The sequence below is a fragment of the Garra rufa genome, chromosome 14, assembly GCF_049309525.1.
Source record: "Garra rufa chromosome 14, GarRuf1.0, whole genome shotgun sequence".
Classification (NCBI taxonomy): Eukaryota; Metazoa; Chordata; class Actinopteri; order Cypriniformes; family Cyprinidae; genus Garra; species Garra rufa.
Window position 1 is genome coordinate 26,586,378 of NC_133374.1, and position 72,089 is coordinate 26,658,466.

The 72,089-nt window shown below is 38.5% G+C and overlaps 2 protein-coding genes across 2 annotated transcripts; one reads left to right on the top strand and one right to left on the bottom strand.

Annotated features, from left to right (window-relative positions):
- Positions 1 to 16,490: 16,490 nt before the first annotated feature.
- LOC141284880 (A disintegrin and metalloproteinase with thrombospondin motifs 8) lies at positions 16,491 to 32,101 on the bottom strand. Its single transcript, XM_073817903.1, has 9 exons — positions 31,184 to 32,101; positions 29,869 to 30,108; positions 24,058 to 24,190; positions 23,806 to 23,973; positions 22,087 to 22,379; positions 21,700 to 21,886; positions 21,438 to 21,610; positions 21,079 to 21,254; positions 16,491 to 18,778 (listed from the first exon to the last, which is right to left on the bottom strand). Exons 1-9 carry the CDS (start codon positions 31,865 to 31,867, stop codon positions 18,046 to 18,048), a joined length of 2,787 nt encoding a protein of 928 aa, XP_073674004.1. The 5' UTR covers positions 31,868 to 32,101; the 3' UTR covers positions 16,491 to 18,045.
- A 3,416-nt stretch (positions 32,102 to 35,517) lies between these two features.
- On the top strand, positions 35,518 to 48,811 carry adamts15b (ADAM metallopeptidase with thrombospondin type 1 motif, 15b). Its single transcript, XM_073817481.1, has 8 exons — positions 35,518 to 36,686; positions 37,628 to 37,760; positions 41,137 to 41,304; positions 41,434 to 41,717; positions 41,886 to 42,063; positions 42,149 to 42,324; positions 44,655 to 44,830; positions 45,894 to 48,811. The coding sequence occupies exons 1-8, from the start codon at positions 35,742 to 35,744 to the stop codon at positions 46,663 to 46,665; spliced, it is 2,832 nt and encodes a 943-aa protein (XP_073673582.1). The 5' UTR covers positions 35,518 to 35,741; the 3' UTR covers positions 46,666 to 48,811.
- Positions 48,812 to 72,089: the final 23,278 nt, after the last annotated feature.

The following is a 72,089-nucleotide window of genomic DNA, read 5'->3' on the forward strand; positions in this document are numbered from 1 at the left end:
AAATTGGGCAGTTTCTGTACCCAAGTTAGCCATCTGTTTCTTAGGCTGTCAGACTTGATGATATCATCCCATCCCGGGTGAATTTTCCACAGGTCCTGAACAAGTATCTTGGCCTGGGTGGTGAATGGAATTAGGTACCCGAGAGGGTCATACTGTGAGGATAATATCTTGTAGATATTTCTCAAAGTTGGCTTGACACATTCCACTCGGCGAGGTCTGTATCCTAAAGAATCACGGAGACAGTTCCATCGCAATCCAAGTGTGCCCTCCAAAAGATCTGGGCTCTTTTGGGTTAACCAGAGCTCACTGCTTTGTGACCCCGCTTCTGTCGGAAGGTGTTCTATTGCTTCAGGTTTGTTACTGGCCCATTGGCGAAGATCGAACCCTCCAGTCAAAAGCAAACTCCGTAGGCCATCAACAAGAGATTTGGCCTTTTCGGTGGATTGTGTACTTTGAAGACAGTTGTCTACGTAGAATGATTGAGTCACTGCTTCAGCTAGAGTAGGATCGATTTCACTATCACGGGTGACTCGTTGCAGAGCATATATAGCACAACAAGGACTACATGTTGTGCCGAAAGGCAGAACCTGCCACTCATAGATCTTTGGCTGCTCAGTCCTTTGCATGTTTCTCCACAAGAAGTGCAAGATCGCCTTGTCATCTGGCAGTAAGCGAACCTGGTGAAACATATCTTTCACATCTGCACTCACTGCCACTGTGTGCTCCCTGAACTGAAGCAAAACTCCAAGCAAAGAGGGACCGAGTATGGGACCAGGAATGAGGTGATCATTTAATGACTGACCCTGGTACTGGAAAGAACAGTTAAACACAATTCTGTTTTTGCCATTGTGCCTCACTATATGGTGTGGAATGTACCAAGATTCGGCTGACGTCTCAGCTTCCTGAGAAGAGATTTCTGCCACATAGCCAGCCTCCTCTAGTTTGTCCATCTCAGTGCAGTATGCTTCAGACAGGTTTGGGTCTTTGGCCAGTCTCCGTTCAGTGCTGCGAAGGGATGCCATTACTGCTTCCTTTGGGGCTTTAAGGGTGACAGTATTTGGTCGTTTGAGCAACGGAGTGGCGTATCGTAGAATGCCGTCAACCTCTACCCTAGTAGTACGAGTTTGAAGTAGTGAGAGAGCCTGTTGGTCCTGTTTAGAACAGGTGGCTGCTGTCTCATTAATGTAGGGTAGAGTGTCAGTCTGCCAAAGACGTGCAACGTTCTTGAGTAACTCAGCATTCTGATCATCTACGATGATGTTAAGACATTGTTGGTCACAAGGGGCAGGTAGGCCATACCCAGCAGGGCCTTGGAGAGTCCACCCGAATCTGGTGTGAACAGCTATGGGTGCATTAGGAGGTCCCATTCTTATGGGCTGGATTGGCACAAGTAAATGAGGCATGTCTGACCCAATGAGTAGCAAGGGTTGTGCTCGCTCAATCTGTGGCAATGGCAAGGACCGGATATGGGCGTATTTGCATTGAAGAGCAGCTATCGGATAAGAGTGTTCAGACAGTCTCAGGTTCTCGGCAGTGAAGGCATGATTAATCTCAAACTTCCTAGTTGGCCTGTTAAACGGGGACACTGAGAAGGAAACAGATGCTCCATTCAGGTGAAGTACCTCCTGACGTATTGTACGTAGGTTGAGCGTTTCAGGCACTGCTGTAAGGTTTAACTGTTTCACAGCCTGTGGTAAGACAATGCTACGCTCTGAGCCATCATCCAACACTGCATATGTCTCCATTGATCTCTCTCTGTAATGGAGTAGAACCTTGACAACCTTAAGCATCACTTTTGGAGATCGGTTAGGATGATCCAGGTATACCTGTGTAGGGGGAACATTGACTAGAAGAACACTCTTTTGTGTTTGCTGAGCTACTTCATGGAGAATGGTAAGATGCAATTCTTTGCAAGTCTTGCAGGCTCGCTTCAGAGTACAACTGTCTGCAGGATGTGCTCTTCCACATTTCCAACACCGTTTTCCTTCAGTTATCCACTTCAGTATGTGCTCTGTAGTCAGGAGTTTGAATTTTGAGCAAGAGTTTAAGAAATGGTCCTTGTTGTTGCAATATGGACAGTATGGTTGAAACTTGGGTGTCGGAACTCTTGTTCGTCCTTGATCAGGTGAGGTACTGTTAGTTGAGTAAAGGATGGAAGTAGATCTGTCCTTAGGAAGAGAAGGTGGGTGTAAATCCTTCTTGGTTGTCCTGGCTGCCTGACTTTGGTAGAGTGCTGCTGCTCTGTTTGAAATATGTTTAGCCAAGCAGAGAAATCTGGCAGAGTGTAGGTACGGTCTGTGCCAGTCTGGAGAATGGTTAAAACAGTGCTCAACAAACCCGTCATGATAGGACGGCGGCATTTTGCTCAAAAGACGATCAACATGCGATCCACACCTTAATTCATAGCCATTTGGGCCTTCTAGAGTCTTAAGCATCCCTACCAATGAATGGATGGATAATGCAAAGTCGTCAAAAGATTCAGCATCTCCAAACTTTACAGCAGGGGCATTCAATATGGCACCTAACTCACATTGGACTAGTTGTCATGGCTGCCCATATTTATCTTGCAGCGCTTGTAATGCAGCTGTGTACGGCCGGGGATCATGCATGTATGCCTTGGCAAGCTGGATAGCACTGGGAAGCTTTAAGTGCCCTAGAAGTACTTGATATTTGTACTGTTCACTTAAATGCTGTTGATTGTGCATCAGATTGTCCAATGCCATTTTAAGCAATGCAAAGTCACTTTCACGTCCGCTTTCAAAGGATAGTATAACAGGTTTTGGGATAAGCAGAAGCAGCTAGCATCTCGAGTCCGGGTGGTTGGGCTTGAGGTACATAATTTGCTGCTTGAGCTGGGAAGACATGAGCTGGAACTGTATGATAAGCAGGGAATCCCACTTGAGTGGGAGGATTCAGTACGTGACATGGCTGAGGGAGTACAGAAGCCCCCAAAGTTGCATTGTCTGGAGGTAAAGTCACTGAGGGGAGCACACTGACAGCAGGTGTCTGATGGTAAGTGACCGTAGTGACAGGAGTGGTTGGCTGCACTGTAACAGTAGCTGGGTAAATGAATGATGAATCATTGAGAACTGTTCTAAAGTCTGATCTCTGCTGAGCTGTTACACATAGAGGCGATGAACATGTCATTACATTAGAATGGTGCACCTCAGTAGTAAAGTCTGGAGTACTTGACATAGATTGCACCACCTGTGGGTCTGGATGGACCAATACTGATGCCTCAGAGGTAAGATGCACGGGTTGTGGTGAAGAAGATCTGTGCCTTTCCTGGGCATACAATGTTAGAATATCATCAGTAACAGCTCTTTGTGGAGGTAGGCTTACTCCAGGTGCTTCAGCTAAATCACTGGCGATACTAGAGTGTGATCCAGATCTGCTCTTGCTGTCCTGTTTAAGAAATGAGGTGACTAGCTTGGCAACTTCAAGCTCATTTTGTGCTTTCTTAAGACAACACCGTATATCGATCTGTTTAGCCAAGGCTTCTCTGGCTTTAAGTGCCTCTCTGGCTTGATCATCAAGTCTCTGACATTCCTTGTCTGCTGTAGCATCCTCTTCAATCTGACGTTGTAGTTCCTCTAGTTCAAGAGCCTTTAATTTCTCTTCCAGCACTGCTGTTTGGACGTCAGACAGAGCATGTCTTGGAGATCGACTTGAAGCACTGTGTCATGATCTAGAGGTAGCTCTGGAGGCTGTACCAGATGAGATAGATTTAGAGGAATGTCTAGAATGTCTCTGTGAAGAGGAATCAGCTGGAGCCGGTGCTGATTGCAGGCATGCAGGGAGCTGGACTTCGTAATCCTCTAGATGAGCTGGGAGATGTCGCTCTCTTTGTGTGCGGGGTCGGACTGCAGAGTCTGCTGTGCTGGCAGGATCCGAATCCATCTCTACAAAGTACAATCTGGCTCGAAGGACCATGCACGAGTGTATGGGACACTCAAGGGTTCGGTTATGTACTAGTAGAAATGGTGAGGAGTTTCCGGTCAGAGAAACGGAGCAGAGAGTGGGTCCCAGCTAAAGGATTTTATTTCTACTGTCCACGCACAATGGATGTGCATGCGGCTTAGGTGTGTGGTCTACAATAAACAATATACAATATAAATGTGAATAAACAGAAATAAACATTATATACAGCCACAGTGACAGTAAATTAACGTATCAAGTCCGGTAATAAGGTATGCAAATAACACTGAAATGGCTACATTCTTTGGCCAAGTGTTTAGGTATCTATATTATGCAGTGGAACATGCACAGTTGAAACCAAACCATTATGAAACCAAATTCTACACATATAGACTTAGATTCAAGTTGTTATTTAAACTAGTAAAATTTACAAGAACAGAATAAAATAAAATTACAGTTTGTCAAGCATAGAATGTAAAATGAAGACTTACTTTCTAATCAAGCACTCACAGAGAAAACCAAACATGCAGTAGTCCATTTTCTTGCACAGTAAAAGGCAATCACTCCACTAATACTATAGACTGCATTCTTACTTGTCTGGGCATGTCTTAACTTGTTTAACTTTATTTAGCATAAAGTTATGTGCGGAAGACGCCTCTGGGTGGCGTTGTGGGGCTTTCATACAATGAAAATGGATTAACATCATTTCTCAATACTTTTTTATCAACATAAAATATTGCCAAAGTTTTCTGCAAATCTTTAATGGAAACGCACCTACTGCGATTCATAAATCTTCTCCTGTGGCCTCATGGTAGTAAAGTGTCCGTAATATCCACACTTAAAGGGATAGTCAGCCAAAAATTAAAATTACCCCATGATTTACTCACCCAATACAATCAGAGTTATATTAAAAAAAATGTCGTGGCTCTTTCAAGCTTTATAATAGTAGTGAACAGTGGTCAAGATTTTAAGGCAAAATAAAGTTATGTTTATATTTATTCATTTGGCAGACCCTTTTTATCCAAAGCGACTTACAATTGAGGAAAACAACAAGCATTTTATCACAAAATGGCAATAAAACACGAGAAGTGCCAATTATACAAGTTTACGGTCATTGTTTAAAACAAAAGCTAGGACATGAACATGTAGAGTGTTTTCACGACGCGTCATCAATCGGCCATATTGGCGTCACTGAACTTGAACAATGCCACTGAACCGAGCAAAACTTGCATATTTTGCTGATTATTGCTGCTGAAAATGGTAAAATATTGTCATGTTTTGGGGTGTACTAACCTGTCAGACTGGGAAAAACATTTGGAGGACTATAGACTGCCAAAAGTTAAAACAAATCGAGGAGAAGAGTGCAAAAAACTGTCTGAGGAACAAAAGGCGTTTGTGGTTAGCCGAACTGAACCAGGATTTCCAGGGAAAGAATCTTGACAACATTTGTGTTTGTTCTTATTGTGTATGTTCTGTTGTTTATATCCCATTATCGTTAATATGGCAGTGCATCCGGGTAACTGACCAAATAGTGACGTAAGTGCAAACCCTAAGACCATAGAAAAAGTGTAAACTCTGAAATTATTTGTTTGTGTTTGCATTGAGAAGTCAATGGTCAGTTATGAATTATTAATTATTCTAATAATAATTCATGCTCCATGTGCTAACCACCCCTCAAAAACGTACATTATTTATTATACTTTTGCATTTAATTATTATTTATTAGGTTACTGTGTGTTTTGTACACACTGAAGATTTTCATTATAAAAAAATTAAAAATGAATGTCTGTTTATCAGTTTATCAAATTGCACATGATATAACAAGTTTTCCATTTTAAAGACATCTGTTTTAACTACCTTTCCATATGCAACGTATTTCCAGCCCAGACTTACAGAAGCCTAAAGTAACTCACAGTAGGATCATTTTTTGATTAAGACCAATGCTTTAGTCCTGCATGGTGCATGACCTGGCCATGGTCGACGGTTATCCGTGACCATTTATCAGGCTTAGTTTGTGATATCTCCACATTATCCAAGGAAAGGAAACTATATAGTTTCCTGTGGCACGGGCCATTCTGCTTTAAAGGAACATTAAGTTTTATTGCTTGCATTTAAAAAACTAACTTTTGCTTGTAAATAGTTTTTCCATTTCTTGATTAAAACTAACACATAATTGAATCTACACATGATAAAATAATAATTGTTACATTACCAGTGCACTGATTACAGCACAACATCAGAAAAATAACTTTCTCCTAAGATGCCAACAAGACTCAGTTACTTATAAAATTATCCAGGCTGCTATTATAATAAATTAGTTATGCCAAATAAAAGTGTATTTCAGTGTGGCCATAGGGTTAGTATTTGTTTGAAAAAAGAATTCAGCTCATAAACTGTAGGCCTGTGAGAGGGTAGTTAATACTGAAAAAAGAATCAAAACAATAAAACCAAATAGAGCTATTTGACTTTTCTAAAACAATTAGCTTTTGCATGCAAAATAAAACATCTAACCTTTGCTGTATGTTGTGTGAGATATGTATTATCAAATACATATATTTCCTGAACTATCAACTTGCATATCCCTTAAAGGGACAGTTCAACCAAAACTGAAAATTAGCTGGAAATGTACTCACCCTCAGGCCTTTCAAATCCCAAATCCATCATAAAGGCACTTTTAACTTCAAACAAGTCCTCTATTCATAATATCCTCAATCTAAAGTCATCAGGTGTGAATCAGGAGAGAAATATGCACATATCAAGCAGAAGTTGAAATTAAAACACCTTAATAATGGATTTGTTTCTTACAGACACTTTTCACTTCACAAGATGTTAATTGATGGACTGGAGTGATGTGGATTATTGTGATGTTTTTATCAGCTGTTTAGACTCTCATTCTGACGGCACCCATTCACTACAGAGGATCCATTTGAGCAAGTGATGTAATATTACATTTCTCCAAATCTGTTCTGATGAAAAACAAACTCATACCTCTTGGATGACCTGAGGTTGAGTAAATTTCAGCTAATTTTCATTTTAGGGTGAACCATCAAATATCTATTATTCCCTTTTTCCTTCTGTTTTTGTTTTGATCGAACCAACAGAAGGCATATGCTATATCTGAAACATGATGGATGTGAGGCGCATGGTGTTCCTTGCTCTATTCCAGTGAATTATATGCAATTGTTCACAGTCTTCAGGAGATGATGTGCTGCATATGTGCTGCACGTGTTGGATTGAATAATGGCTACTGGAAAATGTCACAGGTGTCACAGGGGTTTTTACTGGTATTGTGTCAGGTTGGGTTTTCCATTGCTTCTCATCACTGCAGTGGAATAAATCTGCTTGAAAAAGTGCGGAAAATATGTTGGTGCTACATTTGGTGCCATTGTTTAATTTCATCATTGTATTTCTGTTAGTGAATTCAGTGTGCATTTATGAGGGCTTAAATATTAATATATCAAATATATTACATTTTAATCCAGTTTTAAATATATCAGATTTTCACTACACGATTATCAAGGCCTAAAAATTTCATTATAATGACGTCTGATATCTATAGAGTGTTTTCAAAATGCGTCATCATTTGGCCATATTGGCGCCACTCAATGTAAGCAATGCCACTGAACCGAACAAAACTTGCATATTTTGCTGATTATTGCTGCTGAAAATTATTAAAGGGGTGCTATTATACTTTTTCACTTTTTGAATTTTAGCCAGTGTGTGGTGTGTATGTTTGGGCATAAAAAACATCTACAAAGTTAAAAATCTCAAAGTCCACTCCAAAGGGAGATATTTAGGGGGATTCGCTTAACTTTAGCGATGTAGCATGGACAGCCGCTTCTAGGATGCTTCAGCGAGCCTTGACTAAAGTGTCCCATGAACTGCTTCGGTAGCCCTGCTGCTGCCGCGCAGTTGACGTGTGCGGTATCCATGGGTACCAAAGACGTCACTTCCGCTATGCTCGCCGCCATATTTGTGTCCGATATGATAACAGGCACAGCGCATCTAAATGAGATTTATTAATAAATTGAAACAAGAAATTACTTTTTATCACTACTTCCCACACTGTGTATTTGACTTGATTGTATGTTTAGGACAGATTGTGTAAATTATTGTGAACGTAGTCGCTCGGTGAAGGCTTTAAGGCCTGGAAGAATCCTTTGCCGGCTGATCACTACTTCACAGCGAACGGGACTCGCGCTGACGGCACTAATACAGTCCGCGCTTAGATTTCGGCAAATTAGTTTTGCCGAATGCAAAAAAAATGTGATTATTGAGCATAAGCCCAACATCCAGCAAGCCAAAGGAAGACGTCTTTCACGTTTTGTGTATTCATAAACCCAGATCTCATTATTGAAGCTCAAATTCAAGCACCAAAAGCATGCGATTTCTGTTTAAAAATATGCTTTTTCATTCATCCAGACTATATGGCCGCATAACATTTTAGTTTACTTTAGTTTATTACATCACTTGTGCAGCCAGTCACAATTCACAATGGTACCATTTACTCGGGATGATGATTTGTGTGTGTGCCATTTTTGTATGACCAATAATTTTTAGGGTAATTGTACATAAATAGTTTTAGCAAAACAAATATGATTATTTTAAGAACCTTTTTTACATGTATATACTTTACTGCAGGCGTTGCAATGACGAACGCTATGTAGTACAATAGTTTAGCGTTTATTATTTAATTTTCATAATTCATTAAACACCGCATGTTCTAAAATGCCTTCAACTGTAAACACTCTTGCTCTTAAGCCTAATACACACTGAAACAAATAATTTACGGCATCTGGGTGTACTGTAAGTCACTATTCTCTGCATTAGCACTGTTTTGAACTTACTGTTTGAATGCATTTTCGTTTACTAAATCTTTTGACGTACGAGTTGATCGGTTCAAAATGTAATTAACTGATTCTTTTCATTTTAAGGCATTATTTTCGTTATCATCTACTTATTTACAATCTTAGTCAATAATTAATTATTATTGCACTACTCTTGTTGTGCCGAAAAAACACCCTGCTGTGAAAAGCACCTGCGTGAATGACACCGGTACACTAAAGGCTATATGCATACCGACCCACTTCAAGCACTGCTGAGATCGAATAAATCTGTAGTTAGGTTTTTTTCTGATGACTGTTGTTACAGCTAACAGAACAACATATCCCGGGCATATTGTATCCCTGTTGTGAACATTCTGGGAGTTTTGTTGATCTTCCTCTGGTAGTTGTGGCTGCTGTGACCATAGACTAAAACAGGTAGCGCGGACACAAAAATGGTGGCGATAAAGCACAGTGACGTCACATGGTCCCTATGAATAGAGGGCCAAAACACACGCTGAGGGGGTCAGTAAAAGCTTCCTCTAGCAATCCGATGTGTTTTTGTAAGAAAAATATCAAAATTTAAAACATAAGAATCACTTTAATCTAGTTTGCTGCTTTGATAAGGGGCATGGCAGTTTTGAATGCCAACTAAGCTGTTCGCCAGTTGCAACGCAGTGGGACTGCTAACCAATCACAACACATTTGGTTTTTCGGAAGGTGGAACCTGGAACTAATTGAGCCATTTGTGCCAGCCTGGGGAGAAAACCTTTGTAATAATGTAATTTATGTGAAGAATTATGCGTTTTTCGAACCACCAAGCATGAGAGCATGTTCTAGTGCACCCCCAAAACAAAATAAACACTTTGTAAAAGAGCATAATAGGACCCCTTTAATTATTGTTGTCTTTTTGGGCTGTACTAATTGGTTGAACCGGGAAAAACATTTGGAGTACTATAAACTGACAAAAGCAGTAACACATCAAAGAGAAAAAGTCAAAAAACTGTCTGAGGAACAAAAGGCGTTTGTGGTTGGCCAAACTGAACCAGGATTTCCAGGGCAAGAATCTTGACAACATTCAAGTTTGTTCTCATAATTTCTAGTCAGGTAGGTGTAATGTTTCTAATATCTTATAGGCTTAATATTTAATATCTAAGGCTCTAATATCTTATAGTATCTTAACTAATACTGCTCATACGTATCTTTACCACCTATTAACTTGTCAAAATACTGCGCCCTTTCCTGCTTACTAGGTCCTTCTCTATATGATTTAGCAGCTTCCACACATTTTTTTCCGTGGTTTATACAGCATAAATTAGCAGAACAACCAACCAACATATTCAGTTGTTTACATTGTATCGTCAATATGGCTGTGTATCTGGGTAACTGTCCAAATCGTGATGTAAGTGCAAACCCTCTATACAGTGATAAAGGATATGTCGATTAGCATTGCAATATATACCTGAGATGGCTTGAAGAACACAGATAAACCATATACTGTTGTAATCCACGCTGAGAAACTCCTTCAGTTGTTTTCACTCTTTCAGTAGCTGTGGTCTACTAAAGCCTCAAATGCATCAGGGCTGAAGTGGAGAGAACAAAGACGTTGGTCTTTAGAAAGTGTTATTCGTCCACAGGCATCTTCCCATTCTTTCCGGCTCTTCTTATAGCTAGGAAAACAGTGATGAGTTACATTGCTTCCCTTGTTGCCTTTTGGCTGAAAATACAATTAAAAGCCCCACGAAGTGGCATCATATCAGTATTTTATTTTTTACGACTTGTGTATTCCGAGATGTGTTGCAGTAAAAATAGCATAGCTCAGTGCCAGTAGCTCACAAAGTGCAATTATTCAACATAATCAAAATAATGGCGCCCCCCATTGTCCAAAATATGTATATATAAATGTGGATTTGTTCAAATAAATGTAATGGGTTTTCTACATATTTTAGTAAGAGACCATTTACATTACAGCCATACAAGTCTTAATATCCATGGATTTCCTTAAAAACATGAATGTGCAACAATATTGGCGTGTTTTCAAAATAAAACAATAAAAGTTCAATTGAAAAAGTGAAAATATAAAAAAACTAAAAGAAAACCATAAATTGAGCGAACATTCAAATCTTTCTCAATATCAAATTGCTAATGTGTTTTTAATACACACGCATCCAATTAAAGCCTCTAAATAAGAGAGATCCTGCTGTTTTATGTCTTTATTTCATTAGTGTGTTGTTCACATTGCACCAAGCAACCAATCAACTTTTATTTGACAGGGTGAAGCAAATATATGTAGAACATATTTTTGCAATCCACCTTTAAATAGGTCACAATTGTTTAAATGCAAATATGTATGTGTTATGAATCTCTTACCGTGTTGCATAATGATGAACACTGACCAAGTTATTTGAATGTTTTGTGCACAGTCACAGAGTGGAACTAAGCCTGAGGTTACCTTGTGGTATTAATTGTTCAAATAAGACACAGTTGTTCAAATGTGATGGGGGTAAAAAGAAAAAAACTGTGTGCATCAGCACACAAACACACAAAATCTGTATCTACTCAAGGGAAAATAAATGCCAAGACAAGAGCAAAGAATTAAAACCTGATCAAAGCCTGACCTTTCACTCCTGCCTGAGGTTAACCTCGTCAAATTTTGGCTGAAAAGAAAATTGCAGTTCGTTCTAGATAATAAAACACAAGCATGCTAATCCCTTCGGTTTACTGTATATAATGTAACCCCACAAACTTTTTTTTATAAATACAATAAAGCTGTATTTCAGCATAAACTATAAAGTTTAAAAGCATCTTGAGTGGCTTGTAATTATGAATACCTTAAAAACACATGTGGTATTATATGTGAGAGAGTATAATTCAAATAATGGCTTTAAAAAGAATAATCCTCATTAATGGGATTTAATAAATTAATGACTTTTTGAACAGGCAAGCTGAGCTTATAAACCTTTTTTATTGAGTGATCATAAAAGAGAGAGTAAAGCCAAAATCATCATCAGAATTTTCCAGAAGTCTGTGCAAAAAGAATTATTTAATAGGATTTTTGCAGAGCTAAGTCTTATTCTTTAAGTGTTTGGAAATAAATCCTACCTTCTGTAAGATTTAGAATAGCACATCTGTATACGCAGATGTTTTATACACAGGTTCACAGTTGTACAAAATCAATAATTAGGTAAAAACTAAATCTGAAAATTGTGTGTGCAGAGTTACAATCAGTTTTCAATGCAAATTTGGTATTGTCTCTTTAAGACACAAGGATAGTGTTGTAAATCAGTAAAGGCTTCTGGTAAATGAGAAAGCCATGCTTACAGGTAACAACAGCTTGAAAATTAATTAAATTGATTGAGCTGTTAAAGTTATAGCTAAAAGGTTTGCAGAAGTAATTACCAAACTATTTTTCCACCAAAAGACTAATCTGGCTACAGAGACAGTAGTTAACTTTATTGGGGCCAGATTGACTTTAAAGAGTCATGTCATTTGCACATGTATAAACAGGATATATACAAATGTTATTTATAATCTGTTGAATGCATATTACAAGCATGTGCAATAGTTTCATGCACAAGCATTCTATACAGCAGGTTTTTTTTTCTGTAATTTTGCCCACCTTTAGGCCACAGATTTGAGATTAGTGATAGTATTGCGCATTTTATAACCAGGAATATGCATTAGCTCACTCCTATGATACCCATTTTGAACTTGTGACACAATCTTGCTGGGGCATGTGGAGAGGTGCTCAGACTCAATTGATTTTTCCATACTCCCTGTTCCTAGGATTAACCAGAGTTAAAATGGGAATCAGTCTTAACGCCCTAGCTTAACTTTCGTCAGAATCGTTCTGCCTGCCAGCATCGACTGTGCCGACTGACTTTTGTGCCGTCTTCACTACCTCCCTCATGAACTGAAAATGATGCAATCTTTCCACAATTAACATCATACTTTAATTTTCCGAGGGTAGATGAAAATGATTTAATTAATTAATTAATTAATTAATTAATTAATTAATATATATACAGTCAAGCCAGAAATTATTCATACCCCTGACAAATTCTGACTAAAAGTTACTTTTTTTATTCAACCAGCAAGTTTTTTTTTTTTTTTTTTTTGACTGGAAATGACACAGGCTTCTCCCAAAACACAATAAGAAGATCATTGTGGAAAAAAAAATATTTCTCAGCTTTTCTTACATTTGAACAAAAAGTGGCATGTCCAAAATTATTCATACCCTTTGCAAACTGTCACAGTCTATGGGAAAGTCCAAAGTTCTATTCCATTCCAAATAGTCCAAGCTGTTCTAAAGCATCCTAATTACCCTGATTCATTGGGAACAGCTGTTTTAATCAACTCAACAGGTGAAAAACAGAAGCTCTCTGCTGTTGGTTTGTGGACAGTCATGGCTAAGACAAAGGAGCTCACTGAGGACCTGCGGCTGCGCATTGTGGCTGCTCACAAGTCAGGAAAGGGCTATAAGACCATATCTAAATGGTTTGAAGTTCCAGAGGCTACAGTGCAAAGTATTATTAAAAAATACATGACGTTCCGCACTGTGAAAAATCTCAGAGGACGTGGTCGGAAGTCAAAGGTGACACCTGTGCTGGCCAGGAGGGTAGCGAGAGAGGTAAAGAAGAATCCAAGGATCACCACCAAGGCCATTCTGATGAATTTGGACTCTGTATGATACAGTCTATTGCATGATACGAATATCATGCTTATGTGTGGAAAAACTGTGCAATATACAATTGTTTACAACCTTTAAAAAATGCTCTTTTAAATCTCTTTTCAAATTTCTCACAGACCTTTAGTGCAGAGAGTCAAACAGGCCCACCAAGTTTCGTCCTAATTGACCTCTGTTAAGCTAATAGATGCTCAAAGTTCATCAGCCTATGGCGGCCACGTTTTTTGAGATATGCAAATGTTCTTATAGATGCTTTTGGCACTTTGGACCAAGACCGTCGTGTATCAATTTTCATGTCGATTGGACAAATGGTTACATATTTATGGCAGTTTTTTTCTCACTCTTATAGCGTCACCAAGTAGCCAAGCTCTGCGACTTTCTTCATGTGACTTTAGATTCAGCTCTTACATACACCTTGTGAGTTTGGCGAAGATATCTCATTCCATTCAAAAGTTATAGCCGTTTTAGTAAAGACAGCACTGCCCCTTTCAAACGTTTTGGCATCCCTTTGTGATGGAGGGTCAAAACTTGAAGCTTTTTTGATAATTATTAATATTCACTCTCCAGAGAATCTTCCTGTACTGGTTTAGTTTCGTTTAGGAGAAAAACCTAGGACTATTTCACAAAAGTAGGTTTTTCAAAAAAATGCTAAATAGCTGAATATTTTGCCAGGTATGCGTTTAATCCGGCATGAGCCATGATTCCAACATCATAAGACACTTGAACCTGCGACGAACTGAGTTATGAGTGATTTCGTACTTTTGATTGCTGTAGCACCCCAGTCAGGCCGATTGAGGTGAGCCTTGGTGACGTTGTAGATGATGTGAGTACTACCATCCCTCCAAGTTTCAAGTCTCTACGACTTACGGTTTGGTCTGCCCGATCAGTTTTACGTGGAGATTGCTGATCCTTGGCCATTCTACACGCTTGAACCCCTAAATATTGCACATGACATATTTTTTCCCTTCGACATCACAGTTGCTAGTGCAGAGTTGCCATGAGCCAATCAGCATTGCCATGATGTCACATTCCTACAGCTCTGGAGTCATTAGTCACATAGCATTTAGGTTCAGGTGATTGGCTCCTGGCAACAGAACTGAGCTGCCATGCGGAAATAAGACAGATTTCAAATAAACCACTACTTCATAAAGTGTCATTAAGATGAATGGGAGTGCAAACAGCTTTTTAGACTTGTCTGGATAGCACACAGAATGTTATTTCATGCTGTGTGCCTAGCACTTGAAAAAACAGCCCCATTTTTATACATTTTTTCATGCGTTTCATGTGTGTTTTGCATTAGCTCAGTGTGTCGCCTCATTTAGAAACAAATAAGGGTGTGTTTGTAGTCTTTATGCTCAAGGGTCTGCATGAAGATAGCAATTAGCTTGCGTGTTGATGTGAGAATAGGAGTTTTTTTGAGTTCACAACACAAATCTGTCACCACCGAGCCCTTGGGGTAGACACATAATCAGCACACTGTAATTTTTTTTTTTTTTTGTAAAAATTGCTAGGTAAACAAAAAGTACCCACATAGGCATGTTAGCTTGCGACAGCTGAAATGAACAAGAAACATTTTATAAAGATGTGTACCCCTAGCGTAACCCTGGATGGATGGTGGTTATATAACAGCAGGTGAAAATAAATGAAACTCCTTTTATTGATGGTCATTTCCACTGGCTCAGCAGAAACACAATAGATTTGTCCTGGCCTGCTTTCTGAACATTTCCACTGGTTATGCTAAGTCAGGCACGTAATGTGTTCAATATAATTCAATGTGGATAAAAAGTGTTGGCTAAATAGTTACCTGTAAGCCACAACCACATATTAGAACAATGTGTGTGTTGCTGTACTTTAGCAGAAAGGTTTTTGCTTTGTGTTTTTGGGTGGAGTAGTGGTTGAAAGTTCTGTTCCACATCCTTAGGTAGATTTGCACAACACAATATTGTTCAGCCTGTTCTTATGCGAGTTAATGAGAACATAATGTCTGGAGAAGTACGTAAGCAATAAACAGCTCACAAAACACTTCTTGTGGAATTGTTTAGATGATCATGTTGGGAGATAATGTGTTCAATTCACTACTCTCAAATAGACAGTGCGGTTAGCTGAAATGATGTGCCACTATTAGAGCTCATGCTTTGTTTTAAAAGTGCAGTTCTGCTCATTTTATCAGCGGGGAGGAAAAGCTAGACAGAAGATATAGTGCGAAGTTATGTAACAATTGTAGCAGATGCATCTCTTTCAGAGCCAAACTCATGCGAAACTTTTCAAAGAGATAGGGAGCAGCTGCCTCTCAGACATGTGGAATAGGATTTTCCATCAAACAAACATTCTCTCAAAGGGGCCCTCTTTTAGGAAAGAGCACCTCTTCGAAATTAGGGAAAAAACTCTGAGGCTATGTTGGCCCAATAAAATGCAATCTGATTAAGGCAGAGCCGAAGTTTGGAGTTGTTGTTACTATTTGAATGCCATGCCAAAATATGTTTCTCGCAACTCCAAGCCACACATTAGGGCCACGGTGTTAGTCTTATTAGACCGTTAGAGGTTGCTTTGGCAAATTTTTCATTTCAACCTAGTAGCCTGTTGAATGCTGGAGGACTGCATATCCATATTACAACAAACAGCATCTGCCTGGGAGGCCTATCCTTCAAGGCTTTGTGGAGTGGAGAAGTGTCTAAAGTGCTTCAGCTAACCGCTGGTGTACCTCAGGGTTCGATATTCTGCCCTCTCCATTTCTCGACCTGTAACATCTCTAAGTCCTGTCATGACATTTTCTGTTAAGCAAATAATAGAGGGTCATTCCAGTTCAACAAACTCAAAATCTCAACATCTATCTCAAGAAATCTTATTGACATTTTGGACGGGATAAAGGAACGCCACCTCTAGCTCAACCTTGCTAAGGTCAACAACTCTACAGCCAGCCAGGAATCTTGTTATCGTATTTGACATCCAGCTGAACTTTACAAACCACATCTTAGCATGCAGATCCATGCTCTGTGATATCAGGAAAATCAGAGCCTTATTGTCTGGTTATATTTAATTAAATAAATTCATCCAAACATATGTTTTTGTAATGTTTAGGCATTTTATTTTTTTAGACATTTCATCGATAAGTTACAAAACTAAAAGAAAGGAAACACTGCATAATTTGTATCCATTTTATACAATATAAAATGTACAAAAATAAATAGCTTTACAATGAAGAAGTAACAAAGTACAATCCTTCACTGAAGGGATAATATGTTTTGATAATATGTTTTGACTAATGTATACAACTGGAATGGTCAATACCATATTAACATTTCATATACAATCATTTTAAAGTCAGTTTAGTTTCATGCTGTACTGTTTTTTTTTTCTCAATATCGTTCACATCTGCACAGTTCTTTTGAGCTTTCAGACATATCCACTCAGTGGATGAAAACCCTGGAAGTTCTGATGTTCCCAAACATCCATGTTTTCATCCATGCAATTCACAACAATTTGCTATGTGCACTTCTGAAATAAAACAGTGTTTAATACAAAGAACAGCGATAGTACGTGGTAAGTTATACAACTCCTCTGAATGGCCACTTCGAAGGAAAATCCAAAAGCTAAATCTAAAACTTAATTGTAATTATCTATGTTCCAAAATAAGTACAAAGTAAAGTGTAAAGTCGGCAACATCAAAGCTCCAAAAATATAAAAAATATTTATCTGAGGTCTGATGAAGAGCCTGCGTGCTCGAAACGTCACATACGCTATGCGAAAGTTGTTTTAAAAATAAGTATTTTTGATATTTTTGGAACTTTGGTGTTGCCGACTTTACACTTTATTTTGTACTTGTTGCTTTTTAGTCGAGCACCCATTTGAGACTGATGTGCGTGCTTTTGTTTAATTTTTCTTCTATGTTCCAGAATATAAATTAGGCTCAACCACTGTTTTCCTCTGATAGTTTTAAATATACATAAAAATAGCTTTAATAGATTTATAAGATCATGCTTTATCAAGTGTTTTAGATTAGCCAAGGTTTATGAATTAAAAAAAAATCTAAAATTAATAATCTAAAATCAAAAATGATTGACCCAATCACAAAGTAAATCAATAAAAAAGATTAATAGCACCTTCAAGCGGCTTAGCAAGTGACAGTTCCTAGTAAGAATTTTCCTGTTCCAAGTTAAACTAATTCCATTTTATAATTCCAAATATCTTTCAAAACAAAAAAAAATTGGAACTAATTTTTGTCCTCATTTAAAATAAAGTCAGCCTGAGATGAATGTTCAGTCTTAGCTGATTGGTGTGTTTTATATTTCTGAGAATATGACATACTTGAAAAAAACAAATTTATGTGGAATGCTCTGAGAAAGCAGTTAGGCGACAGAAGTTAGGGAAACTGCAATAAAGCATTGCTTGCTGAGGTAGATATCTATTGGATCAAACTTCAATAGTGGTTATAAATCTATCTGTCTATATATATCTGGAAAACCAAAGCCCAAGTGACCAGTCCGTGCCACATTCATGATAGCCCAACCAATTTTCCATCTAAATCTGAATATTTCCTGCTCCAACCTGAAGCACGGTCAAATGATAACCTTTATATTCTTCTGGGAGAGTCATCACCTCTGAATAATTTGAAAGTTCTCAACACTCTTGGTAGAAACACTTTTCAGATACTGATTCAGGCATCTTGGCAGGGTCACAGTTCTCTGGTTCCACAATCTTTCCAGCGTAGTCAATGCAGAGAATCCTACGCTGGCGTTCCCCATGCCCACAAGTTTGTGAGCATGAAGACCAAGGCCCTATTTGCCACATTGGACACGGCAGGTCTGCGCAGGGCCTGATATCAGAGGGTCTGAGATCTTTATTGCAGTGGTTTGAATAGAAACCAGCATTGTCTTTACATTCCACACTTCTCCTGGACCATCCTGAACCACACGTTTTAGAGCATTCAGTCCACTCACCCGAGACCCACTGTGGCACCCCAAAAGGATGGATCAGTTTGCCAGGAATCTTTTTGTCTTTGGGTTTACTAAAAGTCATGGTTTTGGGGATGTAGAAGGTGTATTTTACTTTCGGTGGAATGGGTTCCCCAGCGGTGGAGAGCAGCTGTATTGTGATTGGTTCCTGTAGCTGGCGGAAGCTCTGAAGTCTCTCCAGAGTGGTGGATGAGCCGCTGTACTTGAGCACAGCCCCCAGCACTGGAATATACTGCTCCACTGTGGATACCGAGAAGTTGCCGTTCAAGATATAATCACCGGTTTCTCTTCGTACAGCCAGGTAATGCCCATCGTGTGGTATACTTCCATGGCTCTGCTGTTTGATGTTAATGTTAGTGGCTCCACTTGGAATCGTCACAATGTCCCTATATCCATGGCTAAAGAAATGGAAAAAATTTAGACAGAGTGCAACAGTTGGGTTACAGAAGTAAAAATTAATTGGGTATTAAGACATGTATGGCTTAATATAAAATATATGATGTATCTTACTGAAATATGTAGTAGACAACCCATGAAAGATTTCTGTTATTTTGAAAATCCACATCGTTTTGTACATATTTTGAACTATGAGGGGCACCATTATTCTGATGGCATGAAATGGTTGCAGTATGGTTGTGGTAAAAATATGCAACACAACTCAAAATACACAACTCGGAAAATAAAATACTAATACGATGACTACAGCTACTGAAAGAGCTTACAGGTGGCAATGGATATAAGCGAAGGCTTAAACCAAATGCCATACCTTCAATTTTTACCCACAAGGAGTTTAAATGCCCACGGATATCGAGAAAAATCTACGCTGAGAAAATCCTTCAGTGGCTACGGCGTAATGACAAGCGGGTGCATGTTTACATCCTGCCAGGATGGCATCTAGCATTTCTTGTCTCTGCTGTTTGTAAGCTCTTTCAGTAGCTGTGGTCTACTAAAAGCCTCAAACGGCATCAGGGCTTAAGTGGAGAGAACAAAGAGGTAGGTCTTTAGGAAGTTTTATTCGTCCACGGGCATCTTCCCATTCTTTTCTCCTCTTCTTATCGCTAGGAAAGCAGTGAAGACTTACATCAGCTTACAAGACTTACTTCTCTTGTTCTTCGACTGAAAATTACGACCAAATGCTGCATAATGTGGCATTGTATCAGTATTTTATTTTCTAAGTTGTGTATTCTGAGTCATGTTGCGGTAAAAAATACAGGTAGCGGCAGTAGCTCACCAACTGCAACCATTTCACGTCATCGGAATGACACCCCCATAGTTCAAAGTTTGTATTAAATGATGTGGAATTTTTAAATAATGTAAATCTTTCATGAGTTTTCATGAATTACTACATATTTCAGTAAGAGATATCATTTATGTTATATTAAGCCATACAAGTCTTAATACCCAGGGTTGTCTTTGAACTTTAAAGAAAACCTATTGTGAGCGAAGTTGTTAATCAATGGTATATGCTTTTATCGAAGCCATCTGCTTATTTTTAAAATGAGCTCATTTAACAGCAGAATTCTGGGTAAAGTAAAAACTACATTACCCATTGTACAAAAAACAAAGAGTAGCGAGCACAATTTTGTCTGATTTTCAAATACTTTTTTCAAAGTTGTGATTTGCCTTGTAGCTGATTAGCTTGGTTAAAGGGTTAGTTGACCCAAAAATAAAAATTATTTTTATAATAATATTCACCCTCAAGCCATGCAAGGTGTATATGACTTCCTTCTTTTAGAAGAATCCAATCGGGAGTTATATTAATTTGTTCTGGCTCTTCCAAGGGTTATAATGGCAATGGGCGGGTGTTTCTGTTAAACAGTCCAAAAGAAAGGAAAGGAGGTGAAGTGAGGCCAAGTATGGTGACCCATACTAGGAATTTGTGCTCTGCATTTAACCCATCCAGTAACCCACCCCATTTAACCCATCCAGTGTGTTCACAGTAGTGAACACACACACACCGTGAACACACACCCGGAGCAGTGGGCAGCCATTGCTGCGGCGCCCGGGGAGCAATTGGGGGTACGGTGCCTTGCTCAAGGGACTCACCTCAGTCGTGGTATTGAGGGTGGAGAGAGTGCTGGTTATTCACCTTCCCCACCGACAATCCCTGCCGGACCTGAGACTCGAACCCGCAACCTTTGGGTTACAAGTCCGACTCTCTAACCATTAGGCCAATTTGTATCTAATTTGTGACTGTTGTTTTGTTTTGCTCTCTCGCAATGCCAACATCCTAGGTCATCCACCTGGAACGGCTTCCGTGTACGACTGTTAGCACAAGCAAGAGGAAAGTGAGTATTACATTTTAATTAATTAATTCTTACAAAAACGCATCAATTTGCTACACGAGGCCTTTATTCACCTCCCGGAGCCATGTGAGACACTTTTTATGATGGATGGATGCACTTTATTGGACTTGTTTTGGACCGTTAAAAAGAAACACCCGCCCTTTGCCATTATAAAGCGTTCGTTTGGAAAAACGAAGTCATATACACCTAGTATGCCTTGAGGGTGAAAAAAATAATATACTAATTTTCATTTTTGGGTGAACTAACCCTTTAAAAACTTATAATGCTTTAAAATTCCAATGGGAAAAATTAATAGAAAAAGATACTTCTGCAACCAACAAAACTGAAATGTGGGCAGGCACTGTGGCCATAATAAACAACCTTTCATTAAAATAGCATTGAGATATCCTTACACGACTTTATTGAATGAGCCAGATATCATCCGGCAGCTCTGTCCATTCCCTCCACAGACTCCGCATTTGTCCAGCTTCTTGCTAGAATCGATCTCCAGGTCACAACCGGCTTTGATACACTGGCCTTGCACACAAAATGATGTGGTGTCTGGACCGCATGGGGTTCCATCAATTACCTAAGATTGAAACAACGTTAAGTGAACTTATGTTCCTGTAGCTCAAACAGTAGAGCATGGCGCTAACAATACCAAAGTCCTGGGTTCGACTCCCAGGGAAAGTAAGAGCCGATAAAAGTTTTCTGTGAAAATTTACAATTTTAAATCTTAAAATGTAAATTTCAAAAATAAAATGCAACTTACTTTAGCTGCAAACACTCTGAATTCACTGCTGCCTCTTGCTCTGCAAAAAAGTTTACACCTATCCCGTAACGACACTCCAGCGTATTTTGGTATCCACTGCTTTACATTTCCATGAACATCAAAATGATTTGGATTGTTGTACTTCTGACATTGTTCCTCTCTGAAACTTTTTCCTGCAATAACAAAGAATTGTTACCTAATAGTACAATGTGGAAAGAGAGATAGGTAACTAAATGTACTGAAACTGAAGAGAACAACCCACCTTGGTTATTCCCACAGGTCTGTTTGTTGCAGGACTGATAGTTCACTCTCTGGCCCACACAGTATTTTCCACCGTTTTGAGGAGATGGATGAGTGCACTCCCGGTAGGAGAACTTCACTCCGCCTCCGCATGATCTGGAACACGGCTGCCATGGTCCCCACTCGCCCCAGCCTCCATCCACAGCCGGCTGAACCAGAACAACCACACAACTAAATTAATGTCCTACACCCCTAGAGCTGAAGTGTGTGATTTCAATGGTATCTTTTCAAAAGGTACACCTTTTTATATACCTAAAGAGTGTGTATTTGTTCCTAAAAGGTACACTTAAAGGGTGCAATTAGATAAGTCTAAAAAATCCTATTTATGTTACACAGTAGCTTGACATACCTTAGACCTCATGACCTCCTCAGAGGACATGCATACGCTGTTCAGGCAGGTCTTGTTGGGCCCACAGCTCGTGCCATCCGCCCAGGGAAGACTCCCATTCCTGGTTGTGCACACAGACTGGCCTTCTTGCTGGCACCACAGCTGCCCGCACACCTCGCTGGCTGAGGTGTTGGGACAATGTGAAAACTCCTCTCCAAATATCTGTTGGCACTGGCGGTCCAAGCTGTAAGTTATGCCTGGCAGCTCAGTGGGTAAAGCCACTATCGTCTCGGGGGTGTCCAGTAAACAGTCTCCTGTTATTATGCAAAGGAAGAGTTAGAGTGTAGTAAATCATGAAATCAAAGGATTGTGTAACAGTAGGAACATTGGGCTCCTGGAGCTGACATTTAGGGAAACTCGTAGGAATGCACATCTGGGGGAGTGAGCCGCGAGAAGGAACACGAGTGAGCAAAAATGCACGTGGGGAACATGGGCCACTGCCCACTTCAAATGATACAGCGGTTAAAAAAGGAAATGTGCGAGGTCGATACTACAGAGACACGGGCCGGTGGAAAAAGACATTTGTTTCATTCCTGTTTTATGACTTGGAGTAAAGTGACAGGAATGCATTCCTTCTGACTCAACGGAAAGTGAAAAAATAAGAATCTGCATAATAACAAGCAAAAGGTGATGTAAAAGTGTTTTACTATAAACGAGGGAAACCCTGACACTCACTGCATAAGTTAAGCTGACTTTTTAATAGTGTTCACAGGAATCAGTTCCCTGATCTTATTAAAGCTGAGTCACCAACAAATAAGATTGTCCATGATGGAAAAAAAGAAAAAATCAGGATTTCAGGATTACAACACAATAAACAAATTCTGACTAATATACTTTTTGTATTTTTGCTGGTTTTGAAAATGCCCACACAGTAGTTTTTTTTTTACCTAAAATAATGAAATATATATAATTATATTATTGACTGACCTGGACACAATCATGTGGGTCTACAGGGGTCATTTTTAAGTTATAACTTCCTGTGTTATGTTAAACATTAATTATGTTAATTATTAGTTTTGTATAACATAACAAATATTGCTTTATAGTGTTTTTTTTTATTTGGCATTTTTTTAATGATATCAAGACAGTTGTTTCACTCTGAAAATTTTGACTTAATGACCCCCCAAAAATATCCAATTTAATTCAGAAATTAAATTACATTCATAATAGAAGACATTCAAGTATTCAAGTCACTGTACATATGATTTTTTAATAAACGTAAATTATGCATAATGAAATGCAAGTAACCCTAGGCCAAACCGTAATCTTAACCCTAACCATATAGTAAGTACATGTTTATTAATATTAAATCACATTATTGACCCAGCAAAAAATTCTATTGCTAGCATTACATGGAAAATACTCCATGATACCTACACTCTTAAAAATGAAGGTGTTTTAGAAGGTTCGTCAAGCAATGCCATAGAAGAACCATTTTTGGTTCCACGAAGAACCATTCAGTCAAAGGTTCTTTAAAGAACCAGCTCTTTCTTACCTTTTTGTAATCTGAAGAACCTTCTTTTGTCACAGAGTACCTTTTGTGCAACAGAAAGGTTCTTCAGATGTTTAAGGTTCTATATCGAACCATTTAGACAGAAACGTTTCTTCTATGGCATTGAGAAGCACCTTTATGTTTAAGAGTGTATGAAGCCATACATAAAAATGAAAGGTGACACGTACCATGTCCGTTGTTGAAAAACTCTGTGACGTGCAAAGCACTGCAGGGAGACCAAGGCAAGTTTTTACTGAGCTGAGTGAATACAGGGGCCATGATATGGTGCTCATCTAGATGTCCAAAAAGCTGCTCACAGTTCTTAGTGTCATCATGAGGCATGCTCAAAACATGGCCTAAAAGAAGAACAAAATAATATTATTGACAGTCAAATCAACCTAACAGTTGCTCAGGGTGAGGTTATCAGAGGACATCCAGACCTAGTTCGTGTGCAGTCGTGTAAGCAGCCTGCAGGCCGTTGTCTTCAATAACAGAACAGCTCCTTTTGGTGTCACACATGGTTCCGACATCAGCTACACCCAACGTGTCACAACTCTGATGTCCACAGATGTCCTGAAAGGCAGTTTCGGAAACAAAAAAATGCATTTCTTATTTCTGTTCCAGGTCTGTGGTTAATAGTAAGAGCAAAAACATATTTGCCAGTGTTTCCATCATAAAACCAAGCAAATAAATAGTTTTGGCAGGCGGCAGACCTATGAAGTGAGAAAATGTAACTATGTGGCGTCTGAACTGTATCTCAAAAACATGCCTGGAGTCTTTTCCGTCCTTTGCCCAGAGATCCGAGATGGAGACAAATGTTTCCAAAGCAGATGACCACAAAACACACATGATTCAAGGCACATCTGGCCTTGGCACAGTCTGAGAGTAAGTCTCACATGTGTTCACCTTTCATAGGAGCTGCTGTCTATTTTCAGCCTCGTTTTCAGTTTCAATATGCCATAACGCCTGCTCTAGTAATGACCAATGTGGCAAACACTTTTCAAAGGTCAAGTTTTGAACCTTGCCATTAAAACTTGAAAAAAGCTGTATTGATGTCTTTCATTTGAAATAAAATACGTGCTGATGTTCATTCATTGTTTATTTCGTGCTTTAAAGGAACACTCCACTTTTTTTGGAAATAGGCTCATTCTCCAACTCCCCCCGAGTTAATAAGTTGAGTTTTACCGTTTTGAAATCCATTCAGCCGTTCTCCTGTTCTGGCGATATCACTTTTAGCATAGCTTAGCATAGATCATTGAATCCTATTAGACCAATAGCATAGCGTTCAAAAATAACCAACGAGTTTCGATATTTGTCCTATTTAAAACTTGACTCTTCTGTAGGTATATCGTGTACTAATACCGGCGGAAAATGTAAAGCTGGGATTTTCTAGGCCGATAAGATTAGGGACTACACTCCCATTCTGGCGTAATAGTCAAGGAAGTTTGCTGCCGTAACATGGCCGAAGCAGGCGCATTAATATCACACAGCATATGTGCAAATGCTAACCTAGCTGGGAACTAATTTCAGGCGCTGCGTGATTTTACTTCGCCTGCTGCGTCCATATTACGGCAGCAAACTTCCTTGACTATTACGCCAGAATGGGAGTGTAGTTCCTAATCTTATCGGCCTAGAAATTCGCAGCTTTACATTTTCCGCTGGTCTTAGTACACGATATAACTACATAAGGGTCAAGTTTTAAATAGGAAATATATCGAAACTCGCTGGCCATTTTTGAACGCGATGCTATTGGTCTAATAGGATTCAATGATCTATGCTAAGCTATGCTAAAAGTGATATCGCCAGAAAAGGAAAACGGCTGAATGGATTTCAAAATGGTAAAACTCAACTTATTAACTCGGGGGGAGTTGGAGAATGAGCCTATTTCCAAAAAAAGTGGAGTGTTCCTTTAAGTAAATAAGAAAATATCTAATAAGGCAATACAGTGATCTGTCACATTAAAGAGCCACAAAACAGTATTTACTGTTTGAATTTATATTTTAAATTACAACATTTTAAAGCTAAGAACTTGTTTTTTTTATATACCAGAAGTAACCTGCTGTTCATTTGTGCGACACGGGTACAAATTCATTTTCAATTGATCATTAAATTGTTTAACTAGGGTTTATACGTAATTTCTGTGACAGAGTTCAATATAAATACTTTAATCTTACTACTGGAACTGCCCGTTTTAACTGATTATTAAACATCAAGCAAACTATGCAAAAGCGGCTGTCCTTACGGTGCACTCAGTGTCCGAATTCACTCACTCGTTTTCATTCACTCCTTCAAGTGAACTGTATCAGTGGACTAATGTAGGGAATAGTGAAAAGGGTATAAGGGGCAATTTCGGATACAGCCCGTGTCTACAACGGGCGCGAGCAGTGCAGCGTGATGTGACAAAATACCTTAAGTCCCGTACAAGAGACATGCAGGGACTAGTGTGACTAGTGTGAACACAGCTTTAGAACCCATTATAGTCATCAGTGATGCTGTCCAATTCAAATGTGGCACAACACAACGAATCCCCGAAGGTAAACTGATCCCGGGTTCTATTTATGACGTACTAACACAAAGTTCAAATGATTTGCACTCGCTTTGCCGCGCGGTGCAATTCCACAACTTTCACTTCTGGTGTAGAACCGGTTTCACGCCACACATCATGTTCTCCAGTAAAAAATATATCGCGGAGCAAAGAGAAAACTGACAACATGCCGACAGACACGACAGAGCAGATTTCTTTAGGTATAAAACGAAGACTCAGCTTTCAAATTTTGTATTTTTTTAAGAAAGTGGCTCTTTTTTTGTCACACTATTGTCTCTGTTTACAATAGTGCGTTTTCATTTTTAAACATCGTTTTAAAATGAAAACGATCCTTGTCTACACAGGCGTTTTTACTGCGTTTCAGAAACGATCTCCGTCTACACTACACAACCAAAAACGCATGTCACATGACCATTCAGGCTGCATATGTCATCAAGGATGTCTTATTTAAGAGAATTAACCATAATAAAATTTTTTGTTTTGTTTTAACAGTTACTTTTCTTAAATGAGCCTCCGAAATGAGACGCAACCAAGGAGTGTGATGTTGATGTTTACATGGTTGTCAAGTATATGCAGAGCTATTAATTTTCAAAAGTCTCTGTTTTAGTCCGTTTACTGTTACACTTGTGTGTTTTCGTTTTAAAACACATTACTTTTGCTATGGTTACACCTGTCCTTTGCACTATACTCCGGCGTTTTCGACCCTCAAAAACGGAGACATTGAAAACGCTGCAGACCCTGTTTTAGTTTGAAAACTCTGGGGTTGCGTTTCAGTGTAAACATACCAGAACAGAGACTTTTGAAAACAATGGCGTGGCTGCCCACATTCGTTCGGCGAATAGGGACTATAGGGATCTGTCACGTGAGAAAGGGAGGTCTGGGTCCAAATGCAGGTAAAGGGGTTTTAATGATAAGAAAACAAACTAAACAAACAAAAAGGCCAACACGGCACAAAAACTAATAACTAGAACACAAAATCAAGAACACAATCCAGGCCAGAGAATTCAGAACACAAAATACACATAACTAGAGACAATGCAGACACGAAGCAGAATGAGCAGTGAGGATACTTATAGTCCTGATGATAATAGTGAACAGATGTGGGTGATCAGTGCAAATGACAAAACAGACGTGAAGAATCAGAGGAGTGCAGTGCAAACAGCGACCTCAGGTGGCTGAGGGAAAACCCACAGCCCCGATCATGACAGTACCCCCTCTCTAGGGAACGGCTACCAGACGTTCCCAAAACAAAAATTCTGGAGGGAGGAGGAACGGTGGAAGGTGCATCAGGGGGAGGGATGGCGGGCCAGGCCCGTGCAGCGGAGGAACGTGAGCGGACACCGCCGCCAGAGGAACGTGAGCTGGCCTCGCCGCCAGTGGAACGTGAGCTGGCCTCGCCGCCAGTGGAACGTGAGCTGGCCTCGCCGCCAGTGGAACGTGAGCTGGCCTCGCCGCCAGTGGAACGTCCGCGGGCACCGCAGCCAGTGGAACGTGAGCTGGTCTCGCCGCCAGAGGAACGTGAGCTGGCCTCGCCACCAGTGGAACGTCCGCGGGCACCGCAGACAGAGGAACGTGAACTGGCCTCGCCGCCAGAGGAATGTCCGCGGGCACCGCCGTCAGAGGAACGCGAACTGGCCTCGCCACTAGAGGAACGTCAGCGGTCACCGCCGCGTCAGGAACAGAGAGCGCGGTCACCGGCGCGTCCGGAACAGAGAGCGCGGTCACCGCCGCGTCCGGAACAGAGAGCGCGGTCACCGGCGCGTCAGGAACAGAGAACGCGGTCACCGCCGCGTCCGGAACAGAGAGCGCGGTCACCGGCGCGTCCGGAACAGAGAGCGCGGTCACCGCCGCGTCAGGAACAGAGAGCGAGGTCACCGCCGCGTCCGGAACAGAGAGAGCGGTCACCGCCGCGTCAGGAACAGAGAGAGCGGTCACCGCCGCGTCAGGAACAGAGATGGCGGTTGTCGCCACCTCCTCCGCAAAGCAGGGGCGCTTCCGCGCCGTCTCGGCACTGCGGGTGTCCATCGCCGCCAGGCAGGCGTAGATGAACTCGAACCGAGCTGCCGACGCCGCCTCAAAGGACATCCCCTCCGTGTCCGGAACCGAGCGGGTGGTTGCTGCCCCCTCAAAAAAAATTCTCCCCGCTGGACCCATCACGGATGTCTGCATTCTGTCACGTGAGAAAGGGAGGTCTGGGTCCAAATGCAGGTAAAGGGGTTTTAATGATAAGAAAACAAACTAAACAAACAAAAAGGCCAACACGGCACAAAAACTAATAACTAGAACACAAAATCAAGAACACAATCCAGGCCAGAGAATTCAGAACACAAAATACACATAACTAGAGACAATGCAGACATGAAGCAGAATGAGCAGTGAGGATACTTATAGTCCTGATGATAATAGTGAACAGATGTGGGTGATCAGTGCAAATGACAAAACAGACGTGAAGAATCAGAGGAGTGCAGTGCAAACAGCGACCTCAGGTGGCTGAGGGAAAACCCACAGCCCCGATCATGACAGGGACCTATACATATCCATGGCTGTACCTGCATTAATGGCCATGTGACATGCGTTTTCGGTTGTGTAGTGTGGACGGAGATCATTTCTGAAACGCTTTGAAAGTGCCAGTGTAGACAAGGATTGTTTTCATTTTAAATGCCGTTTTAAATGAAAAAAATATGGACGTAGTGTCCATGACGTCACCCGTAGGTTTCTAAAGAGCATTTTTGAAGCTCATAGTGGGCGGGAGTCGGCCGTCGCCATCTTGAAAACACGCCTGCCTAGCGCGACAGCAGCAATCCACCAATCACTCAAGTGGCCGCGCCCTTAATTATGCAGAACTTTAAAGCTGAATATAACTTAAACGGATGAGTTATAAAAAAAATCACTGCCCTCACAGTTAACATGAAGGGCAAAATTAGCTATATAGACCAAAACCACTTTTTGTACCAGGCTGTAAACATATTTTTTTCTGCTGTAAAGTTGTGCATTTTAACATGGGGAGTCAAGCAGCCAGTCTCTAGCGGCCAGTCGATGAATTGCAGTCTAAGTTACTTCCGTGTTGGTTTCAATAGAGAGAGCGGAAGGTTGCCGTTTGGTAAAAACGCACTAGTGTAAACAGGGCCTGAACAAAACCCTGGAGTTTTCAAACTAAAACTGGGTCTGCAGCATTTCCAAAAGTCTCCGTCTTTTGAGGGTCGAAAACGCCAGAGTAGTGTAAATGACAGACGTAACCGTAGCATAGTTATGCGTTTTAAAACTAAAATGCACTAGTGTAAACGTAGCCTAATGTGCCGCCATAGATCACTGTAGCACCTCAGTTCAAGCGCCACATCAACTGATCATCTCTTCCTCTATACCAGGTATAGCATAAAGCTACATTACAAGTTATCTTGTTTTAACCACGGAAAGACGTCAGCGCACTAATTTTGAAGTCCACCTATGTTAATCTATTCTCATATGTCTGGTTTGTTTGTAGGACAAAAATGGCACATTCAGCTTAATGATTGGTCAGATCGACTATAAATCAAACTCCCTGCGAAGGGTCAATTAAGTGTATATTATTTCCATAATAAGTACTCTTTGTATGTATGCTACAAGGGATGACTGTTCTAATTTCAGCTAATGGCAAGAATCTCACTTCATCATGGTCCCGTAAATAGATATGGCCTAACCCTGAAATACATAATAAATCATTGCTCACCTCTCTAGTAAAAAGTATTGCTGTATCGAAGTGCTCCGGATGCCTGTGGCTGGGCGGGTTGAAGAGCTGTTGCCAGGCACAGAAGTTGCGCAAAGTGACGCCTCCATTGCTGGAGATGGACGGCCCAACCTCTTCGTCCTCCACAATCAGCATCTTCACAAGCACTATGTTGATGGAGTTCTTAATGCTGGGATGCTTGTAAATCTGAGCCGCCACTGACATCAAGGTCAGCATGTAGTGCTAAAGAGAAAAAACCAACAGCTTGCTATTCGCCAACTGTGCAGCAGAATGTTAAGTGTAAAAGCATGACATCTTGGCAGGACAGCTCAGAACTGCTGGAAAGGAATAGCTTTTGCTCGACAGTTATTGTGGACAGTAATATCTCCAGCTTTTTTAGATGCACCACACTGCATTATTATATCTATATATCTACATATTCCATTCGAAAGTCTTTAAATGGAAATCATTATTAGTTGATACAGCCAAAGCCCAGAGATTATTCTAGAGCTTTTTTCTCTCTCTACACAAATATGTGGTTTGTTTGTCAGAAAGCCCTGACGTCAACATTAGGAGCAGCTGGTGGTCCACGCAGACATGAGCTGCTTTATTTCCATCTGCATATTTGGAGATTTGGATCCCAATATCGACATCTGGATTGCTATCTGCCTTATGATCCCAACCCCGGACAGCGCATTTTTTCGCACTCTGGTCTTTTCCAATCATTTGTTTTCGATGACTCGATGGAGGAGAATTTCTGGGGGTGTGGGTGTGAAGATCCGTACAGTACAATTCATATGAACCATGACTCACGCTTCTCACTCAGCTGCACTCTATGGTATGTAGCCTACATTTTAATAGGTCCCTCAAGGTACGCTGAATAGCTCTTACTGTAAAAGTTTTTAACCTTCTTCGGAATTAAAGAAGAGGCATTTAGCTTAAAACAACCTATATTAATTAGTATTTATAAAGCTATGATTTTCAAGTCTTGGCTAGTATCCCAGCATAGTCAGTCTTGCCTTTTTGGCTTGTTTTAGCAGGATTTAGGGGCACTTTTTAATTAGTTCCCAGATTTTGGACCTGTTAGTCCAGTTGAACACCAGCTAAGACAAGCAAACCTATTTAAATAGACACTTATTTGCTGGTGCAAGCTGGTAGACCATCTTGAAATGGTCAGGCTGGTTTTTGGAAGATGACCAGCTTGGATTAACTTGCACAGTTTAGACCAGAAACCAGCTATCATGTTCTGAAACGTCAAAAGTGGCAAAATACATGTTCATATCAACACATGTTTATATTCACAAGTGTGAGTCCCTACCTTGATCTCATCTCCATAGAAATGTGTCAGAGAAGCGTCACCGACCACCAAAGTCTCAATAAACCTGGGCGTCGAGACAAAGCGCCTGCGTCTAGACGTCAAATGCTGATCATCATCTCTGATATCTGACAGCGGTTTAAAGACCTGCGGGGAGTTTTTTAAACTTCTTCTTTTAATGACATGCAGCTGCTCGGTTAACTTTCCAGATGTTCTCAAGCCGAAAAGTTTCGGTTCGATTAGATATTCTTCACCATCTGTGATAAATGATCCTAAAATCCCATGACATAAACTGACAGAGACAATAGAGTCCTCATTGGAGTCGACAGCGCCGGTGTAAAAGCAACCTTTTAATAACTCTGTTCCAGTCTCTTCAGTTTGGTTCAAGGATTTATACAAATCTGTCAGCTTGCTAGTGGACTCAAGTCTTTCTTGTGGTTTTGCTTTGACGCGATAAACCTTCATTGCTGGCGATATAAAGGTGCTGTCCGGTGTCAAATTAAGTGTGAAATTCCTGCCGAAAGCCGTGAGTCTGAAGCTGGGCTGTTCTTCACTTCTCTTTGCCACTCGTCCAGCGGTCCTTCCAGTCAGCCGAACAGGTACAATCTCCTCAGTCTCAAATGAGTGAGAAGATGTTTCAGCGAGGAGGCAAACAATGAATGTAGATGTGACTAAACACGACCACATTTTATTAAAATGCCGCTATTTTAGAGAAGAAACAATTTCTAATTGATTCAGTTTTGAATTTGCTATTCAAAATGATAATTACAGACTGGTTATACTTTTCTGAAAACTGTTAATATCATAAACATTTATCATTACTATCCAACATGAATCTATTTTGAAAATGAAGCTAGACTATTATTTAATGCAGCTTAGGTGTAATTGAATTAGAACTAAACGGAGCCAAGTTCGTGAGCTCTTAAGTCCACCGGACTGTCTCTGGATTGAGGCGCTGGTATTTATACTTTCTGAGAAATGAGAGGTTTATTTTTAATATCCAGCGCTGCTGCTGTCTCTCCTCCCACTTTGCGCTCATGAAAAACCTCTGGATCGGGTTTGCCCAATGAAAACTGAGAAGCACAGCCCTTCCTAAATAGCAACAGTTAGTTAACTGAGTAGTTAATAGTATAGTGAATTTCCAGTTTCAAAGTGCGCTAGTAATATGTTACTGCAAAACGTCAAATACTTCAGGGTATAAAAGCTTTTAATATTAGTTATATGTATTTTAAAAACGATTATATATTTTATTCTATTTATTATAATGCTTAATAAAGCGATAGATAAAAGTGTTTTCTCTTTACTAATAGCGTTTAGTTTTCTTTTTATTTTTATTTTTTACTTACGTTATTAATTTACTGTTGTGCATTGTACTTAGGCTACTTAATTGCTTAATTGCTAAATCATTAACTATCACCACTGTGCTATGTTGAGCTATTTAGAAAGTGCCTTGTTCGGGAGAGACTATAAAACCAAGTAGGTTGTATTCAAATGGAAAAAGCATCAGCTACATAACTGTTTACTATTTTACAATGCTCTAAAAATAAAAACAATGTTCGTCATTGTAGTTGACTCAAACCAGACTATGGAGAGATGGAACATGATGTTTAATTTCCACAAGGTGGCAGTAAGACATTGTATATGATTGTGCACACAGGAACACGTTTGTTTCATTCATGTTTTCCTTGCGATTCCTACAGTCTCAAGTGGTTTATGAATATTCTCTGACTCAGACACCAGATGGCGACGATGATTTAGATGAGGTAGAAAGATTATACGTTTACGCCTATTTGAACCATACCTAAATATGTAGATGTTACATAAAATTTTGTTTAGAGCTTTTTACTATAATTTTTAATACTTTATTATTGTAGGCCTATGACTATTCCTCAACGTACCTAATGTACGTATTCAAATTTATATTTTGCAAACCATTTTGTTCTATAGCTGTAAGGTTACATTAAATTGAACTCCACCAAGAAGGTTAGATTAAACTTTAAACAACCTTTTTATAACCATTTGAAAACGAATCTAAATCGGTATGATTCACGACCAGTCTTTTTGGATATCGACTGAGAGTAAAAATAAAATACACAAAAACGAGATTTCCATTGGTTTTGTTGCACATAGAAAACTTCCATTCTCTATAGACTAACCCTAGAAGCAATGTTATACAGAACATGACATTTAGGTCAGCATCGATTGTCACAAACTCGAGGAAAGGTCTTGATGTGTGTTCTAAAAACAGCAAACTGATGGAGCTATTCCAATATCCAGACAGGCTGGTCCATAACATCTCTATATCAAATGTGACTTGTTTCACTGTGGGCAAGGGCAAAGAAGCTGCAGTTGTGAATCATCTGGCAGTTCATGCAGCAATTCACAGTAGGTGTCATCATGGACGGTCATCAACTGTTTGTGCTGCGTCCAAAGAGCTTTCAAGGCCCTGTCATGACCACATGTGTGGAGCTCAGCTGATAAGAGGGGGTTGGGGGAAATATGAAGGACTTGCTATAGCATCCAGCATTTCACAAACTTGCAGAGCCTTAAGTTACAACTATAAAAGCACACGGTATGTTTGCAGTTTATGAAATCAATCAATGATGTATCAACCTTATTTGTCACACAAGAGCATGTAAATTTAATGTGTCTGGCTTCAGGTCTCTTCTACGTCTAGCTATTTTTAACTGTACAAAACAGATTGTTTGGCTGCTTGTTATTGCAAACTGGTGTGTCTTACCATATTGTTTTAATGCATTATCTTAATTATGAACACAAAGGTTTGTAGTGAAAACGCTTTTACTGTTTACTGCACTTAGTTATTCTTTGCGTTTTTTGCGTTATAGCTCATTATTCAGTAGTTTGCATTTGTTTGGAGGTGTGTTAATGACATAAATTTCAATTCTTACACTGTAAAAAGTTTTCACCAGTTTCAACTTAAAAACTTAAGTTTAGCAGCTGCCTTAAGATTTTGAGTCTTACTTAAGTCAACTTAAGTCATGTGAACTCACAAGTTATATCAACTCATTTTTATTGTAATAAGTTAAAATGACTAGTAGTTTTAAGCTGATTTAACTTAAAATTTAAGGCAGCTGCTGAACTTAGGTTTTTAAGTTTAAGTCCCTGTAAACTTTTTACAGTGTACTGCCAAATGGCAATAAAAATATTCACAACTTTATCTACTCAAAACAGTAGGCTAATTTATTCAAACTTTATTTACCAATGCAATATTATATCTATTAAAGCAGCTATATGAACGATGTTTTAGTTGCACAGAGTTTTAGATGTTCAGTGCAATTATTGACAAGAACTGCCAATGTATTTTAATGATAATCTCTGTGTGATGGCTTTAGGGGTGAATACTTTTGAAAATTCAAAATGTTCCATTTTCTTGGTTTTGTGAATGTTAAAGACAATATTAAGGGGAACATTAAATTTTCTTATTTAGCAAATATTATGGGAAAGTTACTTCAGAATATCTTTTACCATCCAACTAAAATATTGCAAAAAAAATGTTCCATTAATGTGACCCTGGACATCAAAACCAGTCTTATGTAGCACGGGTATATTTGTAGCAACAGCAAACAATACACTGTATGGATCAAAATGATCGATTTTTATTTTATGCCAAAAATCATTAGGATATTAAGTAAAGATCATGTTCCATAAAGATATTTAGTACATTTCCAAACGAAATATATCAAAACTTAATTTGTGATTAGTAATATGCATTGCTAAGAACTTCATTTGGACAACTTTAAGGACGATTTTTTTTTGCACCCTCAGATTGCGGACGATCAAATCTCAGCCAAATATTGTCCTATCCTAGCAAACATACATCAATGGAAAGGTTATTTACTCAGCTTTCGGATAATGTATACATCTTAAATTAAAAAATCTGACCCTTATGACTGGTTTTGTGGTCCAGGGTCACAAATGACTTATAAATGCTGACTTTGAATAAATGTTCTATTATCTCATGAAGTAAAATCATCAGAATTATAAGATGTTTTGATGCTATTACCTCTCGTTAATAACAGATAAAAATCGGAACTGATTGCATTACGCAAACGTCTTTAGTTTTATATGACATTTTATTTAAATTGTTATTATGATTTTATTATATTAAAAAATATATATATAAAAAAACTATTAGTAATTATTTCGATTTTGGTTTTTAATTTTAAAAGACCGTTTTATCCCGTTTTTACCCTCAACCTCTACAAATGACACGAGCATTATGGAGTGGGAGGTAACCTCTGAAGCGCGGCTGGCTTGATGCTCATATTTAGAGAGCCAGAAGTGTCTGCAGTGTTCAACATGAACCATGAGTTCTCATCTGAACTTCCCCAAAACTCTCATTACAATCTGCAATGTTTACATATGACGCAAAAGAATAAAAGACAGAGAGCGCTGGTTTCACAGAGAGAAACACCAGGGCGATGGATGGCGATTGTGGCAATGCTTAATTCTCATGACGGATGTATAGAACCGTGATCCACAGCATCACGGTGTGAATTACACTTTGAAGGATATCTAATCACCACCACCAGCAACAACGATGTCGGTTTTCCCCGTTGTTTTGTTTTGCCTCTTGCACATGCTGGTTTTAACGAAAATATACCTCTGTATGGAAACTGATTTTTGTAAACCTGTTCGACTTGACCGTGAGAATTTCCCAAGTCATGACAAACTGAACAAAGAACTTCTTGTTTACAGAATAAACGCTTTCAATCAGGAATTTAATCTTAATCTTTTGCCTGACTCCAGTTTTCTGGCTCCTGACGGCACATTTCAATATGACACAACATCTTCAAGTGCATTTTTAGGAGGTGATTTTAGAAGATGCTTTTACTCCGGTGATATTAATGCTGACAGGAATTCATATGCAGCTCTCAGTCTCTGTGGAGGCATCCGAGGAGCGTTTTCTTATAACGGGATGGAGTACCTCATAGAGCGCAGGTCGACAAACACAGCACCAGAATTGCTCTCAGGTGATGCTGACAAAACGCACATCATCCGCAGGAGAAGACATCCTCACCCTCCGAACTCAACATCTAGGTGCGGAGTTACATCTGGTTCAAACCAGGGCGTTGTGGGGTCGTTAGAAAAGTACAAACAAGTGAAGGGACACACGAGAAACTTAACAGAAACTTTGTTAAAAAGCATGAGCAGATCGAAAAGATTCGCCTCCATACCGAGGTACGTAGAGGTCCTGGTTGTTGCTGATGAGTCAATGGCAAAATTCCACGGCGACGACCTGAAGCATTATCTTTTGACTCTCATGTCTGTCACTGCAAAGCTGTACAAACACCCCAGTATCTTAAACGCCATCAGCATAGTGGTTGTGAAGCTTATGGTGATTAATGAGGCAGAAAAAGGACCTAAAGTATCCAGTAACGCGGCACTAACGCTGCGAAATTTCTGCACCTGGCAGAAGAAGCTGAACAAGATGAACGACAAACACCCAGAGTACTGGGACACGGCTATTTTGTTTACAAAGCAGGTAAGAAACGATGTTCACATATGAGTTAATGACTGTTTTTGTCTGGAAATAATGATTTGAAAGACACAATAACTGTGCATAAAGATTTCTGTACTATCCATCTGGATAGAAAGCAGCAAAACATTTCTGGAAATAAGTCAAGTCTAGGGAGTGCCCCTAAAAGAAATGTAACTCTCTACCATTTGATTCCAATATAAACTTAAAAGCACCATTACATCACCAGAAAGTGGAAAGCATGTAATACTGACTCAAGCTGAGAAGTGATCCAAGTCAGCTGTCATTACAATTCTAACTATTACTTCAAGCTACCTGCGCTGCGCCTGTTATTTCAGCCAAATTAACTCATGCTTTTTTATTACTGCAGTGTAAACCACTACTTTGCTGCTTAGTTTTTTGCAAAACTGTTAAGTATTAAAAGAAAAATTTAACTGATGTAACTTCTCATGGCCATCTACTTTAAACTTGACCGCATGAAAAATTTGAAACATTCACGTCAAAAAATATTGAAATGTATTCAGCCTCCCCAAATGCTCTCTCTAAAGTCTCCAGGTGGCTGCACTATGATGTTCTCTCATGGTTCCATCTGTCCTCTTAACAATGTCGTAACTACAGCTGTTTACAGGCATTCTTGACCACCCTTGCTGTTTCACACAACCCTGTGCTTCTCATTATGTCAATACACAATAATAAATATTGATACAAACACTTTGATCTGACAAATTGTAAGTAGATGGTTCACACACATACACTTTGGATCAGACTTATTCACTGGGGAAAGCTCAATGAGGAATGCTTCCGGATTCTGGAGATTAATTAAGCAATTACTACTGTTACCCTGGATATCATCTGGCTCGCATCATGCTGCTCCTGAAACATTTGAGGCTTGTTATGTCACATTGTGTTTCATCACTGAGTTCACACTATGATTATTCTCTTCACAGGACCTGTGTGGGGCCTCCACGTGTGACACTCTGGGTATGGCTGATGTAGGCACCATGTGTGATCCTAAGAGGAGCTGCTCGGTTATTGAAGATGATGGTCTTCCCTCAGCTTTCACCACTGCACATGAACTAGGTGAGAGCCTTCAAAGTCTTTTCTGAACAAAGCAGGTGAACCAAAGGTCTTTGTCTGTGTCTCTTCACAGAGGCCAGTCTGAGACTCTGTCTGTGGTGTAATTAAGTTGAGTCCTTTTGGGTGATGGGATTTTGATGAGGCTTCTTACTCCTGAAATTCTATCTCTGATTTCTTGATGTTTAAACATGAATATTGTGCCAGCTGTTTCAAGAAAAAGTCCTGTCACAGTTTATTATTAATTTAGAAGAACAATGACAACTGCGTTCAAGAGTTTTCTACATCACTTGATCCTTGTGAAAACAAAGGTTTAATAAAAGACAGATGGGAAAACATTAGCAGATGCTGAGCGAACCACATTGACTGGTGCTGGTGCATCAGTGCCATCCTTATATGGTGTGTACAGACCTATGAAACTCCTTGAACATATTTGAATGTGTTAGTCATCGTACACCTTGCAAAAAGTTGGATGATGAATGGATGGACGAACGGATAAGTGGATGGATGCACAAACAGATAGATAGATAGATAGATAGATAGATAGATAGATAGATAGATAGATAGATAGATAGATAGATAGATAGATAGATAGATAGATAGATAGATAGATAGATAGATAGATAGTTGGATGGATTGATTGAAAGATAGATGGATGGTGGATGGATGGATGGAATGATAGATGGATGATTGAAGGATGGTCAAACAGAGATGGTTGCACAGACAGAATGATAGATAGATGGGTGATTGAAGGATGGTTAAACATATAGACAGGTGAATGGGTGAATGGATGGATGGATGGTGCATAGATGGATGGATAGAATAATTGATGGAGGAATGGAATTATAGACAGATGGATGGATGGATGGATGGATGGATGGATGGATGCACAAACAGATAGATGGATGGATGGATGATGGACAAACAGATAGATGGATGGTTGGATGAATTAATAGAAAGATGGATGGTGGGTGGATGAATGGAATAATGGATGGATGGATAGATGGTTGGATCGATTGATAGAATGATAGATAGACGGATGGTGGATGGATGAATGGATAGAATAATGAATGGATGGTAGGGGTGGCACGGTTCACAAAACCCACGGTTCGGTTCGTTTCACGGTTTTAGGGTCACGGTTTTCGGTTCTGTACGGTTCTTGTTTTTATTTTTTCATTTTAATCTTTAACACTCCAGAAGTTTACTTTGGCATATGAAATGTAGCTTGATTATCCACAATTTAGGATACATTATTAAAAAAAAAGTTATATCATGTAATCATGTACAAACTGAATTGGGCTTGACTTTAAGCACATTATTGAGACCATCTCTGAGGAAAGCTAGGGGAGATTTGTTACAGCAATAGAGAAGACATTGATGACATGCTTTTCATTTATTTGACAAAAACAGGACAATGTGTATCTCTACAGGAATTTATGTGCCTTTTTAGCACAAAGATTGAACTGAAGAATTAACTTGCATGTCTACCAACACACTGGTGTGTTGTCTTCTCAGATGAACTGACAAATTAAGATGAAATCATGAAATCCAAAATGTTCCCACACACCTGACCTGGCTAAGGGGCCGTTCACATGAAGCGTCTTTTGTGCACTCAAGTTCGTTATTTCAAATGTAGACGCGCGGTATGCGCGCTCGTAATGGAAGCGACGCGGTGCGACACGCTCGTTTTTTCCAGGCGCATACGTGCCGCATCGAGATAAAAACATCTCAACTTTTCAAAATTCCGCAAGCTCACCGCAGGCCATGTGACATGAACCAACCAATCAGCTTCATCCTTTCCTTTAATAAAATTGAAAGCACTGCCAAGTTGGATGAACAGCGTATCATAGCTGGCGCATCCTCCAACTCCGGGCAGCCTTCCTTATCTCTCCCACTTGCCATTTCTACACGTGACGTAACCTGCAGCACTCCACTTTTACTGTCTACTGTTCGCGCAAAAAGGACACTCACGAGGCTACATTGCGCATGCGTTGAACCGTTGAACCGTGCGACGCACACACGCACCGAACCGAGACAAGCGAACCGAACGGTTCGGTTGTTTTTCATGTACCGTGCCACCCCTAATGGATGGACAAACAAATGGATGGATGGTGGATGAATGGCTGGACAAATGGATGAATGGATAGATAGAATAATGAATGGATGGATAGTGGGATGAATGGATTGATAGAATGATGGATGGTGGATGGATGATGTATGGATGGACAAACGGATGGATAAATATAATAATGAATGGATGAATGGATTGATAGAATGATAGATGAATGGATGGATAATGTATGGATGGACAAACAGATGGATGGATGGTTGGATAGAATAATGGATGGATGGTTGGTTGGATGGATTGATAGAATGTTAAATGGATGGATGGATGGATGGATGGATGGATGATGATGGATGAACAAACAGATGGATGGTTGGATAGAGTAATGGATGGATGGTTGGTTGGATGGATGGATTGACGGATGGATGGTTGGTTGGTTAGAATAATGAATGGATGGTTGGATGGATGGATTGATAGAATGATAGATGAATGGATGGATAATGTATGGATGGACAAACAGATGGATGGATGTTTGGATAGAATAATGGATGGATGGTTGGTTGGATGATTGATAGAATGTTAAATGGATGGATGGATGATGATGGATGAACAAACAGATGGATGGTTGGATAGAGTAATGGATGGATGGTTGGATGGATGGATTGATAGAATGATAGATGGATGGATGGATTGACGGATGGATGGTTGGTTAGAATAATGAATGGATGGTTGGATGGATGGATTGATAGAATGATAGATGGATGGTGGATGGATGGACAAACTGATAAATGGATTGATAAAATGATGGATGGTGGATAGATGGATGGATGGATGGATGGATGGATGAATAGAATAATGAATGGATGATTGGATGGATGGATTGATAGAATGATAGATGGATGTATGGATGGATGATGTATGGATGGACAAACAGATGGATGGATGTTGGATAGAATAATGGATGGATGGATGATGGATGGATGGACAGACAAATGAATGGATGGATAGATAGAATAATGGTGCATAGACAAATAAATAGATGTATGGATGCACAAACAGATGGATGGGTGTTGGACAGAATAATGGATGGATGGATGGATAGATAGATAGATCGATAGAACAATAAAACAATAGAATGCTGGAATGATGGATGGATAGATGGACAGATAATATTGGTACATGTTAAATAATGATACATGTTTAACTTAATATATGACATGTTTTCAGTTTGAAAACTATTAATTTCCATTTTCTGCTATGGAAATAAAAACAGAAACAGACTGACATGGCTTGACTATTTCTTTGGCTGTTGTCCAGGGCATGTGTTCAGTATGCCACATGACAATGTGAAGGCTTGTGAGGAGGTATTTGGAAAGCTCAAGGACAACTATATGATGTCTCCCACACTGATCCAGATTGACCACAACACGCCCTGGTCTGTCTGCAGCGCTGCCATCATCACAGACTTCCTGGACGCTGGCCACGGTTAGTCTGCTGTAATCCATTTTGACGTGTGTCTCAGCAATGTCAAACAAATACACTGAAAATATGCTCAGCTATACAAATTCCTAATACTAAATGTATGATTTGCATTAAGTACCTTTTGCTCTCCAGGTGACTGTCTGCTGGATCAGCCTCAAAAGCTCTTGGCTCTTCCAGATGACCCTCCGGGTGTCAGCTACTCACTCAGCCGTCAGTGCGAACTGGCCTTCGGCTCAGGATCCAAGCCCTGCCCATACATGCAGCCCTGCTCTAAACTGTGGTGCACAGGGAAAGCTAAAGGACAACTGGTGTGTCAAACTCGCCACTTTCCATGGGCCGATGGAACAACCTGTGGCAGCAACAAGTTGTGCTATCGGGGGATATGTACTGATAAGCAAAATACCACCAAAGACAAGGTGAATGATGTGCAAACTACAACATATCTCACTACAGACAAATGCACTTCTATTTAATGCTTTCTAATTTTAATGTTAGTCTAGGCTAACATAATCTTAATGAAGATGTTCGTCCGCCTTCTCAGTAAAGATGTAATTGTTTCTGAGCCGTGTGAACTCTTTTCACAGGTGGACGGCCATTGGGGTCGATGGGGTCCGTACGGTCCATGTTCCCGTACTTGTGGGGGAGGAGTGCAGCTCGCCAAAAGGGACTGTAACAACCCTGTCCCTGAAAACGGGGGCAAGTACTGCCAGGGACTGAGAGTGAAGTATCGCTCCTGCAACTTAGAGCTCTGTAAAGACTCAGGTAAACAACAAATCTTTCAGTCTAATGTTCAACAGTAAGAACAAGTCAATATTCATGTCTAACAATGACTGTTTGTTTGTTACAGGAAAGAGCTTTCGAGAGGAACAATGTGAGTCGTTCAATGGCATCAGTCTGAACACTAACAGACTGAGCCCGTCTGTGGTCTGGGTCCCGAAATACTCAGGAGTCTCTGTTAAGGACAGATGCAAGCTCATCTGCCGAGCCAACGGCACGGGATACTTCTACGCCCTCTCGCAGAAGGTAATATTAAATGAGAAATATCACACTTGTAGGCCTGCGATATGGCTGTATATATGTATATATATATATATATATATATATATATATATATATATATATATTAGGGGTGGGCATAGATTAATTTTTTTAATCTAGATTAATCTAGATTAAATCTTGGAATTAATCTAGATTAATCTAGATTAAAATGGCTAATTTGAATTCTGCTGAAGGCATTCAGAATATGTGTGCTACCCAAATAATGACTAAAAGTAAGTCTTCGAGAACGGGCCAGGTGGCGTATTAGATCAGGCGCTCATCTCCTGTTTCCAAAATGCATCACAAACTGCTTGACAATTGCATTTACAACATAATTACCTGTACAAACTTGTGTAACCAAGTACTTCTGCGCAAAAGGCTGCACGACGTGCGCATTGCCGTTAAATACACAGACGCGCACGGGCACGGATTTCTGCGTGCATAGTCTTCCATTAAACTGCGTTGCTTTTAGAAGCGTCAATTCAGTTGTTGCATATAGTTTAATGTCTTTATTTCGGGATTATCAAAGTAAATTATAACTCAAACTTGAGATTTTACTGGGGCACAGCAGATTTTCACTGGGCACGTGCCCCAGTAAAAAAGGTCTAGCAACGCACCTGCCCTGAAGCGGCTTCGTAGCTGCATCCATGTTTGCACGTCTCATTTGATGTGGTAATTTCACAGAAGTTGAAGACTCGTTCTCGCCCCCTACAGTGCAATTCGACTAGGTATACGTCATCCGCGCTAAAATATCAAGGTGAAAGTCATCATATCTTGCGCAGTTTAGACCCAGCTCCCAATAAGAGTCTCTGCGTTAACGCCGATAACGGCCCACCACTAATATATATATATATATATATATATATATATATATACAGCCATATCGCATGGCTATGAGTGTGGTATTGCGTTTATACAACACTTCAACAGCACGAGTGTGTAAATACATAAGAAAACCCTTTTAAAAAAACCTCTTTTGGGTCTTTTGGGTACTTCCTTCCGCCATGGATTCAAATCTAAAGTTGACAGTTTAATAGCTGAGCCCAAACCTCCGTTACTAATTCTAAAATGTCACTGTAGAACTAGTAATGAAAGAACGTTGAGTTGCTTCAGTGAAACCTTATTGTATTAGTTTATTAAAAGCTTACTGTATTATGTAGAGTATTATGAGAAAGAGATAGACTAAGCGAGTCTGAATACCTGCATCTTATACAGCAATTCATTTGTCAGTGCAATCTCATATTAACAATAAAACATTAGTTTGAATGTCCACTGAGGAAAGCAATATCTTTGTTGTACTATCCTTTCAATCTGTTAAGGGTGATTTTTCGATGACAGCGCTACTCAGTGCATCTCATGTCTCACATAACATTAAAAGCAAATTTTCAAAAAGACGTTATCTTTATTAAGAAACCGCATATTTGAAATCTAAAAAAGGACATTCTTACCTTAAAAACTATATTCCATGACACAAAAACAGTATTATTTATTAAATGATAACGAATTTGGGTGTACACCATGACACTCGCTGCCGATATCATTAGAATATTGCACTCCAGTTAGATTCGAGGACCAGAAAGAACTGTTGTATAAATTAAAATGTATGCTTAAATACTGCAGTTATTTGACATTCATGGCTTAAGCATTCTTAAGCAAAATGAGCTTTGAGCCAGTGTGCAGTTCTTATCTCATGGAAAAAATAACATCCCCTTTTTAAAGCGAACAAGATAGTTTTAAAAAGTAATGGTAAGAGCTTGTCTCTCAGATATGGCCATGCGGAGTGACACAGCACAGGACTGCTTCTCACAATTGCTTATGACGTAGATGGGAAGACATAAACACTCACAGTTTCAGCAGCCTAGACAGCACTTTTTGGGCTTGCTGCCATCTTTGAACTTACGTTTTTGCAGTAGGTCTATCTACCTTATTTTTCCCATAAGAGCGGACATGGCCATTTGTAAATTGAATGTGTCTGGCTTCCGGTCTCATCCGCTTCCAAGTATTTTCAGCTGTTCAGCCTGTTTTGCTGCTTGATATTGCAGACTGGTGTGTCTTAACATATTATTTTAATGTATTATCCTAATTATGAACACACTGATTTGTAGAACAAACCTTTTTACTGCACTTTGTTATTCTTCTTGTTATTTTCCTACAACAGCTAATGACCCGGAAACGGCACTGAACAGCACTGTAGGCTACATGCTCTTAATGCACTTATTTGCGCTCTCATTGCGAGTATGAGTGTAATACAGTAAATGTCTATTTCTTTAAATGTCTATTTGGCGTAGTGAATGTGAACGTTATCTGTGTGACAGGTGGTGGACGGGACCCCTTGTTCTCCTGATACCTCAGCGGTCTGTGTTCAGGGAAAGTGCATTAAGGCCGGCTGTGATGGCAAACTGAGCTCCAATATGAAGTTTGACAAGTGTGGTGTGTGTGGGGGAGACAACCAAAACTGCAAGAAAGTCTCTGGAATGTTCACAAAACCCATGTAAGTGATTTATCTATGAGTCTAAGGTTTTACAAGATCTAAAGAACATCTGCTGCAGCAATGTCAGGGTTACCAGAGTTGTTTACCATTCAGAACTGAATTGAAAATGCTTTTAAATTCCAGTTCTATTCCTGATTTTTATTCAAATTTGAAAATGAAAATTCTCATTAATTACTCAAAAACCCGTAAGAAATTTGTTCACAAATTAAGATATTTTTGATGAAGTCCTTTCTGACCCTGCATAGACCACATTGCAACTGACACATGTAAGGCCCAGAAAGGTAGTAAGGACATCATTAAAATAGTCCATGTGACATCAGTGGTTCAACTGTAATGTTTTGAAACTACAAGAATACTTTTTGTGCGCAAAGAAAACAAAAACAACTACTTTATCTTCGTTCCAATCATAGACTGTAAAAATATGGACGTAGTGTCCGTGACGTCACCCATAGATTTCTGAAGAGCTATTTTGAAGCTCATATTGGGCAGGATTCGGTCATCGGCATCTTGGAATCGCGTCATCGTGCGTTACTCCTGGATAATTGAAAATGGGCAAAGAGGCGGGACGTGGGTGGAGCTGGTTGCTGAAACCACACCCACCTAGCGCAACAGTGGTGACAGCAGCGGCAATCCCCCTGTCATTCAAGTGGCCACGCCCTTAATTATGCAAAACTTTAAAGCTTAATATAACTTAAACGGATGAGTTCTAAAAATATCCACCGCCCTCACAGTTAACATGAACGCCAAAATTAGTTATATAGACCAAAAGTACTTTTTGTACCAGGCTGTAAACATATTTTTTTCTGCTGTAAAGTTGGGCATTTTAACATGGGGCATCTATGGGATTGACCTTTTGCAGCCAGTCTCTAGCGGCCAGTCGATGAATTGCAGTTTAAGTCACTGCCATATTGGTTTTATTAAAGAGAGCAGGAGGTTGGCGCTTGATTTCAATTCAACTTCCAATTGGAATTCATGAGTGGTGTCACTAATTCAATTCAAATTCCAAATCATGAATCAAAAAGAAGCCAAATCTTTAATTCTGATATTGATTTTGTCTTTTCAGGCATGGATATAACTTTGTGGTAACTCTACCAGTTGGAGCTACAAACGTGGATGTAAGGCAGCGGGGTTACCGCGGGTTGGTTAACGATGACAACTATTTAGCAGTAAAGAACCTCCACGACAAATATCTCCTGAATGGAAACTTTGTGGTTTCAGCAGTAGAAAAAGACATTATCGTAAAAGGAAGTCTGCTGCGCTACAGTGGAACCGGCACATCAGTGGAGACTCTGCAGGCCTCCAGACCTCTGAAAGAGTCTCTCACGGTGGAACTGTTGTCGGTGGGTCAAATGACTCCTCCTCGTGTGCGCTATTCCTACTACCTGAACGTGGGAAATAAAGAAGGCAAGGTCCTAAAGAAAGAGGAGAGAAACCCTACACAGAACAGCGTGCTGGAGGACAGCAATAAAGTTGAGCTGAAGAAGCCAGCCTATCAGATGCCATCTTATAAGTGGGTAACGGCAGATTGGAACAAGTGCTCGGTTACCTGTGGGAACGGGGTTCAAAGTAGACTTATACAGTGTTTGGACTCGGATGGGGAAACAGCCACACACTGTGACAGCACAGAAAAGCCCAATGCCATAAGAGTATGTGGTGAGCCTTGCCCAACATGGAGCACCGGCGAATGGTCCTCATGCTCTAAAACCTGTGGCAAAGGCTTTAAAAGACGCCCACTGCGATGCATCGCTCACAATGGCCTGCATTTACCTAGAGACCACTGCTCAAGCAAAAGAAAGCCACAGGAACTGGACTTTTGCAACATTCGACCCTGCTAGTGAATGATTTGGTGTGTTCTTACGGAGCCAAAGTGATCGTTTTACGTGTGCATCCTGTGTTGCCTCATTTGTAATGGGAATATTGTCATGAAACAAAGACAAAGGACGGCTTTTACTATTACAACGTTACATGTTAAAGGATTAGTTCACTTTCAGAATAAATATGCCCTGATAATTTACTCACCCCCATGTCATCCAAGATGTTTAAGTCTTTCTTTCTTCATTTGAAAAGAAATGAGGGTTTTTGAGGAAAACATTCCATGATTTTTCTTCAATGGTGGCCAATGGGTTGAAGGCAGTTTCAGTGCAGCAATGCAGCAAAACAGTCAATCATTTTCTAAAAAAATACAAATTTAATATACTTTTTAACCACAAATGATAATCTCGCACTAACTCGACCTCGTGCATTACTTAGTCACATTGGAAAGTTTACGCGTGACATAGGTGGAAGTATTGACACAGTGTGAACGTGCTAAGAAAGTCAAACACCCTTTACAAAAAAAAAAAAGGTAAAACAATGATTTTGGACGATTTTGAAGTTGGAGATTTTCACCCTACCCAACCTTTTGAACTGAACTTCAACACGATTACGTAATGTTTGAAGTCTCAGACGCGCATCACAGAGCTAGTGCAAGATGAGCATTTGTGGTTAAAAAGTATATAAATTTGTATTTTTCTTTTTAATTATTGATTGTTTCACTAGATAAGACCCTTATTCCTCGGCTGGGATCATGTAGAGCCCATTGAAACTGCAATTTGGACCTTCAACCTGTTGGCCACCATTGAAGTCCACTATATGGAGAATAATCCTGGAATGTTCCCTTTCAAGGTCTCGTTCCCTCTCAGGGAACCATGGTTACATACGTAACCTGATTTCTTTGCGACTGAAGAAAGAAAGACATGAACATCTCAGATGACATGAGGGTGAGTAAATTATCAGGAAATTTCCATTCTGTAAGTGAACTAATCCTTTAAGATACAGATATCGCCTACCTCGAAAAGGACAGGGTGTTTTAAAGCAACCAAATAACACAGAGAACACAAGTTGTAAAAGGTTATGCTATGGCATTAAAACTTTCACAAAGTGGACATCTCCTCTACATATGGTTTGTAGGCAAAGTGGCGATATCAGACAGGGTTTGAGTTTGTATTCAGACTTTAAATACATGTGAATAATTTGATCTAAATGTGAAGCATATTGTATGCAAAAATAGGCCGACTTGGTCCATGCACTATTGATCATTTGTATTCATATATTAAGCTGAGATAGTAGGTTAAAGCATTCCTAATCATTGAAGGTTCAACAAGCAGAATTTAGGGTTACATGTATGTTTAGAAAAGACAAAACAAAGATGCCAAAAGTATGCTAGTTTGGGTTTAGTGAAAGTAATCAGTTATTTACCCTATTATTTTGGGCAGAAGAGAAAAAATTGTGAACACATATTTACATATAATATTAATGTTTAATGTAACAGTACTTTACACAAAGGGATAAATCAGTTAATATACTTTAAGGCAATACACTTCACCAATTCAGCTATATATATATATATATATTAGTATACCAATTAGAAAGTATTTGGGTATTTTGTTTTTCTGCTTAAAAAAACTGATGTTGATACAGCCGTGGTTAATACAGGCTGCACTAGTACTTAATCCAGTTTTTAGTTTTGATTATGGGCAAATACAAGTAAAGTGGGATGTTTCTGATCATTGTTACTGCCATTTTACAATATGGAGCCATATGGCAGAACTTCTTGTACAATTTCAACATCTAAAGTCTCAGTATACAAAGGAAAAAAAGAAGAAATATTAAACAAATGCAGCTGCTAAGGCCACTATGATTTTAGCTGTAAAGTCACCATGTTTCTTGATGGAAAATCAAGTGTTTTAATGTACGTGCATTAGATGTGTTCTCTGCTGGATCGATGAAGATACATTGTAACCTGTGAAAACAACCCCTGTAAATGTTTTTGCTGAGAGAAATTCATTCATTTCAAAGGTGCTTCCTTGTTCCATTTGGTTTTCTTCCCATCTTTTGATGTTAATACAGCAAAAGGCACTTGTGTTTTTTTCTATTGGAATCCATTGTATACTATGTATACATCCATCAGCTGTGCACAAATAAACACAGAAATGACCTGAACTGATCTGAGGGATCTCCTCACTCCTCACTCAGCTGGGTTGTGGAAAGTGTGTATGAATCATGTATATGTTAACAATAAGCCTTAAAAACTGTGCTGAAAAGTCATTTGGTCACGCTGGCTATTCTCTTCACTAAAGGCCGGATGAAGTGTCATGGACAATCCCGTAGCGTTCAGTGATGCTGGAATTCTGCTGAGGCGACTGTTCAGTCTTTCCCGGGGAAAAAAACCTGACTATCTCAGGGCTGATAATCCTCTCCAATTGTGTGACGGAGTTCAACCATCTCCAGTGTTTCATATATCAGGCCGAGCCACAGGTTACAACTGGTATAAACTTTACTGCAATGCATTTATTTAAAGCAAGACTACGAAAATATATGATTATATAGATAAATTAATATAAAAAAAATGCAGTGCATAGAAAGGTTTTTCAGGTGTAAACTAAAAGTGTATGGAAGCCATGAAATATCTGCATTCATAAGCAGTCGCATTAAATGGGACTATTTCTCTGGAGTCCTGCACATCCCCTGTCAATTAAAACCAGCAGTGGTGGTCAGCTATTTCCAACTCAAATATTTCCAACTCAGTGATTTTCATAACAAATGAAATTCTCCCCTGCTAAGATTATAACATTAGATGCAGCAAGCACTAACTTGGCATTCAAATCACAGTATTGAAAAGTCAAAAGCACTACCTTCTCCAGCCAAGGTTAAATGAAATTATATACTTGTATATATTTTTAATAACTAAATAATATTCTACATAGTATCATTTAAATAAATATTTTAGCATAATTCAGATACTATTACAGTCATTATAGTTCGAATTACTGCTTCTGTTTTTATTTTTTCATTTTCATTTTGATGTTTTAGTCATTCTGTTGAGTTTTATCAGTTTGTTTTTAAAAATATGCCTGTTTCTAAGGAGGCCAGTTTCCACCACTGAATAACACATTTTAAAAGGTCAATTGCAACTTTTTTTCTCACAATTCTGACTTTTTTCTTGCAATTGCAAATTTACATTTTGCAGTTCTGACTTTGTGAAGTCAGAATTGCGTGTTATATATTCGCAATTCTGAAAAATAAACTCAAAATTCTGACTTTTTGTCTCATAAATGCAAGTTATAAAGTCAGAATTGCGAGATATAAACAATTCTGAGAAATACTTAAAAATAAAGGTGCTTTCAAAGGTTCTTTACAGCGATGCCATAGAAGAACCATTTTTGGTTCCACAAAGAATCATTCACTCAAAGGTTCTTTAAAGAACCATCTACCTTTTTATAATCTGAAGAACCTTCTTTCGCCACAAAGTTGTAAAAGGTTCTTTATGGAATCATTTAGACAAAAAGGATTTATCTATGTCATTGTGAAGCGCCTTTATCTTTAAGAGTGTAAATTCAAAATTTATATCTTGCAATTCTGACTTTGCAACACGCAATAGCGATAAAAGAGTTTTCTGAGAGGAAAAAGTTTTGAGGGGGGAAAGAATAACTGATATGTTCTCAGAACTGCAAATTTATATCTCACAATTCTGGTTCACTAACTCGCAATTGCATGTTAAGTTGCTACAAACTTGCAATTCTGAGAAAAAGTCACAAAATAAACTATTTCTCAGAATTGCGACTTCATTAGAATTTTGAGTTTATTTCTCAGAATTGTGTTTATATCTCACAATTACGAGTTTATATCATGCAATTATGACTTAATTTTCAGAATTGCGAGTTTATATCTCACAATTGAGAGAAAAAAGTAAGAATTGCGAGATATAAACTCACATTTGCAAGAAAAAAAAAGTCAAAATTGCAAGTTTATATCTCAATTCTGAGAAAAAAGTCAGAATTGCGAGATGTAAACTTGCAATTGCAAGAAAAAAGAATCGCAAGAAAAAAGTTTTTTATCTCAAAATTCAGAGGAAAAAAAGTCTAAACGGAGAGATACAAAATCGCATTTGCTAGAAAAATGTTTTGTGGGGGGAAAGTTTTGAAGGGGAAAAAAGACTAATATGTTCTCAGAATTGTGAAATAAACTCTCAATTTTGACTTTATAACTCGCAGTTACGAGTTTATATCATGCAATTATGACTTAATTTTTCAGAATTGCGAGTTTATTTCACAATTCTGAGAGAGAAAAAATAAGAATTGAAAGAATAAAAACTCGCATTTGCAAAAAAAAAGGTCAGAATTATGATTTTTTTTTATCTCGCAATTCTGACTTAATAATATACAATTGCAAGTTAATAAACCTTAACTGTGAGATATAAACTCGCATTTGCGAGAAAAAGTTTTGTGGTGGAAAAGTTTTGAAGGGAAAAAAGACTGATATGTTCTCAGAATTGCAAGTTTATATCTCACAGTTCTGACTTATTAACAATTTCATGTTATAAAGTCAGAATTGCAAGATATAAACTTGCAATTCTGAGAAAGAAAGTCACAATTACAAGATATAAACTATTTCTCAGAATTGCGACTTCATTCGAATTTTGAGTTTATTTCTCAGAATTTTGAGTTTATATCTCGCAATTCTGACTTTACAACTCGCAATTACGAGTTTATATCATGCAATTATGATTTCATTTTTAAGTATTGTGAATTAATATCTCACAATTCTAAGAAAAAAGTAAGAAATGCGAGTTTATATCTTAATTGAGAAAAAAGTAAACTCACAATTGAGAGAAAAAAGTAAGAATTGCGAGAAATAAACTCGCATTTGCGAGAAAAAAGTTTAGTGGGGGGAAAAAGACTGATAAGTTTCTATCTGCAAGATTCAATCCTGACTCAGAATGAACTATTAACTCGGAAATGCGCGTTATAAAGAAAGTCACAGTTGCAAGATATAAACAATTTTTCAGAATTGCGACTTCATTCGAATTTTAAGTTTATTTCTCTGAATTCTGAGAATTGTGAGATATAAACTCGCATGTGCGAGAAAAAAGTCAGAGTTTTTATCTTGCAATTCTGAGGAAAAAAAATAGCAAGTTTGCATCACAAATAAGTCAGAATTGTGAGAAAAAGTTGCAATAACCTTTTTTTTTATTCAGTGGCAGAAATGGGCATCCATAATAATTGATATAAAAAAATTAAAAAAGATTAAAACAACAACTAAATGCATGCTTAGTTAAGCTAAAAAATGATAACTTTTCTAACAGTGATTATTTCAGCCTCAATTATTCTTAACAATGAGAATGTGGCGTCATTAGTAAAAAACAAAGTGTATTTCCACTGACGACAAAAGCTGCATTTTCACAGCTGAAGATATTGGATGCGAGGGAGCAAATGGGTTTCCATGCGGTCATATGAACTACTAATAAATATTATTCTTACATCATAACACACATACACACACTGCACGGCTGCAATAAAAAGTCTCTGGCTATGAAACTAATAGCTTTGCATTTCAGCTCTAGCATATTTAGGGCTTACGCTCAACACCTACAGAGAAAAAAATGTAGTTTTTCAGAAGTACACAGACTGCATTTAAAAAGCATGCATGATGACAGATTTGAAGCATTAGTTTAGTACTTAACTAATGCAGCAAACTCTTCATGCTAGCTCGATTAATCTGGAAAACATTCATGCACTGAACTAAACTTCAAGAGGTTTTTCCGTTTTTGACTGATTTCCAATAAAAATGGTCACTCTCCTATCCAAACACCCCACACACAGTCTGTCCAACTCAACAATATTAAAACTCTCAGCTGCTTTGGATCTATTGTTCCATAGGATTGACCTCCCCTGCTCTTGAACCTTGAGAACACCCATGAAAATCTATATGATCAGCGTTGCTGAAGTTAATGCCTCCTGAAGTTTGGACATGTCTTAAAATCAAAGAAATTACCCCGTGGGGAAATAAATGAAAGAATAATACATGTGTTTTTGTCCATTTAGTCTGTTTTGCATTCAGTCTCATAAATCCTTGAATTAAAAATTTATTAGTGAGTTTAAAATGAACTCCCTACGTCTACATTCACACATTTGGTGAATGTTAGCAGATGACGCAACCTCATTGTAAGCTTTTAACCTATTGTTACCCATTAAGTCTTTGTTCGGACCACCATACAAATCAAAAGCCAAGCGTGAAGACGGCCAGCAATAGTTAAGCAGGAGGAAAAAAGCTCTGTGAACCAAAAGGCCACGTTTCTTTCTTTGGCTTCTCTTAGCTGTTTGAGAGAGTTGCATTAAATCCACATCATTGGAGACACTGCTTTTACAAGGTCACTTGAAAGTTCAAGCTTAGAAAATGAACAGGACCTTCTGTTACGGGGGTCTCACATAATGAGCTGCTGGACTGTAAAAAATCGCAAAGAAATCTCCACAACATCAAACCAAACGTTTAAAATGATCCGAAGTGCAAATGCTAATTCTGAAGATCACAGGAAGTTGCCAGTGAAGCCTGAGGGAAGGCCAAAAAGTATCTCAAAAAGCTAAATTATATACAGTCAAGCCTGAAATTATTCATACACCTGGCAAATTCTGACTTAAAGTTACTTTTATTCAACCAGTTTTTTTTTGTTTTGTTTTTTTTGACCAGAAATGACACAGGCTTCTCCCAAAAGATAATAAGACGATGTACAAGAGGCATCATTGTGGGAAAAAAAATTCATCTTTTATTTACATTTGAACAAAAAGTGGCATGTCCAAAATCATTCATACCCTTCTCAATAATCAATAGAAAAGCCTTTTTGGCTATTACAGCAATCAAACGCTTCCTATAATTGCTGACCAGATTTTTGCATGTCTGGACTCGTATTTTTGCCTATTCATCTTTAGCGATGAGCTCCAACTCTTTCAGGTTGGAGGGTCTCCTTGCCATCACCCTGATCTTTAGCTCCCTCCAGATTCTCAACTGGATTTAAGACAGGACTCTGGTTGGGCCACTGCAAAACGTTAATGTTTTTGTCTGCTAACCATTTCTTCACCACTTTTGCTGTGTGTTTTGGGTCGTTGTCGTGCTGAAATGTCCACTGGTGCCCAAGGCCAAGTTTCTCTGCAGACTGCCTGATGTTGTTGTTGAGAATTTTGATGTATTGCTCCTTTTTCATGGTGCGGTTTACTGTAATTAAGTTCCCTGGTCCACCGGCTAAAAAAAAAAACCTAAAACATTAGGTTCCCACCACCATGTTTGACAGTGGGGATGGTGTTCTTAGGGTTGAAGGTTTCTCCTTTTTTATGCCAAATGAAGGCTACATCATTGTGGCCAAACAATTCAATCTTTGTTTCATCTGACCATAAAACAGAAGACCAGAAGTCTTCTTTATCCAGATGAGCATTTGCAAAGGCCAAGCGGGCTTTTGTGTGCCTTATCTGGAGAAGTGGTGTCCTCCTTGGTCTGTGTCCGTGGAACCCAGCGGTGCAGTGTCCATTGGACTGATTGCCTTGAGATGTTGCCACCAGCAGAGCCCAGATTCATCAGGATGGCCTTGGTGGTGATCCTTGGATTCTTTTTCTACCTCTCTCACTATCCTCCTGGCCAGCACAGGTGTCACTTTTGGCTTCCGACCACGTCCTCTGAGATTTTTCACAGTGCGGAACGTCTTGTATTTTTAAATAATACTTTGCACTGTAGCCACTGGGACTTGAAAACATTTAGATATGGTCTTATAGCCCTTTCCTCACTTGTGATCAGCCACAATGCGCAGCCGCAGGTCCTCAGTAAGCTCCTTTGTCTTAGCCATGACTGTCCACAAACCAACAGCAGAGAGCTTCTGTTTTTCACCTGTTGAGTTGATTAAAACAGCTGTTCCCAATGAATCAGGGTAATTAGGATGCTTTAGCTTGGACTATTTAACAGCTTGGACTATTTGGAATGGTACAGAACTTTGGATTTTCCCATAGACTGTGACAGTTTGCAAAGGGTATGAATAATTTTGGACATGCCACTTTTTGTTCAAATGTAAATAAAAGCTGAGAAATATTTTATTCTACAATGATGCCTCTTGTACACCATCTTATTATCTTTTTGGAGAAGCCTGTGTCATTTCCAGTCAAAAAAAACTTGCTGGTTGAATAAAAGTAACTTTAAGTCAGAATTTGCCAGGGGTATAAATAATTTAGGGCTTGACTGTACATTTTTATCATTTCCCTAGATAAGACCCTTATTCCTCGGCTGGGATTGTGTAGAGCTCTTTGAAGCTGCATTGAAACTGCAATTTGGACCTGTTGATCCCCACTGAAGTCTGCTATATGGAGAAAAATCCTGGAATGTTTTCCTCAAAAATCTTAATTTCTTTTCGACTGAAGAAAGAGAGACATGGGGTTGAGCACAATATTTTTAATATTAATAATAATATTTTTATTCTGGCAGTGAACTAATCTTTTAATTGTCCTTTAAATGTTCAAATAAGTCGAAAAGTCTATGATATTCTTAAATATTCCATCACAGGGAACTGCAAATACTTATTTGGAAAGTGAAAAATGGCAAAAACATTGCATGGACCTCACCCTCTGCATTAGTTAGTGGGTATAATTGGGGATTTTCCAGAGTTACTGCAGATTTAAGTTGCTATGGTGAAAAGGTATAACGCACACCAAAATAAGGGTTGTGCCTAATGTGTGTAAAACTTTCGAGACACCACAGCAAGGTACAGAGAACTGATGAGATCACGGTCACTCCCTGAGCATCAACACAGAAATAGCATCAGATTATGACATTGTGCAGCCATCCTCATTTGCCCAGGCTGAGTTTGAAGCAAATGGCACATGTTGTTGACAACCGAATTTACTGTTGTGATGGAGAAGGAAGTATAAGGAAATGGATGATATATTAAAAGTTTAAAATGGAAATAGCGAGGCAGCCTAAAGCTGGAGACCCCATGATGAATGACGTTTACATACTGACGTAACCTTTACGTAGAATCATGTGATGTTCTCTTTCCCCTTTTAGTGAACAGAGGAGGAATCATCCAATGCAAAATGACTGTTTATCCTTGTTTATATGGGCCCCCATGTGAAAAGAAGTGCTTAATTGTTTTGAATGAGTACTTGTAGTGTATAAATCTTAAATTTATATTTTTAAAAAGCTGCAGTTGTAGAGGTTATAATATTAAACCCTTATTTTTTATGAATAATTTTCACAATATTAAACAAAAAATTATTTAAAATAATTGCACTGTTTATCACACTAGTGTGCTTTAATGTTTTTATCAGGAAGTTTGATTTTAAATGCTTTTATTTTGTACAAAATTGCAAAAAGTCACACTTGTGATGTTCCCGGTCAAAAATGACCGGACTCCAAACAATTGCTTATAAATCTTTCATTATGCTATATTATCACTAAATATTGCATTCAATCTTTTAGTTGTTTTCTTTCATTTAGGACTGGTTTTGTGTTTCTATTTGCATCTGATTAATCGTAGGACTCATATATCTGAGGTACCTCATTTTTTGAGTGAAAAATTTATTTTAAATAATTTTAACAACATTGAATAAAAGATTATAAAAAAAAAATGTTGGCACTGTTTATCACACTAGTGTGCTTTAATGTTTAATCAGGAAGTTTGCTTTTAAATGCTTTCATTTTGTACAAAATTGCACAAAGTCACACTTGTCAAAATGGCCAGCCTTTGAAAGTCAATGGGGAAAATCACAAAAAACAGAACTTTTATTTTGAAAATTTTGAAATTATTGTCTGAAAAGGGGCACAAAGTAATGCTTATGCTGTTCCCTGTTAAATCTGACCATTGTGACAGAAAAAAAGGAACACATTAGCATTGCCACATAGAAAACCACATCAACGAACACCTGGTTGTCGTTTGAACTGACACAAAAAATTAGGTGCCTGCTTTCAGATAAATGAGGCCTACGAATAATCAGATGCAAATAGAAACACAAACCTAATCCTAAATGAAAGAAAACAAGTTGACAAAAATATTGAATCCAATATCTGGTGATAATGTAGCATAATGAGAAATTTATAAGCAGTTATTTGGAGTCTGGTCATTTTTGACTGGGAACACCACAAGTGTGGCTAGGTGAAATAAAACCCACAAAAAATTCTGAGAAGTACTTATACCCTGTGTGAACAAAGTCAATAAATTTGAGTCCAATGTGATAATGTTAACTAGTATTTCCGGGAAAAATAAAAAATAAAAAATCTTCAATTTGACCTGAACACAACCAGAGGTTTAAAAGGCTACTCAAGTGTACTAAAATATAGTAGACTTTCATGACTTTCATCTTTCTTAAAGAGATAGTTCACCCAACAATGAAAAAACAAATACCTAGTTCTGCCATGAAACTCTAGATGATGCAGGCTGACGGGTTTTTAACGTAACTGATGATATTACAGAGTTATACGACTTGGCACAAGCTGATTGGTTAATGTTGTGTACACAACCAATGAGCTTGCAGCTATTTAAATGGCTGGTAGCATTTACTTGGGCATTTCCTGCAGCGCGAGTTCCTCTGAAACCTTCCACCTTCCCCAGCTCCACCTTTATAGATCTGCTACGGGTTATTTTATGCTATTTGTGCAGCAGCAGTATGTCTTAAATACTCACAGCACCATATCACCATATGCTTTGGCAGTAGCAATTTCTTTACTTGCTTGCTGCAGCAGCAATAATACTACAGCAATAACCAACAGCAGCAGCAGCGTAACAGATCTATTAATCCATTAACATTGTCATATCCATTACCATGCTAAACTTTTCAGAGAGTTTCATGACAGAACTACATATGCACCATGATACTCTCGTGAATGCATGTCAAAGACTGACACAGAGGAAAAGAAATTGTTGAATAAGCCGTTATTTTTGTTTTCTTTGCCACAAAATATTCTCGTAGCTTCATAACATTATTGAACCACTGATGTTACATAGACTATTTTAACAATGTTCTTACTACTGTTTTGGGTCTTGAATGTGTCAGTTGTGTTGCTGTCTATACAGGGTCAGAAAGCTCTCAGATTTCATCAAAAATATCTTAATTTGTGTTCCGAAGATGAACGAAGGTCTAATGGGTTTGGCATGACGTTAGGGTGAGTAGTGTCGATGTAATGTCGAACAAGACTGACTGATAGGGAACTAGAAGCTGCTGCAGAGCAACATGATTTTATCTATGCTGATGAGGTCGGCTTTAACATGTGCAAAACAAGACATAGAGGAAGAAACCATTGTCAATATCCCTGGACAGCATGGTGGAAACATCACAATGTGTGCGGCTATTAGTCACAATGGTGTTCTTCATCATCATGCCACTCTTGGGCCTTAGAATACTGCCCACGTTATCAATTTTCTCAATAACCTGCATTAAATCCTTGTTCCAAAAACCAGAGAAATGGACCAGAGCAGTCAAGGTTTGTTGTCATCTGGGACAATGTACAGTAAGTTTACACTGGACTGTTCTGTTCCGCAATTGGTTCAATGACCATTCGCAACTTTTGATGCTCAACCTGCCACCACATTCTCTATTTTTAAACCCAAAAGAAGAGTTCTTTTTGGCGTAGCGTTGGATATATCTGATCGCCAACCCCACGAACACATACCTCTTCTCCAAACGATGGAGGAGGCCTGTGGTGACATGAGGGGACATGCCAATGATGGGAACGCATTCCAGATGCTACTTTCCCACACTGTTTATCAAGAGAGAATATTGCCTGTGATGATTTTTTGTGGCTAGACTCAAATAGGAGACAGGATGCAAACTTTTTGTAAATTTAACTTATTTTGTCTTTTGGGAAACATGTAAGTATCTTCTGTAGCTTCTGAAGGACAGTAAAACATGATATTTAGGCAAAATTTACACATTTTCATTCTGTTCAAAAGTTTACACCCCTGGCTCTTAATGCATCATGATTCCTTCTGGAGCATCAGTGAGTGTTTGAACCTTCTTTAATAGTTGCATGAGTCCTCAGTTGTCCTGAGTGAAAAGATGGATCTCAAAATCATGCAGTCATTGTTGGAAATGGTTCAAATACACAAAAATGCTGAAAAAGCTAAGAATTTGTGGGACCTAAAGGATTTTTCTGAAAAACAGCGGGCTGTTTAACTGTTTAATACAAACAAGGGACTCGCAAACAACTATCACTAAAAATAAAAAATAAAAAAAAATATATATACTATTTTCTCTTGCAGACTATATGTAAACGTTTTTTTATGTGAAATATCTTATTCGGGTTAGTACTAAATAATGTATGATCCCTCTTATTTTGGTAAAATAATTAACATTTTGCAAATTCTGCAAGGTGTATATAAACTTTTGACCTCAACTGTACACAGTGTATTTCTGTACATAAATGTATGTGTGAGTGCTATGATAAACTCCTGTGCACTCCACTGCACTCTGAACAAGCAAAAGACACACCTGTGTGTAGTTTGGCGTGTATGTGGCTAATTATTTTATGTTTGTGTGTAGTTAAAATAGTTTTAAAAGAAGTAGTCGCTTTTGCAATATGTGTGTGAGGTTTTGCATGCTGTGTTTTGTTTGTAGAATTTTGAGAAATAAAGCCATAGTTTTGTAATTTTTGTAAACTATCACTTTAAATATTGAAAAACATAACATTCTGTTCAAACTTGCATATATTCTTTTAACATTTGTTATTTCAATAATAAGCATTTTTTTATATAATAAAGTGTACTGCTAAGAGTTTGGACATTGAAAAACACAAAAGTTTTGCAAAGTCTGCCTTATCTTTTTATTTTGAAATGTGTTAGTGTGCAAGAAATACAATATTTTGATTAGCCTGGACTAAGGGAGGTTTTAGACATAATTTTAAATGTCAAGTGGGATCTTCCAGCATGAGCTGAAGATGTGAACCATGGCTGCTTCTCCGGCCAGCCGGTCTTTCTTGCCCTTACAAAACAAAACTGCCTTTTGTTATCTTAAGAAGATGGACCCAGTGGATGCCAGGAATCCACAATCAATGCCAAAGCTTTGATCCCTTGGACCGTCTCCACTGATGCTTGGCCTTTTTCAAGCTGACAGCAGTAGTTCTTCATCAAAAATACGATATTAACTCACACGTGCATTAAATTACATGCAAAATTACATAATGAATGGCCTAGTAGCTAATCAGGGGAACAACTGCACTGAAATACAGGCACAGTTTCTTAAAGCCTAGGCCTGCTGGTTTGTTTCTAATCACACAGCAAGGGTTAAATCTTAATTTGCTGTGTGTGCATGGCAAGTTGACAAGACCCGATTACCCCCCTCTCCTCACATGCTGTGCAGACACAGGCTCTGATAAGAGTGCTGTGTTAAGGAGGTAGTGAACCAAGATCAGTGTTGGCAGAGGAGGCAATTTACCAGACACTTGCTCTGCCATGACTGGATAGGAGTAATGAAATCATGTGGCTTTCACCCTTCAACTGATTTTAACAATATGGTTGAGAGACGCCTTATTAAGGAGGAATCCAGTGAACTGATCTCTCCTGCTGTTTGATAATGCCCCCTTCCCATAGTGCCCTTGTTCTGTGAATGAAGCCAGATGGCTCCACAGAGTATGGGAAAATATTCTTAATTAGTGATGTGTTAAATTATAGACTTACGGCACACGGTTGTCTTTACACCTTCAACCCAAAGAGCATGAAGGACATGCTGAACACACAGAATGTAGAAATAAGTAACATGGGTGGCTTTTCTTTAAATTTTCATTCTTTTTTTTTTTAATAATAATAATAATAATAATAAAACAATTACATATTTTGATCATAAAAGTCATTTTTTCAGATCTGTGTGAACAGAGATAGTTTTGTAGGCAAAATTTATTTTTTATAAAAAAAAGCAATGGAAAAACGTATTCTGACAGAATTACAAAATTTAGGCTACGTTTATACTAGTGCGTTTTCGTTTTAAAACATAACTTTTGCTAGGTTACGCTTGTTTTTTACACTACTCTAGTGTTTTAGACGCTAGAACACTGAGATAAAACACTGCAGACCCTGTTTTAGTTTGAAAACTCTGGTGTTGCATTTCAGTGTAAACAGACCAAAACAGAGACTTTTGAAAACTTTTGAAGACCTTTGGCATGGCCGCCCACATTCGCTCTGAGTATTCTTGACAATCCATGTAAACAACATCATGCTCATTATGAATGGTCATGTGACATGCGTTTTCAGTTGTGTAGTGTGGATGGAGATCGTTTCTGAAAGGCAGTGAAAACTCCAATGTAGACAAGGATCATTTTCATTTTAAAATGTTGTTTAAAAATGAGAACGTACTCGTGTAAACAAGGCTTTAAGCTCAGAATTCTGAGAAAAAAAATGTCAGAACTGTGAGATTTAAATTCAGAAATGTGCCTTTTCGCAATTCCAAGTTTATCATCTTGTGATGCTGTAAATTATATCAAAGCCACAACGAGTTTTCCACAGATTTCCACAAATCTTTTGCAGTAATGATTTTAACTCTAATTTAATTCTAAAATAGAATGGAAACTGAATGGTGGAAACAAATACTATTCACAGTTGAGGTCAAAAGTTTACATACACCATACAGAATATGTAAAATGTTAATTATTTTACCAAAAAAGAGGAATCATAAAATGCATGTTATGTTTTATTTAGTACTGACCTGAACAAGATATTTCACATAAAATGTTTATAGTCCACAAGAGAAAATAATTGAATTTATAAAATTGACCCTGTTCAAAAGCTTACATACACTTGATTCTTAATACTGTGCTGCCACCTGAATGATCCACAGCGGTGATAGTTGTTCATGAGTCACTTATTTGTCCTGAACAGTTAAACTGCCTGCTGTTCTTCAGAAAAATCCTTCAGATCCCACAAATTCTTTGGTTTTTTAGGATTTTTGTGTAATTGAACCGTTTTTCTAGCCTGGCAAGCCAGACCCACATAAATGTAGGGTCTGGGCACTCTCCATAGACAGGGCTCAACCGGAGGGGTGGGATAAACGGTTGTCTTTCAAACTCCTCTCCACGCAATAGGATAGCGCTACAACCAATCAGAGACGTAGTCGGTCAGGTGACGTAGTCAGAGCGACGAAGATTTTTAACAAAAATCAGTGCACTGTGCAGTCTGTCAGCTAAATAATAGACATAGATGGGCACTAAACCTTTAAAAGTAAACAAAAACATGCACAGACAAATCCAAATTACACCCTGCGGCTCGTGACGATACATTGATGTCCTAAGACACGAAACGATCGGTTTTTGCAAGAAAATGAACAGTATTTATATAATTTTCTTTTTACCTTTGATACACAGCCACGTCCATCTGTCATGAGCACCAGTTTAGCATATCTATGATTCGACTCGTCACATGTGAACGCGCTTTGATGTAGTATACGCAAACACCGAAAGGGGAAATATGTAAAAAAAAAAGTCCAGGATGAGTTTGCGCAAGCAAACGTAATCTTTTTCAGCTTTAAATGGGTTTGAACAACCAGGACAAGCGCAAGTAATTACCATTTTGAATAGCCGCTATATCCACAATCTCTGTGCACTGTGTGAACAATAAGTGTCGTATACACGCCACAGATCGCTTCCGGTGTTTGCGTATTCTACACCACAGCGCGTTCAGATGTAATGAGCTCCTGCTCAGGACACATGGACGTGGCTGTGTATCAAAAGTAAAAAAATATATAAATACTGTTCAGTTTTCCACGCTTAATTCACGGAACCAGGAATTCATGTCTGACGGAATTTATGGTCGCAGGTCAGTCGTCATCATGTTAAGCCCGCCCACCGACTCGTGATTGGCCCGGTACATCTTGGATTTTTCGGAAATTTAAGTGAATTGAGAGTAACTAGACTGACCTTGGAAGCAAATGTAATTTGCTGCCGCTAGGGGCGCGTCTAGATTCTAGGCTACCGTTTTTCAGCAATGACTGTATGATTTTGAGATCCATCTTTTCACACTGAGGACAACTGAGGGACTTATATGCAACTATTACAGAAGGTTCAAACACTCACTGATGCTTCAGAAAGAAAACAGATGCTTTAAAGGAGCAATATGTAAGAAATTTATGTCAGTTAATCATAAAATGGCCCTGACATGTCACTAGGCATTAAAAAAATCATGTTCATTTCAAATACTTATATCACTGACAACAGTGGTCTGGCCAGGATATTGTCATTTAAAAGTGCAAGTTGCAGCCCTCATCTGATGTTATTGTTGTCATTTTGTGTTTTGGTCTGAGGCTCCACCCTCCAGCTATCTACCAATCACGAAGTCAGTAGAGTTTTGTGAGACGGGTTGCCAGCTCTGCTCTAGTTACAGCTGCAGCTACAGCAAAGTAACGTAGCGCATATGGAGGAGGTGGGGTCATCGAATTGAAAAGGTAAGGAATTGTTTGGATTGGAAAATAGAAACAGCGAGTCGCCATTGCTAACATTATCAATGCATTATCAGAGCCCGTTTCTCTGTCATTATGCTGAAACGCCGAGGAAAACAACATTAGCATGACGATTATGGCAATATGAAATAGAGGTCTGCATTCCCGCGGCTCTCCCGCGGGACCCGACTACATTTCTTGCGGCGCGGGATTAAATTTCCAAATAAAAGCGGTTGCGGTCGGTAACTCTGGTGTAATTCGAACGGGAGCGGGCGGTAACAATATCCCGTTCCCGACGTCTTTTCTGAACAGCAAATCTGCGCTTTACTCATTCTTATCGAGCACCTGTAGGCTACAGCCTGCGCTCAAAACTGTTACGCACTCGCTGCACTCATAGACCAGTGCTTTCTGCGTCATGCATTTTATTGGCTTTTGAACAAAATGTGTACATTCCTCTTATTTTGCCTAAATGCCTTTAGAAGGTACAGAAGATACTTACATGTTTCCCAGAAGACAAAATAAGTTAAATTTACCCTGACCCAGTGATGGAGTACTTGAGTCCTGGACTCGGACTCGAGTCCGACTCGAGAATCCACTCTCTGGACTTGTGACTCGACTTGGACTCGCGGATTGGTGACTCGTACTTGGACTCGGACTCGAGGATATATACAATCGGACTTGAGCATTCATCACTTTGTTTTTGACTAAATATGTTATAAAAAAATTATATAAGGAGTTACACTTTTCCTGTTTCGTGCCCAAGACCGGCCGCGATCTCCCTTCACAGACACTGCTACCTCTCGCTCTCTTTGCTTGACAACACACTCACTGACGTCACTCACTTTTACGCTCGTGCAATGCATGATGCATGATTCGCGGGCTAAATGTTCACATTTGTAAAATGCAGAAAAACGTGCCCCGGATCGTGAAGTTCGCCTACGCGAATTTTGCTTCTAATGCTGGAAAGAGCAGCGCTAAATGTTGTGTGTGTAATCGCACAATTGAGGAAAAGACTGGGACAACCTCAAACTTTAACAGACACCTGTCACGAATGCACCCAGAAAAGTAAGTAAAATGCTTTCCATTGCCTAACGTTAGCTTTTTTCAAAAAAATATTATTGACTAATGCATATATGATAACAAACAGAAGAAGCTAGGGTTAATGTATGTCTGGTTCAGATTACAGAACTCTCAGACTCGAATACGGGACTCGAGACTCGACTCGGACTCGAACACTGGGGACTTGAGACTCGACTCGGACTCGAACTCTGGTAATGGTGACTCGACTTGGACTCGACTCGGACTCTTCTTTGGTGACTCGGACTTGGACTCGGACTCGAACACTGGGACTCGAGACTCGACTCGGACTCGACAGTTCTTATTTTGGTAAAATAATTAACATTTTGCAGATTCTGCAAGGTGTATGTAAACTTTTGACCTCAGCTGTATGTACATTATGATTATGTTGCATCTTCTGTTGTTTAATGAATGTTCATTAATTAAATGTGTTGTGTTACCATTGTGGTGTTTTATGTTCACCTTCTGTATATTCAGCTTGTGGAAAGCTACTTGCAGATGAACTTTGATTCTTCATGTGGCTATCTCTTTTATTACCTACATTATAATTGTGTTTTTTTAGGATAAGTCAAAGGTACAAAACAGATTGTAGTAGCAGTGTGTGTTGTTAAAGTTACAGGTTTCTAAAACTGTAATTTACAAACAAGAAAATTTTAATAGAAACCTGTAACTTTAACAACACACACTGCTACTACAATCTGTTTGGTTAAAGTTACAGGTTTCTATTCAAATTTTCTTGTTTGTAAATTACAGTTTTACACTGTAAAATTTACAGTTTGTTTACATTGTGCTTGCAGTTTTTTTCTGTATTTTTTACTAAATTATTCAGGCAACCACAACTGCCAAAATAACTACAGGTTTTTTTTTTAAAGTGTGGGTTTATTTGCAGTTTATAGAGGTTAAATCTCTTACACCTGGGTCAGGTATGTCTTGTCAAAGCTGTCAGTGTTTTGTCAGTGTCCTCAATCAATGGCCTGTCAGCGCATGAGGTAATGCACGTCCTGAGGCCTTGAGACAGTTTCCTGCTCACATCATAGCTCTTGCACAACAGCTTAACTACATCAGCTCCACAAGGTTGTATTTGTCTTTGCTGCAACAGGTTTTTCTGACGGAGGAGACCTGTATTATTCAGACCCCACGGGAGTACTAAAAATTTAAGAGGCCGTCCACACCAAAGAAACCAATATGGCATGTGTTTCAGAATGTGTGTGTGGTTTCAGGGAAGACTTAATCATGGCAATGCTTCGGGCTATGCATCAATGTTAGTGCAAAATCGATTAGCAGTTTTATGTCAGACAAAAAACAGATATGTTATGCTGGCATGAGAGCATCTCATGTGCAAAAACACTGTAACTTCAAAGAACTCTCATTAAAAACTATTCAGGAACTACCTAATGTACAATAAGATTTAGCTATAACTTCAATGCTTTTAAGTTGGTACAAATGAACATTTGTTTCAGATTTCTTTTAGTGACCTACAATGTACTCCCACCACATTCCCAGCACATTTATGTAGTCAAGTACACCCAAGTACACTATTACAATCCCTGTGAGTTGAGTCCCAAGCCAGATCCAGAACACACCTATAACATTCCCAGCAATCTTTTATCATGCTGACCTTCAAAACTTTTAAAACAATGTGGTTATCATTTACAAACAACTGTGAAAAAGAAGTAAAAGTGCACTTATTATGAAAGTTTAAAGAATATACTTAAAGGAATAGTTCACTTGCAGAAAAAAAGCTTCCAAATAATTTACTCACCCCCATGCCATCCAAGATGTTTATGTCTTTCTTTCTTCAGTCGAAAAGAAATTAAGGTTTTTGAGGAAAAATTTCCAGGATTTTTCTCCAAATAGTGGACTTCAATGGAAGTCAACGGGTTGAAGGTACAAATTGCAGTTTCAATGCAGCTTCAAAGGGCTTTAAACAATCCCAGCTGAGGAATAAGGGACTTATGTACTGAAAAAGGTCAAATTTAAATACTTTTTAACCACAAATGCACAAATCTTGCACTAGCTCTGCAATGCACATGCGCTTCTTCACTCATTATGTAATGATGTTGAAAAGGTTGCGCGTGGTTAGTTCTTCACCAATGTACTTCAGTTCAAAAAGGTAGGGTATATGGAAATCAAAATACATGGTATTTTAAGTTTGTTTTGTTTTGTTTATACCACAAAAAGGTAAATTGTGACTTTTTCTGACAATTCTGACTTTTTCTTGCTTTTGCGAGTATACATTTTACAAATTTGACTTCTCACAATTGGATGCAATTTATTTTGAAATCAACCATGACTAACAATTCTGACAATTTTTTGTCTCACAGTTTTAAGATGCAAACTCAAATGAGAGGGAAAAAAGGCAGAATTGTCAGATAAAAAGTGGCAGTTACCTTTTTTACTTTTTATCCTGCAGAAAAAAACAAGCTTTCATAAATATCATCTCAAGAAGTGCATTTGAAGTACATTTAAAATCTTTACACTGCCGCTCAAAAGTTTGGAATCTATTTTTAATGCTTTTTAAAGACGTTTCTTATGTTCATCAAGGCTGCATTTATTTGACCAAAAATACTGAAAAAACTGTAATATTGTGAAATATTATTTCAATTTAAAATAACTGTTTTCTATGTGAATATATTTTAAAATGTCATTTATTCCTGTGATACAAAGCTAAATTTTCAGCATTCTAATATGCTAATATGCTGATTTATTATCAATGTTAAAAACAGTTGTGCTGCTTAATATTTTTTGGAACCTGTCACACTTTTTTCAGGATTCTAAAAAAAAAAATGTTCTGAAAAAGAACTGCATTTATTTAAAATAGAATGTTTTTTTTTAAGAATATACACCACTGTTCAAAAGTTTGGGGTCAGTAAATTTGTATTCTTTCTTTTTTTGAAAGAAATTAATACTTTTATTCACCAAGGATGTGTTAAATTAATAAAAAGTAACAGCACAGATTTACATTGTTAGAAAAGATTTAATAAATATATTTAATATTTTAATAAATATATTAACTTCAGGCATAATATTGAACAACATACTAAAGCACCTTTCATGTGCTCTAGTATGTTGCTAATTTATTCTGTCTAAACCATGGGTAAAGCATGTAGAAGCTGCTAAACGTAAAGAGGACTTAGTAAGCAGGAAAGGGCAAAATATTTTGACAATTAAAGTCAATAGGTGGTAAAGATACATACGAGCAGTATTAATTAGTCTAATAGATATTAGTCTAATATTTCACCTGAAATGATAAGAACAAACACAAATGTTGTCAAGATTCTTGCCCTAGAAATCCTGGATCAGTTTGGCCAACCACAAACACCTTTTGCTCCTCAGACAGTTTTTTGCACTCTTCTCCTTGATTTGTTATAACTTTTGGCCGTCTATAGTACTCCAAATGTTTTTTCCTGGCCTGACCGATTAGTACAGGCCAAAACATGACAATAATTGACCATTTTCAGCAGCAATAATCACTAAAATATGTGAGTTTCATTCAACTTAGTGGCATTGCCCTTACGCAACAAAAATATATTGCAATATACTAGAATTTATATTGCAATACATTAGAAAATATATTTCAATATATCAGAAACTTCCTCATATATTTGAAAATATATAGCAATATATGGACGGACAACCTATTGCTATATATTGATTCATATATTAAAATACATTGATATGCAAACAAAACTGTATTACAGTATTGCATGTATTTTTATTGAAACAAAGTATTTTTTTCTATGAGTTAAGCAAGCTCATGCTTATTTATAGAGAGGTTGATTAACAATAGACCAAATCAGATTTTTGAATGACATTCAATATATTTTACATTATATATGGATGGACCATATATGTAGCCTATAGAATCTAGACGCACCCCTAGCGGCAGCAGATTACATTTGCTTCCAATGTCAGTCTAGTTACTCTCAATTCAATAAAAGGTCCCATATTGTCAAAATTGAAATTTCTGATGACTGACCTGCGACCATAAGTTCTGTCAGACATGAATTCTTGGTTCCATGAATTACGCGTGGAAAACTGAACAGTATTTATATAATTTTTTACTTTTGATACACAGCCACGTCCATCTGTCCTGAGCAGGAGTTCATCATCCGGCTCGTCACATGTGAACGCGCTCTGGTGTAGTATACGCAAACGCCATAAGCGATCTGTGGCGTGTAAACGGCTCGTGTCTTAGGACATCAATGTATCGTCACGAGCCGCAGGGTGTAATTTGGATTTGTCTATGCATGGTTTCTGTTTACATTGATAAAAAAAAAAAAACTAATTTTACAGAAAAAACTTTTTTACAGTAGTTTTCTGTCATTTCAAATTACATTCAAAACTTAGTAATATTACTAACAATATCTGTAAACTAACAACTTGACTGCTATTTTAGGTTCTATATCATTAAAGACAAATTAAAGTATTTTTTTTCTATTTTTTTATACAGGAAAATTACTGTATTATTTTCAGTATTTCTGTTATTTTAAATTATGTTTAAAACTTTGTAAAATTACAAACAATATCTGTAAATTAACAACTTAACTGTTATTTTAAGTATTATTATATTAATGAAAAATTACAGGAATTCTCATTTTTTTTATACAAAACATTTTTGTATTTTTTTACAGTATTTTTTTCTGTTTTCTTAAATTACTTACACATTGATGTAAAATTACAAAAACAATCTGTAATTAAATAATGTAGCTCATTAAGGTTTATGTCCATACTAACAAGTCAATGTTCTTTTTGTAATTTGAAAGTAAAAAGTAGTTTTATATTTAGGTGTATTTTACATTAAAACTCTGTAATTTTATATAAAACAGAAGTAGAATATATTTAAAATAGAAAATCAATCTGAAAATCCACGAATCGTGTAACAATGCAATAAAAATACATTGCATTAAAAATGGTTTATTTTTTATAAAGAACAAATTAACCAATAAAAGTGTATAATTTATTTCCAGAAGTCATGTCAAAAAGCAGTACCACAGTAGTCCAAATGACAATGCGTTGCAGTCGCAGTCCTCTCTGGTGGAATATACAGTATAGGCTAATAATTTAGTGTGAGGAGCAGGGCATAATTTAAGTTGTTAAACGCTGAAAACGCTATATCGCTCAATTGACGCGCGTTTCTTATTTAAAACACGAGGCATTACAGGCGGAAACACTGCAAATCGCGGTACCGGCGACAGCCGACCGTTTGGTTATTGCTGCTGTTAATTATTCTGGCCAATGACTAGGGAGCCGTTTCCCGGTCAAATTTGAATATGCTGATCGGCCTCTGTTGCTTCGGTCGCTGTGTTGCCAACTTGGCGACTTTGTCGCTATCCATAGGCACCATGTGACGTCACTGTGCTTTATCGCCGCCATTTTTGTGTCCGCGCTACCTATTTCAGTCTATGGTCACAGCAGCCACAACTACCAGAGGAAGATCAACAAAACTCCCAGAATGTTCAGAACAAGGATACAATATGCCCGGGATCTGTTATTCTGTTAGGTGTAACAACAATCATCAGAAAAAAACCTAACTACAGTTTTATTCGATCTCAGCAGTGCTTGAAGTGGGTCGGTATGCATACAGTATAGCCTTTAGTGTACCGGTGTCATTCACGCAGGTGCTTTTCACAGCAAGGGTGTTTTTTTCGGCACAACAAGAGTAGTGGAATAATAATTAATTATTGAATAAGATTGTGAATCAGTACATTATAACCAAAATAATGCCTTAAAATGAAAAGAAGCATTTTTTTGCGATTACATCATTTTGAACCGATCAATTCGTGAGTCCAAAGATTTAGTAAACAAGAAAGCAATCGAACAGCAAGTTCAAAACAGTGCTAATGCAGAGAATAGTGACTTACAGTACATCCAGATGCCGTAAATTATTTGTTTCAGTGTGTATTTGGCTTAAGAGCAAGATTATGTTTTAGATTATGCAGTGTTTAGTGAATTATGAAAATTAAATAATAAACGCTAAACTATTGTACTACATAGCGTTCGTCATTGCAACGCCTGCAGTAAAGTATATACTTGTAAAAAGGTTCTCAAAAATAATCATATTTGTTTTGCTAAAACTATTTATGTACTCTAAAAATTATTTGTCATACAAAATGGCACACAAGTTACACACAAACCATCGTCCCGAGTAAATGGTACCATTGTGAATTGTGACTGGCTGCACAAGTAGTGTAATAAACTAAACTAAAATGTTATTGCAGCCATATAGCTTGAATGAATACAAATGCATATTTTAAATAAAGAAATCTCTTGCTTTTGGTGCTTGAATTTCTGCTTCAATAATGAGATCCAGGTTTAGGAATACACAAGACGTGAAAGACGTCTTCCCTCAGGTATATTTTATGTTTTCTTGGCTTGCTGGATGTTGGGCTTATGCTCAATAATCACTTTTTTTTTTTTTTTTTGTATTCGCCAAAACTAATTTGCCGAAATCTAAGCGTGGACTGTAAAAGGGAATTAGTGCCGTCAGCGCGAGTCCCGTTCCCTGTGAAGTAGTGACCAGGATTCTTCAAGGTCTTAAAGCCTTCATCGACTACGTTCACAATAATTTACACTTTTTGTCCTAAACATACAATCAAGTCAAATACACAGTGTGGGAAGTAGTAGTAAAAAGCAATTTCTTATTTCAATTTATTATTAAATCTCATTTAGATGCGCTGTGTCTGTTGTCATATCGGACACAAATATGGCGGCGAGCATAGCGGAAGTGACGTCTTTGGTACCCATGAATATTTAGCGACTTTTCAGACCCCCTTAGCGACTTTTATTCAAAAAAAGCGTCTAGCGACAAATCTAGCGACTTCTTGGAAAAACCTTATTTAGCTTATGAGACTCTCTGGTACTGCCGCGCGAGCGCGAAGTCGTGCTTTCCCAGCGCGCGCGCTCTCCCTCTCTCTCTCTATCTGCGTCTGCTCTGTTCAGTGAGCGGCAGAGAAGCAGCATTTTCAGATAAAAAAATATATTCTGATGCTTCTAACTCTATTTTACATGCAAGTATAGCACGAAATCACAGCACATCCATTGTCTTAATCATATGTGTACTTGATTTTTTTAGACAATGTCGTGATTATGAATATATCTTCGAGAGCTGGTTATGTAGTCCTAATGGGCTGCGTTTCAGTCACTATTTCATATTTACCCCGTTGTCTGACAAAAGAAACCGTAAAATATATCAATATATCTATGAAATATATAAATGAAAACAGTTTTATTGAATTTGGCTGCATCAAATAGCAGTATGTGACAGTGGCGTAGGCAGAAATTGTATTTTGGGCGGGCCATTGAAAAAGTGAGCGGGCCTATATTTTTTCCTGGAAAAAATATTACTTAAATAATAATTAAACCTTAGAGAGTAGAAAAAAATAATAGACAAACAAACTGCAAAAACACACCTTTATTTTGCAGTATTCGGCAAAGGCAATAACAAAACACCGTCTAACCATCATGTTCAACAGTGCTCAATAAAGGCTGGACAAACCACCAGCATAGACAATAACCTGTCTATTTTATTCAGGTTAGTCAGCAGTGCAGAGCAGACAGTTCACCCGGAAATAAAGTAGGCTAAAAGTAAAAGAAATTAAAATAATGAAAACTCTCAGCAGAGAACGGTTTGAAATAAATAACAACACACTCCCTAATTTCTGTTAAATCAACCATATACAATGCAATCAGCGGCTGAACAAGCTTCTTTAATGTTTTATTTAAAAAAAAAAGAGTTGGCAGGGAAATACCTTCAGATTGGGTTGTGAAGGTGGTTCATCTATTGCAGTTAGATCGGCGCGAAAACCCGCGTCAGGCTGACCGGGAGAGATCACTGGCGCTGCCGCCAGGGAGCAAGCGGCGGCCGCCACCAGCGCCTGACTAGCCTTCTTGTGAGTTAATGAGTCTGAAGAACTGGGCTGGGTGGACTCGGCAGATGAAGGCAGTGGGGTGTCTTCTTCCTCAACTCTTTTTAA

Coding starts and splice junctions, on each gene's coding strand:
- LOC141284880 (XM_073817903.1), bottom strand. CDS start 31,867: ATGTGGTCGTGTTTAGTCACATCTACATTCATTGTTTGCCTCCTCGCT. Junction 24,191..29,868: donor CAATACTTTTTACTAGAGAG/GTGAGCAATGAT, acceptor ACTGCCTTTCAG/GACATCTGTGGACATCAGAG. Junction 18,779..21,078: donor GGCTCATTCAATAAAGTCGT/GTAAGGATATCT, acceptor CCATTTCTTTAG/CCATGGATATAGGGACATTG.
- adamts15b (XM_073817481.1), top strand. CDS start 35,742: ATGTCGGTTTTCCCCGTTGTTTTGTTTTGCCTCTTGCACATGCTGGTT. Junction 42,064..42,148: donor AGAGCTCTGTAAAGACTCAG/GTAAACAACAAA, acceptor TGTTTGTTACAG/GAAAGAGCTTTCGAGAGGAA. Junction 42,325..44,654: donor TCTACGCCCTCTCGCAGAAG/GTAATATTAAAT, acceptor TCTGTGTGACAG/GTGGTGGACGGGACCCCTTG.